At 46.4% G+C, this 52255-nt stretch overlaps 2 protein-coding genes and 1 long non-coding RNA gene across 5 annotated transcripts; 2 read left to right on the plus strand and 1 right to left on the minus strand.

Annotated features, from left to right (window-relative positions):
- Window positions 1–2194: 2194 nt before the first annotated feature.
- SPO11 (SPO11 initiator of meiotic double strand breaks) lies at window positions 2195–16221 on the plus strand (the record flags this gene model as incomplete). Of its 3 annotated transcripts, XM_081288834.1 has the most annotated exons (13): window positions 2195–2325; window positions 4159–4272; window positions 5855–5943; window positions 6261–6327; window positions 6556–6664; window positions 7115–7201; window positions 8154–8190; window positions 8662–8771; window positions 11938–12037; window positions 12331–12368; window positions 13120–13196; window positions 15480–15591; window positions 16102–16221. In XM_081288834.1, the coding sequence occupies 13 exons, from the start codon at window positions 2195–2197 to the stop codon at window positions 16219–16221; spliced, it is 1191 nt and encodes a 396-aa protein (XP_081144960.1). The 3 variants fall into 3 exon arrangements, with proteins under 3 accessions (XP_081144960.1, XP_081144961.1, XP_081144962.1); XM_081288835.1 differs by lacking the exon at window positions 4159–4272; XM_081288836.1 differs by lacking the exon at window positions 4159–4272 and having other exon boundaries at window positions 8674–8771.
- Window positions 16222–17719: 1498 nt separating this feature from the next.
- Window positions 17720–20443, minus strand: LOC308648012. The gene is made up of 2 exons (XR_014021757.1): window positions 20309–20443; window positions 17720–18011 (listed from the first exon to the last, which is right to left on the minus strand). It is a non-coding gene; the product is annotated as an uncharacterized lncRNA (long non-coding RNA).
- A 23-nt stretch (window positions 20444–20466) lies between these two features.
- RAE1 (ribonucleic acid export 1) lies at window positions 20467–38624 on the plus strand. The gene is made up of 13 exons (XM_081292695.1): window positions 20467–20691; window positions 20954–21051; window positions 23372–23468; window positions 23995–24099; window positions 26050–26142; window positions 28691–28777; window positions 29688–29774; window positions 29880–29951; window positions 31098–31205; window positions 34640–34746; window positions 34829–34904; window positions 35449–35643; window positions 38199–38624. The coding sequence occupies exons 3-13, from the start codon at window positions 23379–23381 to the stop codon at window positions 38283–38285; spliced, it is 1107 nt and encodes a 368-aa protein (XP_081148821.1). The 5' UTR covers window positions 20467–20691; window positions 20954–21051; window positions 23372–23378; the 3' UTR covers window positions 38286–38624.
- The last annotated feature ends 13631 nt before the right edge of the window (window positions 38625–52255 follow it).

Below are 52255 nucleotides of genomic sequence, written 5' to 3' on the forward strand. Positions count from 1 at the left end.
ATGAAGGAGCTCCTTTTGGGGAGAGCGCAGCGGGCTGCGAGGGGCACAATGTGTTTTTTGGTTCCTTCTCACAGTCGGGCGGGCAGAAGCCCTGCTGCAGCTGCTGGAGGGACTTGCCAACCCATTTCTCTCTGTTGCAGAAGGAACTCCAGTGAGGCCCTTTCAAGGGGCACCTTGCAGTCTCTCTGCAGGATGGCAGGTGTAGCCTGGGTCACCTCACTTCACCACTGGGCCTCCTCCCCGTGCCCCCACCCACCGCATGTCAGACTGGGAGGCTGCAACTTCTGGGTGAGTCTAGAGCTAATGACACAGAGGGCTCTGTCAGAGAAGAGGGGCAGAGAGATCTAGTGCAGGGAGAGGTGGGGAGGCCACCAGCTGCTGAGCCTGCATGTCACTTACTCGCCTCTGTCCTCCCAGGGCCTCTTGCCTGTTTCTCTTTGGGGTGATCAGTGAAAGACCCCTGCCACAAGGCCCTCAGCTGAGAGAGGAGAAAACTGAGGCAAGAGGGGTAATTCTGCCACCAAAGAAACCCCACAAAATGGCCACAGCCTTCTAACCCGACCCCTGGAGGTGCCTCACACCCTAAAGTCAAGAGCATGAACCTGGAGTCAAGGTTCCCTCCTACGCTGTCACTTACTGGAGGTGCAGTCTCCCCAAGACTCGGTTTCTCCGTCTGTGAAACAGGGATAATTCACGTGTGTGTGTGGGGGGGGGGGGGTGCTGGGGATTGAATCCATGGATGCTCTACTACTCAGACATAGTCCTTTTCTATTTTGAGACAGGGCCTAGGATTTGAAGTCTTCCGGCCTCAGCCTCCTGAGCAGCCGGGATTACAGGTGTGTGTCACTGGCAATGGGGATAATAATGTTTATCCCTTCGGGTGCTGATTTATTTAAGTGCATTTTCTTGCTGCCAACACAGCCCAGAGTTCACCTGCTTGTCCTCGATTCCTGCCTGCCCTTAGACTGTGAGGTCCCTAAGTGCGAGGACTCAGCTCCTCGTCCCCAGGAGGTGGCATGCTGAGTGCAGGACTGACAGTGGGAGGTATCGAGATGGTGATACTGTCAGGCCTCAACACAGCACATGCACATGGGGACATGCGTGCAGACACCAGTACCAACACAGGGTGCCCATTGTTTATGGTCAGAAATCAGTTTTAGGTTCAAAACTATCAAATAACCAGGAATAGAAGGAAAGAAGAGTTCTCTGGAGTGGGTCTGTGGCCCGGTGGCTCTTCTGTGGCCAAGCCCCAGCACTCATCCATGTAGCATGGGGACCTCACCCCTCTGTACTGTCTGTCCCCAGCACCAGGACTCCTTTCCTGGGCTTCAGAATTCCCACTTTCCGCTCTGAAAGTAGGGTGAGGAGTGGCTAACCAGATCTGCAAAAGAGGATGTGGAGTTGCTAGATAAGATACACCCTGCCTGGGTAAATATGAATTTTACATGAACAACAATATAATCATTTAGTAAAATGCTGTCTCAACGACTATGTGGGAAGCAGTTACCCTTTGAAAAAGCATTCCTTGTTTATCTGAAATCCGAATTTAACTGGGTCACCTGTGTTCATTGTGCTAGGTCTGACAGCCCACAGCATGGTGGAGGTACGATTTTAACCCAGGCCTATCTGGACAGAGTGGGCCCTTCTATGTTCTTGCAAAATTAGGATGGTGCATGAGGAACTTCCTGGAATTAAGGGAATTAGAGGAAAGGCTTAGTGAAGAGGGTTGGTAAGCCTTCAACTACTTGAAACTGGAGTTGTGTTTGCCTCACTTACAGATAAACCCAGGACTTGGAATTGCTTCCCACACGAAGGTGGATCTTCGTGTCATTTGTTCTTGTTGTTGGGTGCTGGGTTGGAACCCGGGCCTCGCACACACGAAGCTAATGCTCTACCATGGAGCTACTTTCCAGCCTCATAACTGGTTTAATGAAAATTTGTGGATAACACTTTCCCAAAATAGTCCTCCTCCCCAGAAATAGTACCAGCTCAAGTAAGCCCCAGTGGGCTGGAAAGCGCGGCTGCCCAGGTGCGTGACTGACAAACACGTGCCACCAGCCCTGCGCTGCTGCCCGCGCATACGCGGCTCCCCCCACTGCGGCGGAGTGCGCATGCGTGGGCGGCCCCCTCCCCCAAGGCTGTGGAGCGCGCACGCGCAGCACAGAGCGCGGGAGAGGCCTGCTGGTGAGGCCGCATGGCCGCTGCGCCGGTGGGGCCTGGGGCTGCGTTCTTCGAGGTCCTGGACCGGCACCGGGCCTCGCTGGTGGCCGCCCTGAGGAGAGGTGGCCCGGAGGCCGGTGCGCAGGGGACCCGCTTGGCCTCCAGGTAGAGGATCCCACTCGGCCCGAGCCGTGAGGACCCGCGCGGCAGCCCGGCCTCCTCGCCCGGAGCTCCAGGGCCAACGGCCGGTGCAGGGCTGCTCGCCGGGGCGCTGCAGTGCCCAGTCCGGCTCCCGGGCTGGGCACCCGGCCGGCGCTGGCTCGGGCCGCCCGCACCATGGATAGGAAGGCGAGCCACGAGGTGGCATCCGGCGAGCTAACGGCCCGGTCAGCGAGGCCGGCGGCGGCGTGTCCCGGCTGGGCAGCACTGACCGCGTGCAGATTTAAATGAGATTCATTTAAAGTCAGCCACAGAGCTGGGCGCCGGCGGCGCGCACCTGACGGCACCGTGACTCGGAGGACCGCCAGTGCGAGGCCAGCCCCAGCAACGTAGCAAGACCCTGTCACAAATAAAATCCAAAGGGCTGGGGTGTAGCTCGGGGTAGAGCGCCCCGGGTTCAACCCCAGTGTCCAGAAACCCCACGGGGACTGCACCCCAGTGGCCCTTAACAGAGGGCAGGTTCACTGGACCGGCCTCCTTGGAATGGCGCTCCTTCTTTGCTGTCTTCAACCGTTTCTTCATCCTAAACAGTTGCTTTTAATCCCAAACCAACTACCAAAAACCCCACAAGCAAACTAGTTTTACCAAAGGACTTGCACTGAGGGGGGACTCGGGAGGGTCGTGCACTGCGGGCGTAGGTCCATCCCAACAAAGGGGCTCACAGTATCGTCCTCTGACTTCTTTGCCTTTCAGGCTCGAAAAATAAATGAGATATTTGGGGGTCATTTTGACCTCTCAAAATCAGTATTAAATGTTTTAAATTTTATTTTCTGTTCTGAATTTTATTCTATTTATTTTCAATAAAATCTCCAAAGTTTCTGTGGAAAATTAAAGTTCTTCAACATTTTGCCCATTTTCTAGCATTAATTTGATTCCCCTTTCTAGACAATATGCTAATGTTATTTCTAATAGAACAATTTTTGAAGCTGATGGCTTGTGAAATTAAAAGCCAGCTGACAAGATATGAGGCTGTGTCTTCTTCACATTTCGCTGTACAGTGGCATATAGTAGTTGCCAAATCAACCATTTAGTGCAGAACTCATGATTTATTCTTCTCATGGTAGTAATTAAACTTTTTTCTTTTTTCAAGCAAATTCAAAAGGGCTGATTTTAAGGAATGAGATCAATTAGGGAGTGTGCTACAATAAATGTTTCTTTTGAAATATTTTTGCATTACATTTTTGGGAAAGAAATTCTGAACCAATATTATATCATTTTAAATTAATGTATTTCAGGCCATCAAGTTTATATTTAAATTCAGCTTATATTTAAATGCAGATTAAAGTAGGCGAATATAAGTAGATAAAAATATACTTGTAAGTTATATCATTAATGAAAAAGGAAGAGATTACTTCAGTTGTAACTTGAGAAATGAAATTACAAGCAAATGAAATACTAAGTAACTATTGCAAATTCTATTGTTTTAATGCAATATTGATAGGAGATTTAGCAGAAGAGATCATTACCAACATGGATTTCCAAGTCTTAAAAAACAACCAATGATTGGAAGCTGACGCAGGAGGATCATGGGTTCAAAGCCAGCCACAGCAAAATCGCAGCACTAAGCAACTCAATGAGACCCTGTCTCTAAATAAAATAGAAAATAGGGCTGGGGATGTGGCTCAGTGGTCAAGTGATCCTGAGTTCAATCCCTTATACCCCCCCGCAAAAAAGACAACCAATGAAACAAAAAGTTACTTTAGTACTAATAGAGCAAACATTACATATTGAAAAGCATACTTTACAATTAAAATTGAATCACTGTGTTTACTGTTTCAGTGCTGAGGTTCTCGCATCTATAGAAAATATTATGCAAGACATAATCACAAGCTTGGCAAGAAATGAAGCGCCTGCCTTCACAATAGACAACAGATCCAGCTGGGAAAATATAAAGTGGGCATTTTGCAGTTCTATTTTTAAATGTATCGGTGTCATTCTTTCAATGTATTTGATTTAGAATTCTAGTTATTTTTCACTCTTTTATTGCCTTTACCCAGCCAAAAAAATGGGAATACATATCATACAGGTAGGTTGCAAAAGCTATAAGTAGGTATAAAAGATAAGGAAAAGAGGGGCTGGGGTTGTGGCTCAGTGGTAGAGTGCTCACTTAGCATGCATGAGATCCTCAGCACCACATAAATGTAAAAGATAGTGTGTCCACCTAAGACTTAAGAATAAATATTTTTTAAAAAAGATAAGGCAAAGAAAAATAAGGTTAGGGGGAAAAAAGGCACCAAAAGAGGTTAGAATTTCAAATGCTGGGACCTTGCTGAAAATAGGCATCAGACTTGGATCTAAGCTTCCCAGCAAGTGGGGAGGGGATACTGTGGGTATGGTTCTCATCCGCACTGCAAAAGCAAACCCTTACTCAGAGCAGCCATCAGTCCTGAGCTCAGGCTGAAGTCAAGTGTCCTGAACGTGTAGCCCATTGACCAGGCTGCCTTCTGATGATCTACTGCTGAGTCCAAGGGCTCCATCTGAGTTAGCACCAAGTGATAGAGTGTTTTTCTTTTTCCCAGCCTGTAAAATCTTCTCTACTGAATAAGGAAAAGCAGTACAAGAATGGTTCTCACATCTGAAAGAGTTACAGAAACTGAACAAAGGGAATTTTGAAACTGCTTAGTTACTATGGCCAAAATAATTGATGTAGACTGTATTCTCTTTTTTTAGAGAGAATTTTAATATTTATTTATTTTTTAAGTGGACACAACATCTTTATTTGTATGTGGTGCTCAGGATCGAACCCAGGCTGCATGCATGCCAGGCGAGCACTCTACCGCCTGAGCCACATCCCCAGCCCTAGACTGTATATTTGGAAAGATGGATCTTATCTAGCTTCAAAGAAGATGACATCTGGTGTCTTTGCTTGGTGCCTTCTGCCACCTTTGGGAGAGGCTTGGTGGTTCCATTTAACAATCTAAGATAGATGTTATTTTATGTAATGTCGCTTTGTGGGCAAATTAGGAATAAAATATTTCAAAACTTATTGAGTCAAATTATTCAATGAATAAATTATTAAAATGAGTAAAATTCTAGTCAAATTGTGAAATACTTGAAAACATTTTACATATACTTAATGTCTTCCCAAGAAAGAAGTGTACACACACACTCCATAATAAAAGGTATTTATTTAAAACACTTTATCTTATTGCTGTATGTCACAAAGCTAATTACCTAATTACCACCTGGACTGATCTAAGCTCACAAACCAGGTCTATAAAATTTTAGTGCTTGTGTCAAGAAGAAATGTGGGGTTTAAATAATGTTCTCAGAAGAAAACATTAAATGTGTATTGTTGGGGATTGTGGCTCAGTGGTAGAGGGCTTGCCTAGCACACGTGAGGCACTGGGTTCGATTCTCAGCAACATTAAAAATATTAGAAAATGAATAAAATAAAGTTAAAAAATGTGTATTGCTTGGCGTTAAGAAGTTAAGTAATTTTCATTTTATTCCTTTGCTTTAAACAAAATTACAGGTTTGAAGATTCTGTTGGTCTTCAGATGGTGGCTCATTGTACCACAAGAAAAATCAAAAGCAATTCTCTAAAATCGGTTAAAAAATTTGGTAAGTTGATCTTTCTTAGCTTTGAGTGATGAATAAATAAATTTGGTTATTTTCTAGATTTTTGTTGTTGCTAGTTAAGGGAATTTACTTGGTTTATGATTCAAGATAAATGTATTCTCTCTGTTTTGAGTCCTCAGAGCAATTAATTTTATCTAATTTTTCAGGCAACTATTTTATACTTAATTCTTTATTTCAGAAAGATAATTTTTTAAATGTTAGTAATGGTAATTGTGGACAATTAAGATTCTTGATAGCAGCGTCTTTAGAATCAGTAAGATAAATGGCAAGCAAATTGTTTATTGCATTTTATCTTCCAGCTCTAATCCTTAAAATATTGTCCATGATTTATAAATTAGTACAGAGCAACACTTATGCAACTAAAAGGTAAGTTTATTGTTCTGGTAAAGTATTTTTAAATGCAACATGAGATTTAGTTGGATCAACTTTATTATCTCTTTTGAGGAGTCATATAAGACTACCTTCTGGGGAAGAAATTACTTTCCTTATATGTTGTGTTTCATTCCGTTAAAGTTTTCACAGATAGCACTCCAATATTTGTCATATTCCAAAAGTACATGGTTAATTAGAAATGTGTGTTTTAAACTTTCATAGAGACATCTATTATACTGACAGCCAGCTCTTTGGTACTCAGACTGTCGTGGACGACATTATCAATGACATTTCCTGTATGCTCAGAGTGCCAAGGAGGAGTCTGCACATAGTAAGTGGTACTCGGCACAAAACTTTTCATCTTTTTTTCTGTTTTACATATCTATTTGAAATAGTAAACTCATTATATAACATAAACATGATACTTAAAGAAAAACAATATTTTACAAGTTAAAAGAATGACGCTGTTTTACAGTTTTGCAAACAAAACCTTCCATTTAAAAATATTTGTATAAAAATTACAATAAAAGTAATCTTTGCCTTATTTTGATATCATTTGATATTATATTTTTCTCATAAATTTAATCACCCTTTTAGATGAATGGATTAAAACAGGTAAATTATCAAAAAATTTTAATTCCTAAATACCTTTACACATTTTCTCCATATCTAAATTTCATCTGAGGTAAAATACAAATAATTTAGAAAGTAACATGAAGAATGCTTAGCAGCATGAAATATCATAGTGGAAAAGTTTTCAAATACATCTATTATCTTTCAGTTATCAACATCCAAAGGGCTAATTGCAGGCAATTTAAGATACATTGAAGAAGACGGCACCAAAGTGCATTGTCCCTGTGGCGCAACAGTAAGCATCCTTAAGGCTTCACATGCTTTAACTACCTTTCAGGTCACTCAATTTTGAGATGTATCTTATTTCTAGCTCTGTTGAATAATTTGGAGCTTAATATTTTTAAATAAAAAAGGATGGAAGGATGAGTTAGGTACATGCTTTATGGAGTTGTGTAACACATAATTATATGCCAATTGTCATATTGAAATAAACATACATATATATTCTCCTTAAAAATGTACTGTTAAGCTGGACATCCTAGTGGCTCAGGAGGCTGAGGCAGGAGGATCACAAGTTCAAAGTCAGCCTCAGTAATTTAGCAAGGCCCTAAGCAATTTAACATGACCTGCCTCAAAATAAAATTTAAAAAGGTCTGGGGATGCAGCTCAGTGGTTAAGCACCTCTGGGTCCAATCCCCAATACCAAAAAAAAAAAAAAAAAAAAAAGAGAGAGAGAGAGAGAGAGAGGGAAAGAAAGAAAAGAAAAAAACCATGACATTACAGGTAGAGTGTGGCTTACCCATTTTAGCAAAGTTATTTACGTAATTTCCATTAAAAATTACTGGTTCTGAAACTAATAAGTTTAACACTAAACCTTTTGCTGGGCTCTGGTACATAGAAAACATGCAGTACTGAACCAGCACAGCAGTTTAGATAGGTGACCATTTAGGACAGTGGAAAGATGATGGCCATGAGACCCACATCAGGACATTTAATTTCCTCAGTCTCTGCTTAAAGTCACATATCTACAATGCTTCCCAGAAGTTCTCCCTGCTGTGAAGTATTGTAGCTTATGTGTCTGTTTTCTTATTGAGGGATTCATCTGTTTCTTACTGTTTCCTCACTGAGCAATAAGACTCTTGTGACTGGTAGTCAAAGAAAATGAAAATATAGGATTTTTGTAATAAATTGTGTCATTTTTATTTATTTTCCAGTTAAAATAAAACTTGTCTTTTATTTTAACTTAGGCTGTTGCTGTGCCATCTAATATTCAAGGAATTCGGAGTATCCTTTAAGTGGGAAAGCTAATTAAACTTCTGGAATGTTCATTCATTCCTTTGATAAACCAAGCCTTCATAATATTTAACAACAAAGTTAGACCCTATAGCCATCAAGATGAACACACACAGTCCCTGCTTTAGTACTGTTTTAGGAGCTCACCATTATGTGAGAGAGACATATCTAAATATATGGGAAGATATGTTTATATATTTAAAGGTAAAATTCAAAATATTCTTTCTACAGCTATTTTTTAAATTTCTTTATTAGTTGCTCAAAACATTACAATGATCTTGACATATCATACATTTGATTCAAATGGGGTATGAATTCTTATTTTTTCACGTGTACATATTGCAGTATCACATTGGTTTTACAGCCTCTACAGCTGTTTTTTAATTGATCCATATGGTACCATAAGATAGTTGATTAAATTGAAATACTGTCATCTTCAATTTATCAGCCTTAATTTCACAGATTTAATTACAGATGCAAAATTTCTGTTAATTGTAGAAAAAGATGCAACATTTCAGCGGCTCCTAGATGATGACTTTTGCAACAAAATGTCTCCATGCATCATGGTCACGGTATAGTACCTACCTTTACTTCACTTCAGGACTGTGGTGACCAGTGAGGAATTCCTAACATTATCTGTGCAATTTGGGCCACATTCTATTTTCAGTACAATGCATTGTTTGGGGTCATAGAACAGGAATGTCTACAGTGTGTATTTAAACATCCTGAACCTAACCTGGAAGTGATGCTCCTGACCTGTTCATACCCATGATCTTGCAACACCAGGGTGAGCCTGCTGGACCCTCAGCCACCCTTGCACCAGTCTCACAGTGGCTGTATGTCTGTCTGTCTCATGTCAGTTCTGGGGCCTGGAGAAGGGATGAATGAACTGAGCTGTTCTTTTTTTCCTCACACACATTTGTATACCATTAATTTCATGAATTTAGTCGAAAAGAGCTTGCTATTTTTAAACATCTCTGTGCTAAGAACACAGAAGCATATTTTATGATTCCCATGAGTGAGATAATATGCTGGGAGCTATGGCATTGTTTAGCAAAAGGTGTTTGCTAGTCCATGCTGCCCTAACAGAATACCACAGACCAAGGGGCTTAAACAACAAACCTTTGCTTCTCTCTTCTGGAGGCTGGGGAGCTCCAGATCTGGAGTTTGGCGAGGGCCTGCTTTCTGATTCACTGGTCAGTCATCCTCTCAACAAGAGGACCCTTCTAGGCTCCCTTTCACAAGGGCATTATTCACATTCAGCCCAGGGGAGCTCCATTCTCATGACCTCATCAGTTCCCAAAGGTCCCACTTCCTAGAACCATTGCACTGAAGGCAGGGGAGACAGGTAGTAAGCATCCTGCTACGGGTAATGTGAGTGGAATCCATAAAACTGGAGTGATTTGATGAAAACTGCTGCAGTAGGAAGGGAGGAGGTGGAAGTGAAGCTGGGCTTTGCACAGGTGGAGTGACTGCAGGGGAAGAGACGGGATCATGTTCTGCTCCTTTATAAGCTCTTTTCCCAGCTTCTGCTTTTATAGATCTGTGTAAAATCCTAGTTCTTTGAAGAAGAAAAGAAAGCTCTTCTACTTAAAATTCTTCTGGCTTATTGGATTAACAGTAAGTATGGTGTTTGTGAGGTATGTTTGTGGGAGCAGTGAGGAGAGCTGCCCTGGAGAGGAAAGCAGGACTTTGGGCAGCTGGGCAGAGTCCTGAAGGCCTGGACAGTCCCAAGGAGGCATCCTGATTTAGTGCAGAAATACCAGGCCTCAAAAAGTTTTTGAACTGGCCAGGAGGGAAGTGACAGGATTAGTGTGATAACGCATCTGTTAGATAGAGATGACAGGAGTCAGGGAGCTATCAGGAGGCTGAGTTATCTCATGTGAGGATGAAAGGGGCAGGACAACCGGGAAACAACTGGATCAGAGGACATTTCAAGGGACTTGGTGACCACTGGATGTGATGAGCCAGTCAAAATGGCTCTGGTATGTGGACTGTCACTGTAGTATCACAAGGATAGCTACAGGACAAGAGGCAGGAACACCCAGCTGCTCTTCATGAGAGATCTTGATGTGATTTTAGAAATAAAAACTTGGGGTGACAGTTGAAACTCTTGGTGGCATCTGCCTAGTTTGAAGTTAAAGGACAAGAGTGAAGATGGAAAGTACAGACTGAGAGCTCATAAGCAATAGGCCATGTTATGGAGCCTGAGATGGACCAGTCTCTCGTGGGTTGTCCTCATTCTTTGGCTTAGTCCTCTTCTTTCAGTTCTCAATGCTGAGAGGCCATGTTTGTCCAGCTGTAGACAAGCCACTCCAGAGAAAGCTGCAGTGGCTCTGCTCAGCCCTGGTGTTTGGAGATGCACATCAAGCAAGGCTCTTGTCTCACTGGGTTGAGGAGAGGCGTAAGAGTGCTTATAAAGAACACAGGTGCAGGGAGGGGAGCCTCACCCAGAATCCACTGTTTTTGCTCTCTGCATGCAGCCCACCAGTCCTGCTGAAATACACATGTATGCAGCCCCACCCTGGTGCCACTGGTGTCCACTGATGACTGCCATTATGCCCACAAGAAGCTGGCCGGTGGAGCTGGGATAGAGGGTCAGGCTAGGAAGAACCACTTAGACCAGATACTATTGGACTCCTCTACTACGTCCATGTGCTATCTTTTCCCCAAGGAAAAAAATGAAAAATGCACTACCCTTCACTAAGTGCTGTGACCACCAGGAACGCTTCACCTAATAAGAGTTCTCACGTATTGCCATTGTCACATATCAACTTGTAAAGACTTTGAACAACTCTGCGAGATCTGTAGTCATTACCTCTGCTTTAATAACAGGAGTTACAGTGCAGGGAGGTGTCTTCCACAGGCCTGTGGCTGCTCAGAACTAGGGCTGGAATCAACTAGCTCTGTGTGGCGATAATGCCAGAACTCCTGGGCAGGCATGTTTACTGTGACCTTACAGATAGAGCTAGAGCATTAATACTGACGGGTAGGGAGCAAATTCAAACTCAGCTCTCTGCTGCAAGTCCATTTGTCATGGGAACGTAGGCCCTGCTTCCTCCTCTGCCCCATTTCATTTGGATTTCTGCTTTTCTCCTCCATTATTGTAATGCTCTTTAAATTACTTTTCTACATTATTGTTTAAATGACTTCATATTATTCCAGCATGCAGGGTTTATTAAACCCCAAAATTAAACCAGGCACTCTTCTAAAGATTTTATATTGTAAAATAATTTCATTTATATAATAACCTTTTAAGAGGTTACAGAGTCCTAAACTACAGGGAGGTTTCCATACTCATTCACCTTTGTGCCACTGGGAAGAGCAGAGCCACATGCCAGCCCAGACTGACTGATTCCGGAGCTGGTTTCCTGGTGCTGCCCTGTCCATGTCCCTGCTGTTAGATTTGTGGGATAGTTTTCTTTTTTATTTTTCTTTTTTCGTTTTTGCCATTTTAAGTATTACCACAGTGGGCATCTTTAAGTGTGTAGGGTTTTTATTACTTCTGTTTCTGCTAAAATATTTCCTAGGGCTGGTATAATTGAGGCAAAGATATGAATGTACATGGGCCCCTTCACCCTGCACATATTGGACATTGGTTCACTGTGAACACCAGTCTTCTCCCATCTGAAATTCAAGGTGGGAGGTCTCCTTTTTAAATTACTAACCAAATAAGGGTGTAGTTGTACCCATTCATCTTACTGGAATTAAAATACCTAATACCTATCTTGCTTTTAGGGAAAGGGTGTACCTGATCTGAACACAAGGCTTTTAGTCAAAAAGCTGTGGGACTCCTTTCACATTCCTGTTTTCACGCTAGTAGATGCTGATCCACATGGTAAGTTATCCTTGGACTATTTGGAACAACAATCATAATTAGTCATATTTGTAGTTGTGTTTTCCTGCTTTTAGAATACTTTCATAAAAATATTTTAAAAATATGGTTAGATTAAAGTGAAAGAATGTAATCATTTAAGGCAATTTATATGACATATGAGATGGAGAACCACAAGTTTATTATTGGTAGTGTCCACAAAACTAAAAATTGCAGATGTTAGATAAAATATGAGTGCAAATTATTTAACCTGTATTATATAAGACTAATTTTAAAGTTAACTTTTTTTTTAACAGGCATAGAAATAATGTGCATCTATAAGTATGGGTCTAGGGTGAGTATAGAAAAGTAGTTTTCCTTTCTCCACTATTTAGACATTTTACATTCATTGGGATAATGTGCTTACTTATCACCCCTAGTATGCAAAAGACCTCCAGAATGGACTCAGGAACTAACGTCCCATTCCAGGATCTTCTGCTGTTCAGTGGCTGGGAGTCCAGCTTCCAGCATGACCAGTACACACAGGGAATAGATAAGCTGTGGGCAAAAGCCATTATCATCCTGCACCTTCCAGCCTACTAAAGTACCTGCAAGGTCCCAGGGTAACAATAGTGTCTGATCACCAAACATACTCTGAATCTTACATCTTGAATTTTGACTTTGGGAGCCCTTTTCTTCCACTATAAGGAGGAAGGAAAACACCACCAAATTTCACCACTAGTCTGCAACAACCATACATCAGGGCTTCTCCAAATGTGACTCTAGCTATCAGCATCCACATCACCTGGAAATTTGCAACTCTCAGTCCCCATCCAAACCTACTGAACCTGCACCTCCATGTGATTCTGATGCCTGGTTAAATTTACTACAGATAAAAAGGATGGCAGAGCAGGTGGAGAAACGGAATCACAGTAATAAATGCAGATCAGAGAGGTTAATTTGTAGTTTGCTCCATAAAAAATTAATACAGAAATAATACAGAGCATTTCGGTGCTTTTCCTTAGAAAATGATTTGTCTATGAAAACCAGTATGCTAATTTTCTGCAAGTTAGCCTCACCTAACATACTTTTGCTCTTTGTTTCAGTCCATGTCTTTTGAAGCCCACAACCTCACAGTTCCAGCTATGAGATGGCTTGGTTTACTCCCTTCTGATATTAAAAGGTTATTCAGTATAGCAGAAATAGGACATTTAAAGTGATTTATTGTGATCAATAACAATAGTCTGAAAGTCAATGTAAGGAAAAGCTCTTAATGTTGTTTTTAATTTATATTGTTCACTATGATTCAAGATTACTAATTATGAATTTAATTCATCAGTGTTTCTGCTCTAGTACTAAAATACTTAATGAATAAGTTTAGTTAATTATAACACAGCTAGCTACAAATTTTTATTTTATGGTTAAAACATTTTATAATTTTTTGTACTTAGAGTATAATACATGGATTCTAATAATGGTAATCATTGACAACATCATTTGCCATATGAATCAATTTTTTTATCATACATTTAAATTTTTAACTTCATAAAAATCTCATTTGGGGATGATTTAAAGTTTGGAAACCTCAAATGGGGCACATTTAATATATATTGTTCATTATAGAAAAAAATTAATAACAAGATAAAGATCACCTACAGTTAAACAGCTGTGCTTTTGTAGATTTTCTGTGCACAACCATACTTTTTCACAAGAATGTGATCATACTGTACTGTTATTTTGTGTTTTTCATACAGCACAATGTGATCACTTTTCCCTACCAATACATTTCTCTTTATGACCTCATTTTAATGTGTCCTACTATAAGTTCCAATTCTGGATATTCTGATGTTTGTGTGGCCAGTCCCTCATAGCTAGACACTTAAGTGGTTTCCAAATCTCTGATAGTGCTTGATGGGTTCCTTAAACTAAACCTTTACCAGCATCTTTAAAGAAACCCTGAGGCAGAATTCCCAGAAGAATTGGTGGCTAAAAGATTTTACACATTTTAAGACTTCTTTTTTTTTTTTTTTTTTTTGTACTAGACATTGAACCCAAGGGCTCTTAATCACTGAGCAATATCCCCAGCCCTTTTTATTTTTTATTAGAGACAGGGTCTTGCTAAGTTACTAAGGCTGGCTTTGAACTCTGGACCCTCCTGCCTCAGCCTCCCAAGCTGTTGGAATTACAGGCGTGTGTCACTGCACCCGGCTGGATAGGTTGTTTTATTCTCTCTGCAGAACAAGAGCCAGTATATCTCTCCAGCATAAGATAGTAACACTTTTTCCCTTTCTGCTAATGGGATAAATTTTGAAATGTTTCTTATTGTTTTAATTTGCCAGTGAAAATGAATTTAACATGCTTATTGGATTTCTTTAAGCAGTGCAAACCTTGATTACAGGTGCTTGTTTCCTAAATTGGGAGCATGAACAGTTTTGGGGTAGACACTTATTACAAAATGAGAGAATGACAGGAAACCTTTCTCTCTCTCTTTTTTTTTTTAACATTTACATCCAGTGAATTAAAGTTTTGTTCAATTTGATGTTATGTGTCATGACCACAATGCCTTGGAGGTGATCTATTTATATGAAGGCCATTTCTAACACTAATTCAGGACACATGATCTGCTCATTTTTAAGTTAGAGGGCCTAGGGAAACTTTAGCTGCATCTTATAAATTCCACAAGTGTCCTCAGAACCACCCCAAATACATATACAAAGGAGCTATGCAAACACACTGTAAGGGAAATGCTCTAGGTCTCTCTCAATCAAATTGTCACATCTACCCAGAAGCTGTCACTGGCAAATGGTCATAATTATGGGGACACAGAAAAAGACTGAAACCAGAGATCCTTTGAGAAATCTAGAATTTGTGACTTCAAAAAGTAGATTACACCCTAAATCCCAGACCTCTCATGTTCTATTTTTAAACACATACCAATTACATTCTTCTTTTTTCAAAGTTAAAACTAGATAGGTGAGTGTGTGTGTGCGCGCACACACACATGAATGGGAAGCACTACACAAACAATGTCCTCAATGAATCACAAACAAGTAAGCACCTGTTGGAATCTAATGTCCCTCAGTGAAATGCAGCTTCTAGCCACCCCCAGTGGAACTCACGGCTCTGAATTCAATGCTTTGGGATGCTTAACCACACCTTGTTTAACTGCCCTAGTATCACATACACAGTGCCAGTGCTGGGGGCATGTGCTTAATAAAAAAAGTGTGTCTTCCTGTCATCATCCTGTGATGAGAAGAAAGTAAAATGCTTAGGATTTATTTACTGTAGAAACAGACTTCCACTACCTGCTTGAAAACTTGCTGATCTAGGATTCGACAAGGTTGTATTGATTTTCTTATCTGTCATTTCTGAGTTTTTTGAAATAGTACAGTAAACACAAGCAAAACATATGTGTGATGGGAACAGGCTTTTTTTTACTGATTTTTTTGCATTTATTTTTTACCAGGCTGAATGTACCTAGAGATAGTTTGATCCCACTAACAAAACGGGATCAAGGGAAACTTGACAGCATCCTCAAGAGACCTTATATTACTTGCCAACCATTTTGGAGAAGAGAAGTATATGGTGTTTCTTTTTGAATTCAAGTGTTGTATAAAGTTTAACTGCCTTTTGCTTTAATGGTGGCTGTTCACATAATATTTTGAAAACATACTTGTAATTTTATATAACCAACAACTAATGTTATTGTGGTTTAGTAGTAAATAGTTGTTGAAATGGAATCATGTGAAGGCTAATAGATGAGGTCAGCCAGATGCAGCTGGTCTATTTTTACCCTTATCATGGTTATTTACCCTTTGTTGATGGCCCTATCATAGTTTATGAGATTAAAAAAAATGAAAAAAGAAATCATGAATGGTCCCAGACCATGCCTCATTACTGCAGCATTTGTACCGGGTATTCTCTCCTCTGATGGTTTCTCCTGTAGCAGCTCAGGATATCCTGGCTGATCCTGAAGACTATTGTTGTGGTTGTGAATAATAAAAAAAGTCAAGGCTGATTAGTTTGTTGAATTAACAGAACTGCAGCAAAGAACTCTGATTTTGTGATATTTTACCTCTTATTGGCAGATGGAAATAATGGCAGAATCCAAAATGAAGGCAGAAATCCAAGCTTTAACCTCCCTGTCGTCAGATTACCTTTCCAGAGTGTACTTACCCAACAAGTTAAAATTTGGAGGATGGATATAAAAGCACACGTGGAGGATGGAAGAATCTGTTTTCCAGAGGCCCTTCATTAGTTTAACTGGCAAACACTGTTGTGGGAAGAATATGTATTTGTAGTTCCGTAAAGGTAAAGGCAAATAATTTCCATTAATTATATGTTTTGTCAAAATAAGTGCTATATTCTAATTTTCTCTAAAAGATTTTATGTAGGGCTGTGGTTGTGGCTTGGTGGTAGAGTGCTTGCCTACGTGTGTGAGGCACTGAGTTCAATTCTCAGCACCACATATAAACAAATAAAAGTCCATCAATAACTAATAAAAATTTAAAAAATAAAAGATTTTATGTAGACTGATTTTTATCCTATCTTCTAAATTATAAAAGAATATGATTTTGACTTTTAAATTTTATTTGGAAAAAAATGTTTTATTTGAATAAAAGTCTGAAATATTTGTCTTCTACAATATAACTAATGTAAGACATATGGGATTTTATTAGTAACAAAAATAACAATAGTCAACATGAAATGTTGCAAAGAAATTATAGCATCTGGTAGTTTCTTTTTACATTCTCTTTTGCCTTCAAGAATTAATTTACTTGTAAATTAATTTACTCTTTTGTCCTCAAGAATTAATTTACTTGTAAAACTAGTAATATTTACCCTGAAATAATACTTGGATTGATGTAGTCCTCCATGCTTTGCTTTACTTTGTTTGGGGCCTACTTTTTTATCGACTGTATTATTAGAAAATTTTTCTCCAGGGGTTGTTCATTATTGCCCCAATTCAAGTCCATTATTCTTTAGTTCAGATCAATAGAACAAAGAACTTCTTCAGTTTTAAGATTCACAGAAGCTTCAAATTTTAATAGGTGCTTCTCCAACAGTAATAATGTGATCTTTTCCCTTTATAAATTTACCTTAATTTTGATATACATGAGTTTTATGATTTTATTCTGTACTTTCAGTATATCATTAGCTGCACCAAACATTACTAGTGAATTCAAGCAAGAATATGTATTTATATCAGTACATAAATGTTGGTTTGGTTTATAAAGATAAATGGTAATAATATATAGCATTTCTGAAGTCTTAGATGTGCCAGTCACTGCTCACACATGATCTCATTTCATTCTCTAAAGAACCCTGTGATTACTTAGCAATTACACCAGGGTTTATAGGTGACAGCACGAAAGATGTTACTTGTCCAAAGCTACAGTCACACTAGGGGACAACAATACCATCCACCTCAAGAGCAGCACGAGGTACAGAATACGCAGGCCAAAGGCAAATTGTTCTAAAGTTAAGAATCTCAAGAAAATAGCATAGGGAATTAAACCAAACACAGGACCCTTCTTAGCCAGGGGTCCTGTGTGACTGCATGGGCTACGGGATGGCCTGCCTGAAAGGCTGGAGTAAGGGTTAAGCAAGTGATAACAATTTAAAAATACTTTGCTGGCACTTGGTATGTGCCAGGTATTTTTCTATGTGCTTTGCAAACAATAACTCATTTCATACTTACACCCCTAGGAGCAGGTACTTTTTATTATCATCCCCATTTACAGATGAGAAAATAAAGGAACAGAGTTTAAGTAACTTTCCTAGGGTCATATAATTAATAAGTAATAGAAACTGGGCGTGGTGGCACATGCCTGTAATCCCTGCAGCTCGGGAGGCTGAAGCAGAAGGATCGCAAGTTCAAAGCCAAAAGCGAGGTGCTGAGCATCTCAGAGAACCTGTCTCCAAATAAAACATGAAATAGGGCTGGGGATGTGGCTCAGTGGTAGAGTGCCCTGAGTTCAATCCCCAATACCGCTCCCTGAAAAAAAAAAAAAGATTAATATAGTCTAGACTTAAACATGAGAGTCTGGGTACCACTACTCTGGTACATGTAAAGTGCTTCACATTTGTCCTGGCATACACCCTCTAGGTGAAGGTCTGTGATTCTTATTGTTGTATGCCAAGCTAAGGTCCCCCTGAGGACATGTGTATCACATTAACAAGTATTTTATATTCCCTGGACACTTGAATATCAGACATTTCATTTTGAGAGCATTTCTGGTATGCTGTTAATTTGACTTGCTTGAGAGACTATTAAAAATTTTAAGCATATTATTATAAATTTCAAAGTTTTTCTTTAAATTTATACCATACCTAATACCTTAACATGTAACAATGTCACTGAATTTTGACAGATTTAAAGGAGGAAATTACTAAGTTAGAAATCTATTTAACTCACAAAACATCTGCGTTAGGATACACTGTCAAAAATGGGAGTGACAAATATACAATATTATTAAATATATTGTATATTAAATATACATTATTAACATTTGAAAATGATTTTCAGATATATTTCAGTTCAGATAAGAAATCTACTCACTTTTTTTTAAGTGAGCAGTAAACTAGTACAACAAAAAGATGTCCAATCTTTTTTTTTTCTCAAGTGCTCATAAAGATCCTTGTAAAAAAGAAGCTGTTTGTAATACCCATTTTCTGAGAAATTTAAACGATGTAGTTATCTGTTCAGTGCTATTGAAGAGAACAGGTGCTCTCAAAACTAAGCCATATGTACATGTACACCAAAAGCATCTTCAACGGGATGTTTTTGTAGTAAAATATTGAGCAACTCTCACTTTGGTTTGCTAGGTAGACTTGGGTTCACCATTCCCTGGTGTCCTAAGGTCACAAAACCCCCCAAACAAGCCAAGGTTGCCCTCTGCTGGCAGAAGCTCATTGTTCTCTCATCCTTCCACTATTTTGGGTAGAAATTCCTTTAAAATATTTTCAAGTCATTTTTTAAAAAAGAAACAGAGTGGAACAATCTGAAACACAAAAATAGAGATTGGGGAAAATCACAAGGAATTACATGTTGAGTACTTCTTGACAGGAAACCGCTTTGAATGTCCCAATTCTTGGTACAGATAACACTCAGTGTGTACACTTTGCAAACAAGGTGTTTAGAAATCTTAGGCCAAAATATTAGAACTTTTTAATTAAAATTTCAAAATTATATAATTTAAAATGTAAATAATTTATTCTAAAATTACAAACATACTCAGTTTCTATTCATCTAAAAACAGAGTATAAACTATCATTCATAAATATCCACCTGTGTAAAAACGGCAAAAAAGTTTGCCAATGTGAATGATGACCACAATAAAAATTTAATTTTAATTATTTTGCTTTAAAATTATTTTTGCCTATATAGTCCATGGATACAAATTTTATAGATCTTCCCTTCTAGGGGAAAAGTGAGCCGCCAGCATTTTGTCATCCGTAAGTAGTCAGGTGTGGGAGCAGCCCGCCAGCTGTCCAGTTCCACCTCTACCCCTGCCCTGTGGCTGGGAAAACTGCAGTCTAATCTCAGTTTCTGGCACAAATGTGGGCTCTCCGACCGAATCTGCGCGTACACCAAGATCCCACGGATCCCGGGGATGCTTGAGGTGGTCACGGCATGCAGACCAGGCCGAGTAGTGAACTCGGCGGAAGGTCCCGTGCTTCTCTGAGTGGGCACAATGGACACGGGTCCAAAGGACCCACAGCTCCTTCTTAATTCAGCTCAAGGTGGCCGCTCTTTGGAACTGAACTCCTGCACTGGGCCGGCAGAGCAGACGGACGGAGTCAAAAACAGAGTCACCAAGCTGAAACTTGTCATGTGACCTTTCAGAAAGCAAGCAAACTGAGGTCACGGCCAAGCGTGCTAGACCGCCAGCTTCGGTCGGCATGATAACGAGGCTCCCTCCGCCTGGACGCCCGCCACACCAGCAGCCTGGCCTCAAGCAGTGGGCCGCTTACCGCTCTGCGTCCGCGAGGCTCACCCCACGCCGACGGCAGGACCCTCACCTAAACCCGCAGTCACCTTGTCTCCCGACGCCTTGACGTTTCCACCGAGCGTTACCGGTGGCAGGAGCCTTCGCGTGACATCGCACCGGCAACCTAATCAAGAACCTGGACTCCAGGCCCGGTTATCCCCCGAGGGGGAGAGGATCCGCGCAGGGGGTCTCCCCCAGCAAGGTCCTGGACATTAACTGGCAGTAATCAGACCTTTGCTTTTTTTTAGACTTTTAATCACGACAAATACGAGAATTAATTCACAAGCCGAGAGTTAACTACCTTCCACTAGCCTGGTCGGCCAATTTACAAAATCGGTTGCTTGGCAACATGCCGCGCTCCGCCAATTTACCGCCAATTCGCAAACTGCTAATGTAAGTACTTCCTCTCGACGTCAACGACGCTTCTGCGCTTGAGCCACCGCCCCGGAAGGAGGAGCCGATTTCCTCAGCGCTTTCCGGGAGAAACCGGAAGTGTCTCCGGAACGCATGCGCTGTCTTTCCGCGGTAATTGGGGCTGTTTCCACCACCAACTGGAGGAGACTCGGGCTCCCGGTGTTTCTGCCCGGGCTACCTCGCCAGTGCTCCTCCGCGCCAGAGCAGGTCTGCAGGCTCCTCGGGTCCACCCGCTGCCCGCCCCCGGCTGCTCGCCGCGGCGACTCTCAGGTAGGCCCCGAGCCGTCCGTTGCAGCGCCTCGCAGCCCGCGGAGGCCGGAGTCCCCTGAGGGTTGCGCCTGGCTGCAAGGCCGCGGCGCGAGCCGCCTGTTGGCCGAGCTTGGGCAGAGGCTCTGCGAAGCTCGGCCGGGCCGGAGGGGGCCTCGGGGGTCGCCTAGGGCCTGGTCTCGTCGTTGCCCTTGTAGGGAAACTGAGGCCCCGGGGAGGGTCTCCCGGGGTTAATGGCAGCGTTGTCGCCTTTTCCTTCCATCAGGCACACGTCGCCTCTTAGCAGAAGTTCTCCTGACCGGTCCTCTGCACAAAGGCCTCCCTCGCAGGTTGCTTCGTCGCCCTTGCCGCTGTCGGAAGCAGGTCTGTTCCTTGGTCTTCCCTGCCGCGCGTTTCCCCCAGCGTGTGCGTTTGCACTCCCCGGGCCAGGCTCCGTGCTGCCGGACCGCTGCGCCCGGGGAAGGACCCAGGCAGCTGCGTGCGCTCCTGGAGCTCGGGACGGACCAAAAACCAGAAAACGCAAATCGGTACCGGGCGCCGCCACTAAAACAAGGGGGTGTGGCAGAAAGTTGGAAATGTTAAATTAGGGAAGCCGCCGAGGGGATGATTTTTAAAAAGAACAGGGCTGACAGCTTCATGGAAGTCCAACTTACAGAACGTGAATTTCCCAGCTAAAGGGTACATTTTGACGAAATTGGGAACATTTCCATCACCTCAAAACGGTCTGAGGAAGCAGCTTTTGGACTAGAACGTGAAGATTCAAAGGGAGGCAACTGGGGGCTGGGGGGAGGGTGAGCCATTCGTTGGGGTCTGAAGAACCACTGGTAGGATGCACCCTGTGTTCAGGGCAGAAGCAGCCAGCAGATCTGTGGCTGGGGTTCAGCAGGGAAGAGATTGACAGGTTGGGTACCTGCCCTCTCAACTTCTCGGGTTCCCATTGCCCAGCACATCATGTGGCTCCTACTAGGTGATAAGTGGTTGAGTGACTATTACCTAGAGTCCTGTAAGTCCATCCCTGATGGGAACCCGACTGTTGGGGGGGGGGGTCAGAAACAACATTTGTTAACAGCCTGTTGTGTTTCAAGTATGATGTGCTTGACCTTAACTTATTACTCTGTGAAATAAATATCAGTGTCTTTATGTACAGTTGAAAAAGTCAGGACTAAAGAACTTGCCCAAAGCCACAAAACTGTTCCCAGACCCTGGTTACAGAAGCCCTGTGATTCCTTCGCTTGTTTGATCCTGCAGCTAACTGATGCTTCAGGTGCATCTCTACATCTTGGAACAGAGATGCAGTTGGCAAACACCATGTCCTTTCACAAGGTTGCCTTCTGAAATGTCGATATGCCCATAGCTGTTGCTCTGACCTATTATGTTTTCACTTTATATTTTCATTAAGCCAGGGAACTCAGATGCCTTCCCCAAGTTCCTCGCAGTTTCTCCATTCTCTGTTGTCCTGTTTAAGGATATTGCCCTCATTAATCAGTATGTCACTCAGCCGTTAGGCTTCTTTTGGAGAGATGACTGATGTGGTAGACTTCTGAATGTAAAGATTTGCTAACCAATTGAAAACATAGTATCAAAGTATGTGAAATCTTTAGGAAATTATGCATAGACTTTCTCCTTAGAAAGGAAGAAAAAGAAGGAAAAACTGTTTATTGTACTTAGTATGTGCTAGGCACTACACTTTCTGCAAATTCTGATTTGATCCTTCTTGCAGACCTGGAGAATATACAATATTTTTTCTCTGTTTGCAGTGAGAAAAATGAGGCCTGGTGAGATTAAGGTTCCAGCTTAATCTGAGTGGCAGAGGTTCTGTTCAGACTCTGGTGGGCCTGCTAGTTATGCCCTGGAAAAAACTCAGTGGAGATTCTTCTAGGTATATGTCTGTGACCTAATGCCAAACCTTTTGGAATTCAAGTGGACCAAAGTGGATTACTTTTTAAAAACCACTAAATATAGTTGTTGAGTCCCTTCTAGGACTGGTTGTTTTTCTAGGTGACTTCATGCAGATGTTGACCTGACCAGAGCACAGCACTGGGAAGAAAGTGAACTCCCCCCAGATGGGGAACTGAAACGTGGGGATCTTCTGTCCTTTCTGTTGTATATCTCTGGTGTGGAGCTTAGTGTCTCTGACTATTTAAATAAGCAGATTTATTTCCTAGCTGGTAACTGAAAACTGTCCTGGTGTACCATGTCAGTATTGGTTCATTAGTGGTAACAAATGTGTCATACTCTATCAGATACCAAGAATAGGGGAAACTGGATGTGAGGCATATGGAAATTTTCCTGTTTTCTCTAAATCTTAAACTGTTCTAAAATAGAAGGTTTTTTTTTGGGGGGGGGTACTGGGGATTGAACTAAGAGGCACTGAGCCACATATTTTATTTAGGGACAGGGTTTCACTCAGTTGTGTAGGACCTTGCCTTTTGCTGAGGCTGCCTTTAAACTTGCAGTCTTTCTGCCTCAGCATCCCGAGCCATTGGGATTATAGGTGTGTGCCCCTGTGCCCCACATAAAGCTTAGTCCACTTATTGCATTTTTAGATCTCTTCTGAAGAGAGGAGCCTGGCATGAATCCACTATTTTCTTTCTGTGACTTAAGATCTTTATATATTGCCTCTTAGTGGATTTTATTACTTAAGAAAGGACCTATCCTTAACATGTTGCATTTTATTGTTTAGACACAAAATGAGTCTGTTTGGAACAACCTCAGGTTTTGGAACTGGCGGGACCAGCATGTTTGGCAGCACAACCACAGACAATCACAACCCTATGAAGGTACTGCATGAGGCCTCACAGGGTTTCCTACATCTGTGACCTCAGGAGAAACAAATGGCTGGGGATCCTCCTTTGGAATGAAAGCTCTGGAATTTTGTCTAGCCCAGTTTTCCTGAACCTTGGAGCCCAGAAATACCTGAATCCTGGCCTAGTGTCCGGTTCCTCTTGACTTGTCAGGTCTCTATAATCACCCAGGTGCCTGTGAGAAGTGCAGATTCTCAGGGCCAAGCTGAGGACTGTTGGATCAGCATTTCTGTGGGGTGGGAGGTAGGTAATAGATGTGAAGGATCACTTGGAGCAAGAGTGAACTGGGGGCCACCATGTAGAAAAGGTTTGGGGTCTTTCATTTAGTGTGCTGTTTATAGTCCCAGAGGGCTTAGTACTTTCCTTGGCTTATTTGATCAAAGTAAGGGAAGGTCTAAGTTCTTGAGACAAGGAAAGTCCACCATGGCAAGTTCAGTGAGAAAGAAAGCAGTTTTGACATTGTGATGATGTGTACATTTTAATATTGACTTTCCCTCCCCAGGATATTGAAGTAACATCTTCTCCTGATGATAGCATCGGCTGTCTGTCTTTTAGCCCACCAACCTTACCGGGGAACTTTCTTATTGCAGGATCGTGGGCTAATGATGTGAGTGCTTCTTAAGTGCATCTTCTCTAATTCTATCTTGGTATGGATAAAATTGGCTTTTCCTTAACTCCAATCTGTACCAAGTGAGTGGATCAGAACTAAGACTTATATACATGGTCTTTTTCAAGAAACTGGCATAGAAACTGTGAACCCTTCTGAATGGAGATATCATTATGCATTGCTCAAAATTTCCTACTCTAGTCCAGTATGTTAAAGCATATTCCCAAACCAAGAGTACCATTCACTGAGAAGAATGTTACCCACGTTGATGCACACAGTTTCTTTCTTGGTGTCCTGAAAGTGCTTCAGGCCTGTGTTCAACTTTAGATGATAGCACCAATCCTGCATAGACATTATAATTATCCATTGTGTACAGAAAGAAAGATTAATCATAATGTCCAAAAAAGAATGATAAAAGTTAGTAGATAGTAAGCACAGGATGTGAAGATGGTCTTCACAAAAGGAGTAAACTGAAACCATTTAGCCACATTTATATCACTAAGAGACAAATTTACATGATAAATTCTTTTTTCTACCCAACAAAACATTTTAAAGACTAATAGTACTGGCAAGGGTAAGCTTCAGCCTTTCTTGTACTGCTAGTAGTATGCAAATTGGAACATTCTGGGTAGTAATTGGCAGTATTTCTCAGAGATCCTTAAGTCCCATTGATTGTCCTAGGACTTGAGAAGGAAATCTGATAAGGAATTAGTCCTTACTTAGAGAAGCACTCTGTGCTTATTGTGTCCGTGTTATGAGTCAGGATGCTGAGGCTTAGGAAGCAGAACAACTGGCCCGTTTTCCACGAGTGGTCAGCCAGGGTGCACAGGGAGCTTGGGGCTGTGTCACTGCTGCCTGACAATACCTCATTAAAGACTGACTTTGTGCCAGTGAAGATGTGAAAGGTTTTGCCTTCAGCAGTGGTGACACTTATGTGCTCAACAGATGGAATACCACTTTCAAGGTTTCTGGAAGAGCAAACTGGCTTATAGCCGGGAGATGGGGCAGGTGGGGGATGAGGAAAGGACTAGGGAGGAGGGAAGTCAAGGTTGGGCAAGTTTATATGTAGTTTTTGTAAAGAGTGGTGTGCTTTTTGATTGGTTGTTTTTTTGTGGTGCTTAGAGATTGAACCCAAGACCTCATACATGCTAGGCAAGCACTCTATCCCTGAGCTACATCCCAATTGTGAACTAGGAGTCATATTTATGACATCTCCAAGTAAATTGCATTACTTTTTTAAACAGAAAAGTGAGGTAAAAGTTAAAGCATTCAGAGTAGAAAGGTAAATTTCCACTTAAGTTTTGATTTTCTAAATAGTTATGATTGATAGTCTATTCTTATTTATACATTATGTATTTAGTTTTGCAAAACTGGGTATTGGACCACAGCCTCTGTACCACTCAGCTATATCCCACCCCTTTTTATTTTGAGACAGGGTCTCACTAAGTTGCCTAGGGTTGACCTTGAGCTTTCTTTTCTTCTGCCTCACCCTCCCAAGTAGTTGGGATTACAAGAGTGGGCCTCTACTTCTGCTTTAAAAGATATCTCATATATGTGATGAGGAAATTACTTGCAGTTTTAGATGTAAGCAATAGGATTTGTATATTTTAATAGCTTAGAAGTAGGAAAATAGCTCCTTCTATATGCATTTTGATGGCTTTGTTCTTAAAAGTTACATGATTAGACTAATAGAGGAGTTTGTATAAATTATAGGGGGCTGCAGATATAGCTCAGTAGGTTGAATGCTTGCCTTGCATGCACAAGGCCCTGGGTTCAATTCCCAGCAACCCCCACCCCCCCAAAAAAAGACACTATGAACTATTAACCTATCTCTTTACAAATTAGAACAAATTAATTAATTAAAAAATTGTACCCCATCATTCCTGGATAACAGTGCTTCTAGTGCTTCACGAGTTGCCTTGCTTGCTTTAATTGGTCTTGTTCTTACAGGTTCGCTGCTGGGAAGTTCAGGATAGTGGGCAGACCATTCCAAAAGCCCAGCAGATGCACACTGGACCCGTGTTGGACGTCTGCTGGAGTGATGTATGTTCCAATCCATCTCCCACATTCTCTTCTACATAGAGTGCTATGTGACACACAATAGTTTATAACACAAACACAAGTCAGGTGTCCCGCATCTGATATGCTTGATGGCACTGAACAGTGAATAGTAATTCATTGTCACTCTTAATGTTAGCTTCAGTTAGATACTCTCTGGAAGCTTTGCTTGCATTAAAGCCATTTGTTTTGTTGATATGTTTGTTTTGTTTGGGTATAAGGGATTGAACTCAGGGGCACTTAACCACTGAACCACATCCCCAGCCCTGTTTTGCATTTTATTTAAAGACAGGGTCTCACTGAGTTGTTTAGGGCCTCACCATTTCTGAGGCTGGCTTTGAACTCATGATCCTCCTGCCTCAGCCTCTAGAGCCACTGGGATTACAGTGTGTGTCACCGCGCCTGGCTGTTTTGTTGATATGTTACCTGGAGCAAGAAATTATATCATTTCTTAAAACCTTTCCTGTATCTAAATACACCATAAGCTTATGGGTTTTTTTTTTTTTAAATATATTTTTTTAGTTGTAAGCGGACAAAATACCTTTATCTTTATGTGGTGCTGAGGATCGAGCCCAGTGCCTCACACGTGCCAGACAAGCGCTGTACCCCTGAGCCATAACCCCAGCCCTAAGTGTATGTTTTAAAATCAGAAATTTTATTATTCCAGAAATACCTAGAGGGGGAAAAAAGAATACTTTCTGTTATTAGATATTTGAATTGTATCAGTTTTCAACTTCTTTCTCCTCCTAAGATCCTGAATATAAGCACTTGCACACATTTATTCTGAGCTTTTCTTTTTTCTTATTTCTTTTTCCCTCTTTTCATATTTGAGGAGAGCGTAGTGATGAAGGGACCATTGGCAAGGCAACAGATGGGAGGCAAGGCACCTGTGCTGCTCCCTGGGAGGGACAGCTGAGCTCTGGAGGAGCTGCTGCTGTGGAGGGCTGGCCACCTCGGCAGCAGGTTGGCTCTTGCCCGTTCTCCTGCCCCTGCTGCCTGGTTCCTGAACCCAGCAGAAGCAAGAGGCAGGTGTACATGACGCTAAGGAAGCCAGGCCTCCAGGCCCTTTCCAGGCTTTGTTCCTGTCTTTTCTGACCAGATTTATTAGGTTATTTTCAGACATTTATTTATTAGGTATATAGTAAAACTGAACCTTTGAGGTCTAGCTTTGTTTTGAGGAACAAAGACCATGTTCAGTTGTGGAACAATCCCTCAGCCCCAGATGCCCTCCTGCCCTTCCCAGCTCTCAGCTCCTGGAAACCACTGATCTATTTTCTGTCCCCAAATGTTTTGCTTTCTAAGAATGTCATATACATGGGATTGTACAGACTGGAAACTGTAAGTCTAGCCTCTCCCTCAGTCTGCTGCTTCGGGGTCATCCAGGTGGGGGCATCACTTCCTCCTCTTCATTGCTGAGCTGGGATCCGTGTGTGAGTTGTTCCTGTCTAGTCATCAGATTGCTCTGCATCTAAGGTTTATGGTGTCACCACTGTAAATTCATTCATGGAATGAGGGACAGGCTTCACCTCTTTTTCAGATGGAGAAGTGGTGGCTTCAAAGGGGAGAAATTTTTGCCAAGGAAGAGTGGAAAGTTTGTGAGCTTTGACACCAGAAGTGAAATAGCCTAGGCCAGGGGTTAGCAGACTCTGGCCGTGAGCCCGATCAGCCCTTGCCTGCTCCTGTGAGTGCACTTTAATTGAGCCCAGCCTCATGCATTCACCACAGATGCACGTAGCTCTTTTAAGCAGTGCTAGGGTAGGCCTGCTCTGTGGCTTCTGTTTCTGAGTTTATCATTAGTCAGTGACTGCTGATGTTTTGAGCTAGTTTGCACTTTATACCAGCGATTCTTATAAATTAGTGTAGTTTTATCACACGTACTTTGGAGTGCCATTAGACATAGAGCTGAACAAGCTAACTGTGTGTGTGTGTGTGTGAGTGTGTGTACATGCGCTGGGTGGGGGCAGGCGGAGTAAGTGTGGCATATGTTTACAGTTGGTGAATCTTGGTGAAATGTTTACATTTATTTATTTTTCTGGCATTGGGGACCACTGAGCTGTATCCCTTCCCCTTGTTTTTGTTTTTGTTTTTAATTTTGAGACAGGGTCTCACTGAGTTGCCAGGCTGGCCTCAAACTTGTGGTCCTCCTACTTCAGCTTTGTAAGTTGCTGGGGTTCCAGGCGTGCACCCCTATGCTGGAACACTTTGTATTATTATTGTAATTTTTCTGAAGGCTTAAATTTCTCAAATAGAAAAAGATTTTAAAAGTAGACCAAAGTTGCCTTTGAGGGATGAGATTTAGTTTTCATTATATAACTTTTAAGTGTTATTTGGTGGATTTTTAAAATATTCTATTTATATATTATTTCTTAGGTCAATAAAATATAAAGCTAGAGCTGAAAGTGTGTTTTGTTTATGACACTGTGGCTTGCAGTCTGGTGGCCCCCAAATAATTGGAAAAATAAAAATTGGAAAACAAATGTTCAACCTAGTATCTGAATTTACATAGATTTAATTTTTCTCCATTTCATTTTAGGATGGGAGCAAAGTATTTACAGCATCATGTGATAAAACTGCCAAAATGTGGGACCTCAATAGTAACCAGGCAATACAGATTGCACAGGTAACATAAGCCCTTTGCAAATCAGCAGGATAGGACTGCTGCCCAGAGTTGTGATGATTGTAATAATTCCCTGCTATAGAAAAGAACAACGAGAGTGTACAAAGTCAGATCTAAGTGTACTAGAAAGTTCTTAGCACAAAAATAATGTTTTTTGGCCATTTTTTCTTGTTCATAGTATTTTCCTAGAGCCTTTTGCATGTGTCTTCCCTGTATGTGTGGGTGGTACCATCAGGAGTTAGTGGCATTAAAACCTATAAAGACAAGGGCTAGAAGTGTTCCTCAGCATGGCCATGTGGCCTCCCCACACCTGTGTGTGACTTGTCTTTCACCAGCTGCGTTGGCTCGTTTGTTCTTCAGGTGTTCACTGAGTGGCCATGTGCCAGGCACTGTCATCAGGGTCTGGAAATACTGCCTCAAGTAAGCGGGACACCTCCACATGCCCACAGAGCTTTTGTAGCAGGCAGGTTCTCCCATGAAGAATGCCAGGAAGGGGCAGCAGTAGTCATGAAGGCAGGCAACCTGCAGCTTCAGGGTCTGCCTAGGGGCATTCACAGAGCGTCTTGGCAACCACGTGTTTTCAGGACAGCATCGTGTACTGAAGTCCCAGTACCACATGCTGGGGCCTCTCCATCTCTGCTTGGTACATGTGTAAAACTGGCGTGGTTCTCACTAGCCATTTCTGCATATCTCCCCAGGGAGGGCCATGCTGTCACTCTTAGTTATCAGTAAGTCAAATTGAAGTTTGTAAAATGGAAGGTGGGTATATGCTCTTGTGTCAGATGGGCTACTTTTGGTCCTGGGGAAACACTGAAATATCCTTTGATAATTAGTTCCTTTTCTGCGAATATCTAGAAGTGTTGAGCACATTGTTAGGTTACATTGATCTGCTTGTTTTTTGTCTTGTTGAAAGCATGATGCACCTGTTAAGACCATCCATTGGATCAAAGCTCCAAACTATAGCTGCGTGATGACCGGGAGCTGGGATAAGACTCTGAAGGTGCAGTATGCGAGAGGGAGTGTATGGCCCCGGCATGGCAGCCCTAATTCTTCCCTGGGTAGATTTCAGCTTGAACACTCACACAGTGCTCCTTTTGGCTTTTAGTTTTGGGATACCCGGTCATCAACTCCCATGATGGTCTTGCAGCTCCCTGAGAGGTGTTACTGTGCCGATGTGGTAAGGAATTTTATTTTCTTTAAAATAGCAAAATAGCACTGGGCACAGTGGCTCACACCTATAATCTCAGCAGCTCAGGAGGCTGAGACAGGTGGATCTTGAGTTCAAAGCCAGCCTCAGGAATGGCAAGGCGCTAAACAACTCATTGACCCTGTCTCTAAAGAAAATACAAAATGGGGTTGGGGATATGGCTCAGTGGTCGAGTGCCTCTGAGTTCAAACCCTGGTACCTCACCACCACCAAAAAAAAAAGCATTTTTTTCCTTCTGGCATCCTGCAATTAGTAGGTAATTGAAAAATTCTTCTTTATTAATAGATATGGGGGAGGGGTATAGTTCAAATTACCCTAGTCACCTAAATTGGTTTAGGGGTTGCATTTGTTCAGAACTCCTAAATACTGATGGTCACTTTTTAAACATGCAGCTAGGTATGTGCCATCCTACTGTGAATTTGTTGTGAAATGGTAGCAAAACTGGTTATTTTGTGATGTGATTCCAGTTTTCACAGTCCTGTCTCTGAGATGGAAACTGAGGTGCTTTTTCCATCTGTTAGTCAAGAGCCAAAGTTTTATACCAAGTGTCCCAGAAATTCCACTTTTTAGGAATTTATCATGAGAAAAATGATGGGTACAAATGGTCTTCCCTTGACATAATGTAGTGAAACATTAAAAGTGACTGGTGGACCTACATGGTGGGCATAGTTAACCACGCCCCCTGAGCTGTGGCATGTTTGAGGGAACACGAGGCAGCCACTGTGATGTTCTCGGATAAATGTGAGTTTCTCACCGATGCTCATAAAGCACAGCTTGAGTGGAGGACGCGGGTTTCACAGCACAGTGTAGACACACAAGGCTCAGAAGACTGGAGTCGAGTGTGCCGTGGTGTTAGCTGTGAGCTTTTGAAGGCCTGGTGTAGGTGATTTTCATTTCTTCTCAGTTCCTCAGAATATTTCCTAAATGTTAACATATTTTAACGGTTTTAAAAAACGAGGCTTAAATATATATGAATGTTCTGCCTACAGATAGTTTCTCTAGGTTTTCGTGAAACATTGATGCCATTGAATAGTTAAACTTTTAAGAAGTTGAGGTTTTCGTGACTAGAAAAGCCCGCTCCTTCCTGTTCAGTGTCTGTTTCCCTCCATTCCCTAGATCTACCCAATGGCCGTGGTGGCGACTGCAGAGAGGGGCCTGATCGTGTATCAGTTAGAGAACCAGCCCTCTGAATTCAGGAGGATAGAATCTCCACTGAAGCACCAGGTAAGCGGAAGCCCGTGAGGAAGCATGTGTTGAGCACTGCTGTGTGCAGGATGGTGCTGCATAGAGGACAACTGTATCTGCTTTAAAAGCCTGGAAGTTACCTAGGGAGTAAGTTTAAGGAAACAAACAGATGTTTGGTGAGTAAAAGCCACCCATCCGTGGGTGAGCCCACCTCACCTGTCTTCTGTGGGTGGCCAAGTGCTGCTGAATAAACCACACACCTGCTGGGTTGGCTCCCGGGCAGTTCATCACTTCCAGCCTCAGCTCTGCCTTCATCGTGCGCGCGTGGTTGCAAGGCCCCCTCCAGCTTTTGTACTCACCAAAGACTGTGTCTCCTTAAATCCCTAGAAGTAACTGCCAGCCTTTCCAAAGTAGGGGCAGCCACACTGTATGCAGCGGCTTCATCTTCCCACTGGGCCTGCTTCGCTCTCCTTAGGCTCCCTTTAGCCTTTGTCTCAGTGATTGAATTCTCCTGTTCAGAGAATAAAGGAGGGTCCTTGTCTTCCTCCTGATGGATTTGCGAGTCTGTGAACCTGCATCCTTCCCTGCCTCCCCTGTCAGGTGGGGTTCTTAGGCCAGTTCTATGGTAGCACCCCTTGCCCTGCAGCTTCGCAGGAAAGATGATCTATTTTCACTCTCCGGTAGCTTCTGGCTCTTAGTTCTTCACCAAAGGGTGCCCAAGCCTGTGCGTCCCTCCACACAGATCTCCCTGACCCCTGTCCTCCTACAGCTCACCTGCATACTTGTTTCGTTTCGTGGTCAGGTGTCTAGCATGGCCTGTGTTTGTCCCCTTCCAAACTTAACTGATGACTTAACTGAAACTCTGGTGTGACCCCTGCTCAGGTCTGCTCATGAGCCACTGGGCCTTGGCTCCGTGCTGCCAGCCTCTTCCTTGTTGGCTCTTTGCTGAATGTTGAGATCCCCCCTCTTCTGCCTGTGCGACCGCCTTCCAAGCCAGACTCATCTCCCATTCGTCACTGTCCACAGTCATGCTTGCAGGCTAGAGATGTGGGTCCCCAGCAGACCCTGCTACTATGCTCCCGACAACGACACCCACACTCCAGTAGCTCCCTTGTTTCTCCCAGAGGTCCCCATCCAGCAGCACCCTCTCCAAACCCAGGACCCCTTTCTGCATCGCTTTTCAAATATTTTCCTCTCCTTGGGATTCTCCTTAGCTGTGGCCCTCAGTGCCATGGTGCGTGTGTATACATGTAAACACCGGCAGGTCTGGACCTGCCCCTTCCACCACTCCTTCCTGTTCTTCCTGATGCACTTGTTCCACATCTCATTAGGTGGGACTTCATTTGCTTGGTTGTCTGAGATGGAACTAGAAGTCATTCTTGATTCACCCACCTTCCTTTTCTCCTCTCCTATCTCATTTATCACCAGGCTCCCTTACTTCCACCTGGGAACTATTTAGAATCTGTTCTTTTCTCTCCCTTCTACCACCATATTTGATCCAAGTCTTCTTAGCACTTAGATCAAAACTTTATGACATTGGCTTGGCAGTAATTTCTTGGGTGTGTTACACCAAAAATATAGGGAACAAAAGCAAAAAAAAAAAATGAACATCTACAAATCAGAAAGCTTCTGTGCAGCAAAAGAAGCAATCGGGTAAGAAGGCACCTACCAGTGGGAGAAGACATCTGCCGGTTACGGATCTGTCCAGGGTAACATTCCAGAGTGTGTGAGGAACTCCTGCAACTCGAAGCAAAAAAAAAAAAAAAATTGCCCCAGTTTGGACTGAGTCTTAAGTGGACATTGCTCCAGAAAAGACATGCACGTGGTCAGCGAGTATGGGAAAGGTGACCACTATGGCTTCTCACTGGGAAATGCAAGTAAGAGCACTGTGAGGCATCCCCTCACACCTTTGGGACCACAGTTACCAAAATGTGAAAAGACGAGTCAGCAAGGACCTGGAGACGTGGAGCCCCATGCACTCTGCAAGGCTGCAGGGTGGAGAAACCACGGTGGAGTCAGCACTGCAGAACCTGGTGGTCTGGCCCCTGAGTGCTCACCTACAACCGTGGGGCTAGGATTCAAGCTGTAATGTTCACTGCCGTAGTCACCAGCCAAGTGAGTGGCTGCAGGAAACGCGGTGTGCATGCTGTGAGTACTCTTCAGCCACCGGAGAAGGAGGGCGATCTGCCGTGGTGACAGCATGATGAGCCTGGAGGATGTGCTGTCTTCACACATTGTTCCTTTACGTAAGATCCTCCAGCATCTCCCTGGCTTCCTGAGACGCAGCACAGTGGCCTCTGTGGTCACCTGCTGCGCAGTAGCACACCCCAGCTTCTGCCTTCTAACGCTCGTAGCAGTGCATACACATCAGGGTTCCCCCTCCCCTCAGCCTCTGGGAACTACATCTCTCCTGGCAGCTTCTGTGGGATCTGCTTGATAAAAAACCATAATTATTAACATATTAATTGTTCACATTAATGCGTTTCACTGTGATGTTTCCATACATGCACATGCTATGCTTTGATCATGCCCACCTGCCTTTTTAAAGGATGTGATGCTTGTCTTCCTTCGTCTGGCTCATTTCATTTACCATGCTGTCCTCGAGTCCTTCTATCTGCCTGCAGATGACGTGATTTCGTTCTTCATGGTTGACTACTTTTCACATGCTATGTTTTCTTCATTCCTTGGGTGATAGGCATTGCGGCCGATTCTTGTCTCGGCCACTAGTAGTAGTGCTGCAGGAAATGTGGCAGCTCAGGGATGGTTCTGCATGTGGATGTCATTTCTCTTGGATAGATTGCAGCAGTGGTATAGCTGGAGCACGTGATAGTTACAGTCTTTGTTTTTAAGCAGCCTCCATCTGCCTTCCATAGTGGCTGTGCTAGTTTATGTTCCCTGCAGCAGTGCATGAGGTGCCTTTACCTCACACCCTGACCAGCATTTCTCATTTTTTGATAATAGCCTAAAATGGTCAAGTTCATTGAGATAAAGAATAGAATGCTGTGTCACTGTGTAGCATGTTCAGTTTATATATCAAATGCTGTCCTGTCTGCTGTCTCCACCCTGTTGCCCCCTGAAGTGGGCCTGGCCAGCACTGCTGCCCAGCTGGAGAAGAGGAGCCACACAAACACAGGTCATAGCAGTACACACACGGCTGTGGGGCACTAGCCTAGCTGGTGATGGCTGCTGATCCAAGGGAGCACCTGCCAGCCCAGCAGGGCCAGTGCCTGCATCGGCCAGCATCCCCAGTGTGCTCCACTGGGGAGAATATGGCTTCCCAGGGTGGCAGAGGGAGAAGGGACAGTTGCAGTTAGTTGTACAGTGGGGTCACAGAATCGTGGGGCAGTTTAGAAGTTAGAAAGCAGTGCTAACGGTGCAGGAAAGCCTTCATCATGGCAGAGTGAGGTTTCTGGTGACCGTCTTACATTTACATAGTGGTGATGTACTTTTTTTTTTTTTTCCCCAAACTTTAGCATCGTTGTGTGGCTATTTTTAAAGACAAACAGAACAAGCCAACTGGCTTTGCCCTGGGGAGCATCGAGGGGAGAGTTGCTATTCACTACATCAACCCCCCAAATCCGTAAGTGGAATTCAGTCAACTGGAAATTTCACTCAAGATTTATTTTTTAAAGGGAAGACTTATGTGTGCCTTTGTTTTTCAGTGCCAAAGATAACTTCACCTTTAAATGTCATCGATCCAATGGAACCAATACTTCAGCTCCACAGGACATCTATGCGGTACGTCTCTAGAAACTTAACTTTGACATGTAGAACCCAGACCTGGAGTGGGCTCACCAGTGATTACAGGGTCAGAAAGGACACATCCCAAGAGCACTGAGGAGCCTCTTATGTGTTCTCTGGGGGTAAATGGCTTCTGCATTGGTTTCAGTTTTCTGTTTTTATGAACGTATAGCTGATTTGTTCTTAGTCTGTTTTGAAATGCAGGCTTGAGACATTTGGGGAAGTGTCTCATACCTTCTTCATGAGAGGGTGCTGGTCAACAGTTTTCACACACAGCCAATAACAAATTGCTCTTCACTGATAAAGAAGAAAGGCGCTTTCCTGAGATGCGCCCCGTGGTGCTCCTAGCGGATGCACACGTCAGTTCTGTGCCCTGGAGGGGGGCAGGGTTTAGCTCTGTGCTGGCAGTTGGTCCAGGAGACTTGGGAGTGAGGGACGACTTTGCCTTCTGCCTTCTGATTCCTGCAGGAAGCAGGTGCTGGCACGGACCTGCTTCTCCACTGTGCCTGCCTCTGCTCTCACTGTGTGTCGTCCTCTGCAGGTGAATGGAATCGCATTCCATCCTGTTCATGGCACCCTGGCAACCGTGGGGTCCGATGGGAGGTTCAGCTTCTGGGACAAAGACGCCAGAACAAAGCTGAAGACTTCCGAGCAGTTAGATCAGCCAATATCCGCCTGCTGCTTCAACCACAACGGGAACATATTTGCTTATGCTTCCAGCTATGATTGGTCCAAGGTGAGGGTGCCCGCCTGCTCCCCGTGCTGTAAGGCAGCAGACGCAGGCTTTGGCCAAGGCCTGCACTTGAGCTGTGACTTTGTTCTCCAGAGTTGCTATTGTCCCCTTGGGAAGACCCTGTCACCTCCCTGTCAGGGGAACTAGTAGGCCTGCCTTTAAGGCTGTGTGGGTGCAGTGCAGGCTTTAGTCAGACCCACCCAGAGGTGCTCCGCCAGTGCAGGCCATCGCCAGCTGCTCTCTCCTTAAGCACAGAGGCCTGGGCATGCAGGAGGCTGGTGTCTGGGAGCTGGGGTGGTTCCTGTGGTTTCTGGAAGGGTCATAGGCCAGGGCATGGAGCTGTCACCTGGGTGGCCCTGGTGGTTTGCTCCTTGGCAGGAGAAGTCAGGAGCTGTTAGGGTTCTGCCTGCCTTTCCAGGCATCAAGTTTGGTGGTGAATCGCAGGCCAGGGCTGCGTCCCACAGGGGAAGGAGCGGTGGCATGCTGGCCTCCCTGCCTGCTCCTGTCGGCTTTGGAGAGCGCAGCCCCGCAGCTCGTGGTTCTGTCTCCCTTACCTCTCGCCTCGCCTCTCGCCTCTCACCTCTCACCTCTCCGCTGCAGAACAGTTTTTGAGCCCTTTGCCACCTGACCCTTGCTCCTGGCAGGGAGGTCACCAGCCTCCATCTCCCCTACCCATCTCCAGCTCCTTCCACCCTTGCCACTTGCCTCCACGTTCCCCATTCTGTTCCTTTCTATCCCTTCCTGGACTCCTTCCTTGTCCACCAGAAGCTGCTTTCTATGTCGGGCACAGTGGTGCACATGCTCCTCCCTCGGCCTCTCTGCTGCTGCTCTTTGCTGCTGTGTCCCTCTTCCTACCGCTGATTGGGCCTGTTTTGCCAGCCTTCTTCCCGCCTCGGCCAGGTTCTTGAGGTGCTCCTGCATGCCCGAGGCCCCAGCCCTGGCCTTGTGCACCTGAGGCTCCTTGGTTCCCACATGGCTGCTAACCTCTCTCCCCACAGCACTGATCTCAGCCCGGCCAGCTGCACCCACTGGTGCTCCTGAGGTCACCTTAGTTTTGCCTCCTCAGAAGAGCTGGGCAGTGACAGGTTCTGTCTCTTCACATGGCTAGCCTATGTGTGTCCCCTCTTTGGGCTTTTTTTTTTTTTTTTTTTTTTTTTAAGTAACCTTATCGGTGTGATTGAAGTGGAGCACACAGCATGCATTTAAAGTGCACAGTTTGATCAGTTTGGACGTCTGTAAATGCCTCTGAAACCACCTGTCAAGATAATGAGTGTGCCATCTTCCCCCAAGGTCTCCACCTGTGTGCTGACTCCTCCCCCCTGCACACACTGAGCTCTGGATCTGCTTTCTGTCACTGTAGACCCACATGCACATTCTAGGATTTCTTGTAATAAGAGTCACACACCACACACTCTTTTCCCCGGCTTCCTTTACCCAGCTTCAAGGTTTTGAAATGCACTGTGCTGTTGGCACATGTCACATCACTAATCCTTTCATTTCCCATGCCAAGTAGTGTTCCATGTTGTGGACACACCGCCATCCCTCTAACCACAGCTTCAGCTTTGCAAGAATGTGGACTGGCTGCTCCACCTGGCTGAGGTTGGGGTCTGGAGACCCCTAGCCCTGGCCATGGGCTCTGCTCTGAGTCTCCCATGCCTAGCCCAGCAGCTGCATCACAGCTGCTCCTTAAGCCACACTCAGGGCTCTGCGCCGTACAAACATTTAAAAAAGTAGTAAAGTGAGAAGGCGTATCTGCTTTGAGTGCTCCTTAAAAATTGTGATGCAATTCGTCCAGGCAGTTAACGTCAGCTCACAGTGGGGTTGTATAGGTCACAGTCAAGTTATAAAAACACCACCTCAGGAGTTTTCTGTAGTTCATAGCTCAAGCACTATTAATATTAGCTTGCTGCTTGACTGTAGCCATTCAGAAAGCTTCACTTTATGTTATGGTGAACATCCAGAACTTTCTAAGCATACCTGTTGGGATGTTATTGCAGCACAAGTGGCAGAGGTTGTGAGTTGTGACCACCTGTCTCTCCCAGGCCTGTGCTCACGTGCTTTCTTCAGTTGCCTGCCTTGCCCTCCCGCTTGGCTCTACCTAAAGGTTGGATCTGCTGGTGTCCCTGACCTCTTGACAGTCTGGCAGCTGCCATTCCTTCCTGTGGGGTGATGTTCAAAGTGCTCGTCTGGCATTCCAAGCCCCAGGCAGTGTGTCTCCCCCACCCCAACAGGCACACAACCCTGGGACCCCTGCTTTTCTCAGCTGCCCAGGGCCAGCTGCACCCTCCCTTAGGTCAGAGCTATCTTGACTCGAGGGTGCAGTGGTATTGCCCATAGTTATGTGGGACGCTGCGGAAGGACCTGAACCAGGCCCTTAGCCTTCTCTCTGAGGACTAAAGCTTTTAACGCGTGACTTTTCCTTCTCTCTACCTTGGTTTGTTCTGTTCCAGGGAGGTTTTGCTTCTAGCACTTAGCACAGGAACCAGCATATAAAAAGGGTCACGGAAGTTGACTGTTTTCTTTTAGTAAGAAGGTCCTTGTGTTTTTTTTCTCTTTAGGGACACGAGTTTTATAATCCCCAAAAGAAAAATTACATTTTCCTGCGTAATGCAGCTGAAGAGCTAAAGCCCAGGAATAAGAAGTAGCAACCTGAGACTTCTGGTTGTCCAGAGTTGTTTTCTCTCCACTCTGAGGGCCCCAGCTATGGGCACCTCGGCCATGGACGTGGATTCCAACCCCTGGAGGAAACAGGTCACTGCTGAGCAGGCAGCCCGGCTGTCCACGGCAACTTGCAGCCTCTGTTCCACTACTTGCTGCAGAGTTCTCATAACTCTAAGGGGAACAAAATTATTATAGAAGTTAGAGTCTTGTGGGCAGTGCCAGGTATTTTACTGTGCTTCCTTCAGCAGCATATGTGTTAGAGAATTTGGGGAAACCAAGTATCAACCCTGTATTGTATTTTGTAATAAAATATTTTGAAGGTTGCTGCTAGCTCTTTCTGTCCTTCTCCCCTGTCCTGCCTGCCCTGAGTCCTCAGCAGTGATTATCCTGCTCAGCATCAACACTGGGCTGTGAGTTATTTTCACCCATCTTGGGAAATGCAGAAATCTCGCACCGTAGAGAATGAATCCCGAGCTGTGATCACCCCTGCCCTGTGGCATGTCCTAGTCCCTCCATGTGTTGGCAAGCAGAGTGGAATGGTTTTCCTTTTGCTTCCCTTTAGCATTCGCAGTGCTCCCTGGCTCTACTGGGTAGTTTCCTGGCCATTCTGAAGTGGGAACTGTCCTCTTCCTAAGAGACAGGACTTTGGTGGGCTGCCTTGCAAGGCCCAGATGGGTGGCATTTGTGTGGTCTTCAGGTTAAAACCAGGTCCCCTGCGTGGGAATTGCTCTGAACTTGTGCCCCCAGTGGTGGTCATGTTGAGGGTTGCTCTTTCACTCTGGAAATGCCCTGACTGGTAAGTATCCAAAATGAAACTCGGTGTTTGTTGTTTGAGGCTGTTGTACCCTGTGGTTCCAAGCACTGTGAATGCCATGTTGCTTTGGGGTTGCTGACTGTGGAGATCTGACATCAGTACTGTTCCAAGATGGATTTGCCTGTTCAGAAGCAGCAGTAGAAATAAAGTTTGCTGCCAAAAGAGTTTGCCTGTAATCCATGCTTTAAATTCTTTGTAGATCATGAATAAATTAGACCTGTTAACTCTTGGCCCCTGTTTTTCAGCCTGCAAATTTTATTTTTTAGTGAGTAAAAAAGTAGGTACACAGGGCATGGTGGCCATGCCTATAATCCCAACAGCTCAGGAGGCTGAGGCAGGAGGATCACAAGTTCAAAGCCAGCCTCAGCAACTTACCGAGACTCTAAGCAACTTAGCAAGAACCTGGCTCTAAATAAAATATTAAAAAGGGCTAGGAATGTGGTTCAGTGGTTAAGGCCCCTGGGTTCATTCCCAGGTATCAAAAGAAACCTGTTATTCTCAAATTAACTATTCAGAGCTAATTCTTCCCTGTGTGAATCAGCCCTGTGGTTTTATGGCCCTATATATATGTGAAGATGGAGCAGAAAGCAGAGATTGTGTGGAGAGATCCAAGCTTGATCATCTCCATGGCCAGCTTTACTTGGGACTTGTCAGCTTTAACTTGGTGCATCATTCTTTTAAGTTTCATCATTCTTTAAGGAGCCAGTGACTGGCTGTGGTTGAAAATGACAAGTCCAAGTCATGAATCTATTAAATGGTCATTTTCCAGGATTGGGCCGTGCACATCATCAAAGGGGGGATAGTTTTTCTAATTGGCAGGTTTGAAACATTTGCTTAAACCCAGGATTGGACTTGGGCTGCCAGAAACCCAGAGTGAAGGAGCTGGGTGCCCACAGGTGGGAATCCTAGTTTAGACACCAGGGTTCATGTCTCCGCCACCCAGAATCTGGAATATAAAGTGTGACGAGCCAGTGTTTGTTGAAATCATGAAGCTTCTTAAAGTATTTGCTTACACATTTCCTAAAATGTACCTGGACTCTTCGAGGAGCTTCCTCGTCCCTGCAGGCACCTGTACTGAACGTTGCTTGAGTAGCTGCTGGGTAAGTATGATACTTATGGAAGGGGCCAGGTGCCCTTGGCTGCTGTGATAAAGGTCAGGAGTTGTTCCACCACTGAACCTTCACCCATGACCCCGTTGAGAACAGCTGCACCTATGGAGCCCCGAGCCTCGTGCAAAAGACTTCAGTTCTTTCATTTCATGTTTTCAAACATTTTTATTAAGAAAATTCACAGCATAGAAGAAGGGGGAGAGATGTGACAGAGACACCCTGGGCTCGTGGAATGTGGACTCGCCTCTCCCATTCTTGCTGCCAAACTTTCCTCTCACCCCTGGTTTGCAGCACCACTGCCTTGGCAGCTGGTCAGCACGGGCTGGTCCCCAGAGCTGCAGGTGAGACGGTGCTGGGCGAGGTGGTGTTGCAGCTCTGGAGGCATGGGTGGGGGACAGTGGCAGGGGCATGTGGCCTTGTGAAGCCTGCCTGAAAGCCCACCCGTCGTGCCCTGTGGGCACATGCACCTGAGAGTCTGGGAGCCAGGGGCCAGCTGACCCCTGCCTCCCAGCCCCACTGGAGATTGCTTCATGCCAGAGGAGCCTCTGGGGGAGCAGAGCACACACCTGCCCGTGTGGAGAGTTAATGATAGCTTTCCCGGGCATGCACGTTCAGCCACCTCCTCCCTGTTTTTCACTTACTTTTCTTAAATTCACCCTAAAAAACAAAGTGTTGAAAATTTTAGTCCCCAAGGCAACAAACTGTGAAGAAGTGACTACTAGGTCAGGAGGCTCTGCCCTGGCAAGTGGGTCAGTGCTGGTGTCCCAGGAGAATGGCTCCTAATAGGAGGAGTGTGTTCCCTGCCTGCAGCGTGCGCTCAGGCCCTTGCCTGACAAAGCAGCTAGGGGCTAGCACCTTGAAATTCTCTTCCTCACCTCCAAACTCTGAGAAGTTTCTTTATAAATTGCCCAATTTGTGGTATTCTTTTACCAACACAAATAAACTAAGACAATTAACTTTAAAAATGTAAAATAAATGTCAAGTTTATAGAAAAAAAAACATGGAAAACTAGGATCTTTGTGTAAAGTCAGGCATAAACACAAGAACTGATAACAATGAAAATAAACAACAAAGATGAGACCTGGGACAAGAGAAAATGTGCCAGCTGACAGCATCCTGGGGTCACCTCACTGGAGAGGTCTGTCAGCCGACGTCATTCTGTCTCAGCTACTTGATGGAGCCCATCTCCAGATCTGGGAGTGATTCAGGAAACTTTTTTTTCCTTGTTTAACGAAAATCTTGAGTCTCCTTTGAAGGAGGGGTTCTGTCAGGAGTGAGCTAACATGTGCCCCAAACACGGGGCCATCAGGCAGCCTTTTCCAGGTGGAATCACAGCCCACTGTGAGTTCCAAAGTGAATATAGTTGTGGCACCTGGAGTTTAACTAAAAAATAGAGCCACAACAGAGCCCAGACCCTGCCGAGGAGCACCACTTGAGGCAGCTTGGTGGCCGCCTGTGGTGCCTCTGTTGCTTTTGTGTCATGGATCTTGATACCCATGGGTGGGATTTTCCTCCGCCTATTGTTTGGGTGGTTTAGGATGCACTCTTGAGGTCCCATGGCCTCGAGTCGCACCTGCAAATGGTAGCGGAACTGTTTCTTTGCATTCCTTCCAAAGAGGGGGCGACCATGGGGGTGGCTGACATTGATGATGTGGTATTCAGCACTTGCATATGCTCCTGGAGTGGACGCCTGGCGGCAAATCCCTCCCCTCACCACTGTGCAACCTGGAGTGTGTGATTGGAACGTCTGAGCCTCAGTGGCCTCAGCTGTAAGACAGTCAAAAAAGTTTACTGTCTGTAGTCAGTGTTGAGGCCCAGAGGGGGGCTCCATGGCTGGCCCATGTCTGCTGTTGCCAACATAACTGCCAGATGGGGTGGCGCCTACCTTGGTTGTCCTTAAGAATTCCCGTAGTGGAAGGTGGTTTGGGTCAGGCCAGCAGATGGCGCCAGTGAGCCTGGTGCCAGGACTGGAGCAGGTGTTGGTGTGTGGTCCCAGGACACTGGCGGTGAGAGTCATCTGTGCCTGGCCAGTTTGCTGTTGTCACCAAGCTGACAAGATATTTGAAAAATGCCGTTGAAAGATTGTTTTTCCTGTTGAGAGAATATTCTTAATGCTTTGTAGAATGTTTGGTGGCCTCCTTGGAAAATTGAAAGAGACAATTTGTCAGAAGTCGGATTCCTGATTTCTCTATTTCATACGTAATGTCCCCTTCGGGGACACTGGAGCCTGGAGCCCACTGGGGTACTGGACACTTGCTTCCCTGAGCACTGTTCGTGACCTGGTTTGGGAGGAACCATAGGAAATGCAGATTTCTGTTCCAAGCCATCGTGGTCATTCAGGGCAAACAGGGTCATTTAAGAGGAGATTTAACTTTGAAGGCACCGGAGTTGGTTGGCCTAATGCACAGCAGACTCAGATCTTAGTACAAAAACTTGGTGTAAAAGTCTCCATTTTTATACCAGTTGGTTACATGTTGAAATGTTGATGTTCTGGATAATAAAATGAGAATTTCCCCTGCTTAATGTGTTTTGTGTTACTATAACAATCCCTGAGACTGGGAACTTTACCAAAACAAGAGGTTCATTTGGCTCACGGTTCTAGTGGCTGAGGTCCACACAGCACCGCAAGGAGCCCAGCTGCGACACACGCTGGTGGTGGCATCGGATGGCGGGAGCTCAAGGCAGGTGAAGAGGGGCTCATGGACAGAGAAGAAGCGTGGGAGCCCTGAAAGCAGGACTTGCTTGGCAGCATGAGGTGCAGCCCCAGGAGCGACCCTCCTGAGGGGCACTCATCCCTTCCCAGGCCAGTGGCCTCTGCTCTCCCGCCTCCCAAGGACCCAGCACCTCAGCCTCCCATGCTGACGCCATGCCCCAGCACTGGCCTTGGGGGATGGAGCACAGCTGGACCACAGCAGTGCGCTTCCACCCTAGCCCTGGGAGAGCTCCGTGGCCCACGCACTGGCCTCTGGCCTGGGGAGGTCTCACCACTCATCCCCCAACTGTTAGCACACGCTGCACGATCTTGTAAAAGCAAATTTTTGCAGAGAACTATTCACATTTTACTTCTGAAACTGTGGCAGAGTCAGTGAATTTGCTCCTATGTCGACTTCTTAACCGTCGATGACTACAGGGAACTCTTGGTGAAGCCACAGGCGTCCTCAGATGTGCTGGATGTCAGGACTCCAGAAGGCTTGTGCACTCCATTGTCACGGCTGCAGGGCCATTGGACTCGGGGTTGAGGTCGAGTCTGTGTGTACCCTAACATCCTCACTCTGGCTCTGGCTCCAGGGCACAGGGACTGCCGTGTTGGCACAAGCTTCCGTTTGTTTCCTGTGAGGCGCTGGCTCGACCCCCCAGAGAGTGACTGTTTCACCCTGGGAACTTCTGCCAGCTGTGGTCAGCTGTTTCTAGGTTTCACGTACCACATGGAGATGGGAGAAGGCAGGGACCTTGTGGCTGCAGCTCCTATGACATGAGGTCACTACAGGCAGACACGGAGAGTCAACCATAGCTGTGCGTGGTACGTGTGAATATTTTGACACCATGTCCCCGCCCCTATCCCCAGCTGGTACCGAGGATTGAACTCGGGCACTCGGCCACTGAGCCATATCTCCAGCCCTATTTTGTATTTAGAGACAGGGTCTCACTGAGATGCTTAGCGCGCCTCACTTTTGCTGAGGCTGGCTTTGAACTCACGATCCTCCTGCCTCAGCCTCCCGAGCTGCTGGGATTATAGGCGTATGCCACAACACCTGGCTGATAACCATGTTATTAAGGGATGATTGGCCTATAAAGAGCTATACGTGTTTGAAATACACCATTGGATGAGTTGGGAGGTGAACACGCACCCATGAAGCTGTCACCACGGTCTGTGAATGTCGTCCCAGGACACGAGGAACATTCTTTAAGATGAGGGCTGTTCTCAAAGCCAGAAACCCCGGGGCATGCTGGCTCAGCAGCAGACCTGCTTCTGAAGGGTTGGCAGCCTGTACTTGCTCTACCCTTGTCCCTCCTGGGGTGGGACAGGGAGGCAGCCCGGCAAGGAGGTAGAAGGCAGTCACCAGCGGCATCCACAGGACATTGTGCCATGCTCACTCCGTATCTTCATTTCCTGCCCTGGCAGAACCACAGCCGAGTGCCCCTGAGTTCAATCCCCAGTACTGAAAGAAAACACACGGGGTCAAAATATTTAACACACACGGGCTGTGGCTGACTCTCCAGGAGTCCCATCACTACCCTGCAGCCCAAGAGCCCATTGGATAGCACTGTGGTCCTCACTCAAACTTACCTAGCTAATGGGGGCCAGCAGGGACTGACCCCAGCTCTCCAGACCAGCTTCCCCGCTGTGGCCACCTTCACCGAGGAGACTGAACTCTGGGTAGAACCGGCCCCCTCCTGGCCTTGGGCACCTCCACTGTACGGAGCTTCCCATCATCTCTATCTCTCCAGGATCTTTCTGGCTCCAGGGCTGACCTTGAAGACAGGTGCAGAGAGAATCCCTGAAGTGTGGTGCCTCCTGCAGAGTCTGGGGCCTCCGGTCCCTCAGGTCTTGGGACTTCATGTAAACTGCTCCCTGGGCTTCTTCTGTAGGGCCACTTTGAACAGGGCAGAGGGTTCTGTCTAACCACTGACACTTGCCAACAAGCCACATTGTATCGGTGATGCATTGGGTTGTGGCCCCTGCCTCAAATCCACAGGTCGAAGTCCTAACCTAGAGCAACCCAGATTTTGGTTATATTTTGGATAACAGCCTTCAAATAGGTAACTAAATTAAACAGGGTCACTATCAAGGCCCTCATCCAACAGGTCTGGTGTCCTTCTACGAAGAGGAAATGTAGAGGCTGAGGAGGAGCCACCTGAAGACGCCAGGAGAAGGTGGCCACCCACATGCCCCGGAGAGGCTGGAGGAGTGGCCTTGCCACCCCCTGGGCTAGGCCTCCCGCTTCCAGAATTGAAAAGAAGCAAACTGCTGTATTGCCAGGGGTCCGCGGTGCTTGTCACAGCAGCTCAGCTGAGGCCTGGTCTCCTGGGGCCTTTACCCTGCAGCCGTGCGCCACCGTGTCTCCACCTGAGCAGACCTCATCCCTGCGTCTCTGCAGGGCCAATCGCAGCAGGCCCTCATCACCCTGGAGGACAAGCTCTGCCGCCTCCGCCTCGGCTCTCACCGAGGACTCAGCATTAGCTGTGGCCACACTGAAGCAATGACTAGCACCTGCTGGACAGGCTCCCCCTGCCCACCACCTGTGACCCGTGAAGGCTGAAAACTCAAAAGTGTGTAACCTCCAGGAGAGACCCCTGCTTCTCTCCCTGTGTACAGCCCAGCGGGGGCTGGTCATCTTAGGGTGACCACTCACTTGACTTCCTGGCAATGGTCTCAGCTGGAGAGGTCCTGGCTCTTTGTAGCACTTGGTTTTCTTAGCAAGAAATGTCTCCTCACAGAAACCAAAGTGTCCAGGTGCACGGCCAGGGGAAGCAGCATTGGGCGAGGCCTCCAGAGTCTCTGCCCGACACAGCCCTGTCCCCTGCAGGCATATCTGTTCCCACTGCCCATCCTTCTTGGGAAAGATCCTGGGGCATGGGATCGACTCTGTGGATAAGGGACCGATGAGTTGTTTCCCTATCCAAAGGGAGGGCAGCTTTTCCCACTCTCTCTGCCCCTGGCCTAAGGAGCAGAGCTGTAGTTCTGGGGGCCAGAGGTCCCACCCGAGTCCCACAGGGTTAAATGCAAGGTGCCAGCAGGACGTTCCTTCAGAGACCTCAGGAGAGTCCGCGTCCCACTTCCTGAGTCTTTGTGGATGCTGCCCGCTGAGCATGAGTCCACACTCTTAAGCCTCTTGCCTCTTGGTCATGTCTCTCCTTCCTCTTGGAACTACAGAGGGCCTCCTGGGTAATCCAGGGCACCATCTCCAGATCTTCAACGTCAGCACGTCTCTGCAGGCCCTGTTGCCACAGGTGAAACATTCACAGTCCAGAGGTGAGGAACTTTGGAGGCCAGGATTCAGCCTCCCACTTGGGTTGGTGTCTTTCTTTGCAGTCAGGGCTGATTAGGTGCCAGCAGTATTTGACAGCAGGGGTGTGGCCTTGAGGGTACCCTAGAGGGGAGACAGGCCTTTTGCCCCACCAGCAAGTGTGACCCACTGTGGATTTGGGCCTCAGTGCTCGATAGAGTGTGTGGATGCCACGGACACTCCACTCAGGGCCATGATTAGGGAGGTGCTCTCCTGGCAAGTCCTCGGCCTTTCTGGTGTCCACTCTGGGGACATGTCTTGGCCAGCCGAGTGGTTGAAGGATTACCTCATCCCATCTGGAATTGTTTTTTTTTTGGGTCCTGCTATTTCCCTGGGGCTCTTGGCTCCAGCATCCAGGGCCACAGGGTGGGGCAGGTGGCTGCCAAGAGCCTGGTGCCTGGGTGAGCTTCCCGAAGTGTCTCTCGGGCAGCATCTCCTGCTGGAAGCAAAGCAGGCAGAGCCACAAGTGCTAGGTGCCCGAGAGGGAAACCCATCCCTGGGCACCAGCAACACAGTGACACAGGCGGCCTTCACTGTGCAGGGTTCTCTTGTGGTCACTTGGTGGTGGTTGGGGGGGGAACCCCTGGAAAGCTGGGGCCTCTGGGGAGTGGCAGGCAAGTGGGCAGAGGGAGGCGGCTGCTGTAGACCCTCCCTGACAGAGGGGTTCACTGAATGGCCAGAGGAACTGACCTCAGCAGGTCCAGTTCTATGAAAACAGTGGGTCTCTCTGCTCCTTTGGTCTGCTGGGAAATAGGAAATGTCAGCCTGTGTGATCCCATAGTGCCAGGGTGAAAAACCCCAAAGCTGCAGGACAAGTGAGAAAGAAAGGGGGGTGCAGCACAGCCTCATCCAGAGAGGTCCCTCGCAGGACCAAAGGGACCTGGCAGATGGCATCTGTGTTCTGGGCCTGAAGAATGGGAGACCAGAGTGTCCTGGGTTACCCGGTGGCCAGTGAAATCCCCAGGCCCTTGGTGGTGGAAGATGGAGGCAGAAGGAGGCACTGGAGTGGCACAGCTCCAGGAAGCTCCACTGGCTGTAGCTGGCTGCAGGGTGGAGGGCACAGCCCGGGCTGTGAGGGCATCCGGATGCTGGAGAGGCCGGGAAACTGTGGGCTCTGCTGAGAGCTTCCTGCCAGTGCCCACCGAGACCCAGCCACTCTGGCCCACAGGGTAAGAGAATGCGTGTTACCGCCGCCACAGAGAGCTGATGCAAAGGAGCTCTTCCTGGACCCACAGAGGCCAGCGCTGCCCGCATGTCTCTGAACTCCATGGACGGATCTTGTGTTCACCAGTTGGAGCCCAAGTGAAAGAGGACCACTGTGAGCACAGGTAACAGCCCAGCGCTTGGTGGCACCTTGGTCTCAGATGCCACAAGAAGTCACAGAGGGTCTGTGCCACAGGTAGCTGTCACTGTCGCTGACAGTGTCTGCTCCACCACACTCCAGTCTGCAGGCCACCCAGCACCGCTCCTCTTGTCCCTAACACACAAAGGGGGGCTCTGCTGCGCCACGTGCCTGCCGCAGCTTTTAACAGCGCTGCTTGGCTGCGACCTTTGCAAAGTGGGACATTTTCAAGTGTCAAAGCCATGGTTCTGAGAAGGGCTCTCAGGTCTCAGTAGGCTGCCAAGAGCTCCCTGGCCCAGGGAGACCCCTGGGAGGAGGCATGGGCAGGTGAGGTTGGAATGGAGTGCTGGGCGGAGGTGACTCTGCCCCCAGCCTGGGGTGAGAGGGAGCAAGAGCTGGTGCCAGGTGGGCAGGTGCCAGCATGCAGGAGGCCTGCTGGGGGTGGGCAGGCTGGCATTAGCTGGGTATTGACTCATTCCAGCTCCCAAAGCCCTTTGAAGAGGTTACTGTCATTACGCCCACCTTGAGCTGAGGGAACCGAGGCCCAGAGAGGTCCTCACCTGCAGTCTGGTGAGTGCAGGGGATGGGCTGAGGCCACCCGCTCTCTGCCCTCTCTGTCAGGTGATAGGCGCTCTGCATTTGGGGCTGGTGGCCCAGCTTTGGCTTATAGCCCCCATGCTCCTGGGTGCCCCCTCTTTGTTGGGTTGGTGTTTTATTTTGTGACTCTTCTGGGACTGCATTTGAGTGGAGGTGGCCGGCACACTCCCCTCCTGCAACCTGTCTCCAGCTTTGAGGTGAGGAGGAAACCTGCATTGCTTTTTCCATCTGTCACAGCCCAAGGATCTGTCCTCAGGGGAGGAGACACAACTCCAGAGTGGAAGCCAGGCAGCCACCACTACAGGCCTCACCCAGGAGGGTCCAACTCAGGGCAACACACCTGCGGACTTCCCCTTCCACCTCCCCCCCCCAGCCCAGAAGACACTGATGTTGTCCCCAGTGTGCAGAGGAGCTGAAGCTTCAGCGGGAGCCAGCTCAAGGTCATGACTGAGGGGGGCTAAGGTTAGAGTCTAGGCTGACTCCCAGCCCACCACGCCACCTGACCCTGAGCAAGGAAGGTGGGGAGGGAAGATCTGCTTCCAGGCCCTGCCGACTGCTGAGTAGCAGCTGTCAAGCTGCATCTTCACGGCTTGGGAAAGCTGCTTCTTGTCCCCAGGGCCTGACAGTGGCCCAAACACATAACAGGGTCTGGTTGTCAGTGTTGGGTCAGCACAGGGTTTCTCAGTCTCAGAATTACTATAATTTGAGGCCAAATAATTTTTGTTGGTGGGGGAGGGGTGGGGAGCTCCTCGATGGTCAAGTGCTGGCAGCTTCCCTGACCTCCGCCCTGAGGCGGTGGGTGTACTCCCTCTCCAAGTCCTGAGGACCAGAAACATCTCCAGCCATTGCCAAATGTCCTCTGGCTTTAGTGTTTTCAGGACCAGTATCTCTGGATCTTGCCAAAGCATCACAAAACGTTGGTCACAGCTTCGGAGGTCCATCCAATCTCTAGGCAGAAAGAATGCCCAGGGACTGGTACCAACAGCCTTTCTCTCTCAGCAGGACAGTGGAAGCCTTCAGGGGCCCCATCAGATTTCCACTTGGATCACACTGGCCACAGTGGGGTGACATGATATGGTCACCCCTTTCCACAAGGGAGGCAGGCAAAGGAACTCTTTACTTCCCCCCCCTCTTGAGCTAGTGGGTGGGGAGCAAGGAGGGGGGAAGACTACTGTCACCAGCCCACAGGGCCCGCCAGAGCCAGGGCTTTTATGAAGGGGCTCTGTCTCCACCAACATCAACTGCCAAACTGGCTGTGTCCACGTGCTCAGGGAAGTTTGCAGAAGTGCTGATAATGGGGGAGACTTGACCTAAGCCACTTCAGTGGGCTGAGCTGAAGTTCTAAAGAGCAGGGGCCTCCTGGGTCTACCAGTGGCCTTTGGATCTGGTTTGCTGAGTGCCGTGCTTGCCCTCAGGCCTGCCTCTCGCTTCCTTAGGGGCCCAGCCCCTCATCACTGGTCCCCTCTCTCATTCTCACCTCACCAGCCTTTCCTGGGATTATGGGACATAATTTCCCTCTGACTGAGAAGCCACGGGAGCCCCAGCAAGAACCCCCAAGTTAGTGGCCACTGGTGGCAGTACTGCAGGGGTGGTGTGATGGGTAGAGGGCCCCCCTGTGCCAAGGACTCCCCCGGCAGAGCCAGAGTTTTCTGCTGACCATGTGACAGGTGCTATAATTGTCTCCTGTCACAGAGGGTTGTGGGCAGTGTCCAGGGGCCTGGCTGTAGCCTGCCCCATCCCTTCTATCTACTCTTGGGCAGGCTCTTCGTGGCCACACCATCAAGAGCCATGTCAGGGTGGCTTTCTGACAAATGGCCTTTGCCACCATGGTCATGGGGCAGGCCTTGTGGACTCTGAGGGACCAGGACTGGTGAAGTCCAGAGGCTGGTGTGTCCTGATTGTGTTGAGAACAGTCTTTCCCAGGTCTTCTGTGCCCAGCAAGGAGATGACAGTTCATGACTGGTGGGTTGGGCTGGCTGGGGACGCTGGGGGCCGCGGAGTTGTGCGCCACCCTGGAGTTCTGCCCTGACTGCTGCCCCGCATGGCAGTATGGGCAGCTCACTTAGCCTATCTGAGGTTCCACGGCTCAGCCCCCCAAGTGGGGAGACGAGTCCCCTTCCAAAAGCTGTTTGAGGACAAGATGGGATTCTGCATTGGACCTGCCACACTGACCTCAGCAGCCTTGCCCAAGGGATTTTGAGCCCCAGTCCGCTTCTCTTGAAACTGGCTCACAGTGCCTACTTATGGCAAAGGTTAAGTCACCTCATCCAGGACCTGACCCTTCACAGGCACTCAAAGGCGCTGACTTCCATCATTATTATTATTATCAGTGACATGTGAGGAATTGGCCACATAGCTGTGTCTCTCACCTCCGAGCCTTTGCATTCTCTGTTCCTAATATTTCATGGCACTGACGCACTCTTGTGACCATCAATTCCAGATGCTGTCCCTGGCTTTAAAGGACACTGCTCACTCTTTGCTTTCTCCCCTGCCCCTTGTTTTTGCACCCTGTTCAGTACCTGCCCGGGGAAATTTACCTAAATATAAACACTGCCTGATATTCAGTCAGTCATTCATTCGTCAGCTCGTGCATCCATAGAGTCCTTCGTTGTCCCTTTGTCTCTTCACCCCTTTATAACATGGGAACCTCCGCTTCCCGCCTGCTGTATCCCTGGGGCCTAGAGCTCTGTGCATTAATGAGTACATGTTTGGATGAATGGCTGAGTGTTGGTGAACTGGGGATGTGGGGCAACCTGACAGGTGGAGAGGCTGGTGACTGATGCAGGAACCCAAAGGGGCCAGGGGGTGGAGTGTGGAGGAATTGTCCTGGGGCAGCTCCTATTTCAGACAGGAGGCTCCTCCCTGCCCAACCCCCTCCCCCTGGCTGCAGCTGCTGGTGCCCTGTGGGGCAGGGGAGGGTTGGGAAGGTGACAGTGCTGGGACTTGTAGGGGGCTTCAGTCAGGCCAAGGGAAGGCACTGAGACTGTTAAAGGGAGCCAGCAGGCCCAAGATCACACAGCAGGACAGCCACTGTCTTCCTGGGCCTCCAGGAGGTAAGTCAAGGTTACAATTTAATCAGTTTTCCAAGAGCTTGGAGGGGCTCCTGGCTGGTCCCCAGCTCTCCTGGCCCAGTTCATTCCATCCTGAATTCACTCCAGAAGCACTGTCTGAGGGCCTCTGTCGCTAGGCCTACAGCTTGAGCAACACATCTACGGTCCCTGTTTTCATGGCCCCACCTGGCAGGCCAGGAGATGCTCAGACAAGCAGGCAAATGTGTACGTGCTGGGGGTTGGAAAGTACAGGAGGGGAAGGAAAAGCTGGTGAATGGCAAGTGTGAGGCACAGGCCCCAGAGGCCAGAGCTGGGGAACAGCAGGCAGGAAAAGAGGACAGACAGAAGGCTGTGTCTCCAGTACACTTTCACAGACTTGGGGTCCCTTCCATGTGAAGGGGGCTAGGGTGGGGCCACTGGGTCCAACACAGCCTGGGCAGAGAAGAAGCTGGGCAGACACTGGAAAGATGGGGCTGAACCAAGTAGCCTCACTGTGCCCCTCAGCCAAGGGGGGCCACTTTCCACAGATCCTACCTCTGTCCCACCGTGTCAAGAGGATGCCACAGGGCTGGGGCCAGGAGGGACCCCATCTACAGCTGCAGCTCCCCACTCGCACAGGTCCCAGTAGCAGTGCCTAGAGATGCAGAGGATGTAAGCCCCAGACCCAACTGCACAAGATGGGGGTGCTGAGCCAGGGTCCTTCATGGGCCTGTAGTGACCTCAAAAAAAAACCCAGAACTTCCTTCCAGGCTGTTGCCAAGCTAAAGTTTGTAATAACCTTTGTTTTTGTTTTTTTTTTTTTTTGAGAGAATTTTTTTTCTTTTTTTTTTTAAAGAGAGAGTGAGAGAGGAGAGAGAGAGAGAGAGAGAGAGAGAGAGAGAGAGAGAGAGAATTTTTAATATTTATTTTTTAGTTCTCGGCGGACACAACATCTTTGTTGGTATGTGGTGCTGAGGCTCGAACCCGGGCTGCACGCTTGCCAGGCGAGTGCGCTACTGCTTGAGCCACATCCCCAGCCCCTTGTAATAACCTTT

The sequence above is a fragment of the Spermophilus citellus genome, assembly GCF_964194105.1.
Source record: "Spermophilus citellus genome assembly, chromosome: 4".
NCBI classification, from domain to species: domain Eukaryota; kingdom Metazoa; phylum Chordata; class Mammalia; order Rodentia; family Sciuridae; genus Spermophilus; species Spermophilus citellus.

Bases quoted from the DNA above. Each gene is read 5' to 3' on its own strand.
- RAE1 (XM_081292695.1), top strand. From the start codon at position 23,379: ATGAGTCTGTTTGGAACAACCTCAGGTTTTGGAACTGGCGGGACCAGC. The intron at 23,469-23,994 runs GTACTGCATGAG...TTCCCTCCCCAG, and splicing joins ACAATCACAACCCTATGAAG to GATATTGAAGTAACATCTTC. The intron at 31,206-34,639 runs GTAAGCGGAAGC...CCCAAACTTTAG, and splicing joins AATCTCCACTGAAGCACCAG to CATCGTTGTGTGGCTATTTT.